Source organism: Nicotiana tabacum, chromosome 3, assembly GCF_000715075.1.
Source record: "Nicotiana tabacum cultivar K326 chromosome 3, ASM71507v2, whole genome shotgun sequence".
NCBI lineage: Eukaryota > Viridiplantae > Streptophyta > Magnoliopsida > Solanales > Solanaceae > Nicotiana > Nicotiana tabacum.
This window is the reverse complement of record NC_134082.1, coordinates 163,487,941-163,560,029: the sequence shown is the minus strand read 5'-3', so window position 1 is coordinate 163,560,029 and position 72,089 is coordinate 163,487,941. Positions and strand designations below refer to the sequence as shown.

At 38.1% G+C, this 72,089-nt stretch overlaps 1 protein-coding gene across 1 annotated transcript in view; it reads left to right on the top strand.

Annotated features, from left to right (window-relative positions):
• The window catches only part of LOC107794361 (gibberellin 2-beta-dioxygenase-like), a gene marked incomplete at its 5' end in the record, with an annotated part of 2,145 nt that extends 2,142 nt beyond the window's left edge, over positions 1–3 (top strand). Inside the window, 1 exon segment of the mRNA NM_001325580.1 lies at positions 1–3. This exon segment is cut by the window's left edge and continues 507 nt beyond it.
• Positions 4–72,089: the final 72,086 nt, after the last annotated feature.

The following is a 72,089-nucleotide window of genomic DNA, read 5'->3' as shown; positions in this document are numbered from 1 at the left end:
TTATTATGTCATCACTTTCGTATACTTGTTGGAAAAAGCTATGGAATTTTCTTTCCTTTGTGACCCTTAAATTGTGGATGTTATCAGGTGGGGTGTATATTTATTGCCTCGCACAGTTTCAGTAACCTATTCCGCTAGGCATTAAAATGCACATGTATAACTTGGAATTAGTGGCAAAAGTTAAAAAAAAATTATAGCTAGTAGGAATTGAACCAATGACCTTACAAAAGTTTTGAACCCCCTTACCACTTAGCTATACTTTTGGGTGAACCTCCTTTCCGCCCCCTTAAATCCGCCCCTGCTTGGAACACTTCTACATAGTAAACAAAAGCCAAAATCATTCTATATGAAGATGTTCGACTAGATACTGAGTATCTGAGTTGCTCGGATTTTCTAAAAATGTTGCCGCATCTGTGTCGGATCGTCCAAAGATACACTATTTTTGAAGGATTCGACACGCACCCAGCGATATTTTCAGAGAGTCCGAGCAACATAACTGAGTATAACAAAAAGAGAAAGATTTTTATAACTTGCGGTTATAAACATGTCGATTCATTTGTGTGATTATAAAATTATATATTTAAAGATGAAAAAATGGGAAGTTGAAAATTAAAGGTTTTTTTTTTGGTAAAACCTGTGAAGTATTTACCATAACCAACCAAAATAACGAATGGGAAGTTGAAAATTAAAGTTATATATAAAAAATATCATTCCTTTTTAGCAAGATTGAGAAAAATGTGTCAGTTAATGAAGTAGAGTGAGTAAGAAACTTTGAATAGAAAAGGCAAAAACACGTGAAAACAATAGTGATGTGTGATTATGAAAAACATATAGTAATTAATTATATCAAAGAACTTCATCTTATTAAAAAAATTTCCTAGTGGATTGAAGAACAAAGACCTATGCTCGATACCTTTTAAGAATACATTGGACTGAATTGACAGAAAAATTTATGCCTGACTGTGATCCCATATCTATATTTAGTATTTCTTTTTTATACATAATATGAATATATATTGAAAAATATTAGTATTAAATAACCAATAATTTCAAAAGTACAATAAATTCTTAAAAACTTTAAGAATTAGAACAATCAAATTTAAATTTTAAATACGTCTCAGCGAAAGAAAGTTAACGGTGTTCTAAAGCATGAGTATAGGGCCACAATTGAATATGTAGGGAAAGTCGTATTCAATAGAGTTTGCATTGACCATCCAACTGTAGTTTTAACTATCTCAATCCATGCTGTCTCTGACAAAACATTCTATTGCAATTCAGCAACTAGTCTTGAAAGTGACCTTTTTTTTATTTATAAAAGCATTTCACAAGTCTTTTAAATCAAGAAAAACTCGTCATTACATTTTTTTTTTTTTTTGGTTTGATATTTTTAATGTTTCCCCTGCTTTGAATTGAATAAATAGAAATTGAGCCGGCGTCGAAAAGTAAACATCCTATGAGGCTTGAAAAAGACATGCACAAATTAAATTAGTAGATGGTCTAACGTAAATCATTCAATTAGGTATTACTAGTAAATAAACAATGGTTATTAGTATTCATTGAATCGTAAATGTGACACGAGGCAACCTTCTGGGCAGGCAACGTCAGACTAAAAAAACAAAATTGTAGATTTTGTGTTTCAAATATTATTAACTACTATTGCCGTCTTGTTTAACTAACCTTTAGAGCACACGGGTTTAATACAAACGAAATAACATAATATTTGACTATGATCCAAAATCCAAATTTATAGTATGCATAAACGAATTATTGTGCTGCACGCCTGCAATATCAACAAAACAACCACGTCGTTTCCAAACAATTCCCCGAGTTTCACTTCAAAAGTTTAATATGTTTACAAAAACCTGTGGTATACGGTTAAAATCGGACTTGCCCTTTTTGAGAGATTGATCGAGGATGGAGCACGATAAGTCAGGATCGGCTTCGATTTTTGATGGACCATAGCACGGGGGGTGGATTGCTAAGTTCATGAATCAATGACCGATTAAGGTCGAGACCTGCCATAGTCGAGACCGAAGCGTGACAGAGATCGAGCGAGGTCGAAGGGGGCCAGCTAAAACGAATAACAGAAAATCGAGATATCCGTGATCGGGCAAGGATCGTGACGGAAATCTCGGTACGTATCAAATCAAGACCGGTTATTTAACCTATCATGAGATTTGCTTCTGTAATTAAAATTGTACCACAAATAGAATTCCTCTACTATATAAAGGGGTTTCTAATCATTTTGTAATCATCATACATTCACGCATAACAAGGCAATATATTACATTTTCTCTCTTAAACTCTGTTGTCCAGTTCATACTTTCCATTCAGCATACTCAGTTGGTTTGAGGGCGGTTTAGCTTGAGGGCCACATTCGTTCATCATATTGGTTTGTTTTATTTTACTGTTAATTTCTAACATTAATTCTCATATTTATCAATTTGTGCCAAATGAAATCACGTATCCTTAAAACTATTTATAAATTTAATTGTTATCCAATTTCAAGGGTAAACACTTGCATAAACTTGATGTTCTACATTTATTTTTTGACACTTTTTAGAACGATTTTATTCTTATAAATATCCTCACAGTCTCCCCTCAAAGCTTAAATAGGAGATAAGGTCACATTTTCTGTGGTCAATATAAACTTCATTCAGTCAAAACGAAAGCTTCAAGAACTGAACTTATTCCAAAATCACTTATGTTTCGACAAGAATATACAATTCATGTCAATTTATTTGAATGTTATGAGAAGTTAAAATGACTAGCGCAACAACTGTAATCTTTGACCAGATATAGTCTCCAACTCATGAAAGTACAATTATATATTATCATTAAAAGGTCCAGAGCCTCAAATTAATTAATTATGAACAGAGTCATCAATATCAAATTCTATGATTTCAAACCTGCAACAAGCAATTGGCTATCTTGTCTAGCTTGACTGGGCAAGTAATTAACAGGTGGTCCAATTAGCGAATGGATTTCAACTAGTATTGGGTAGTCAAAAATTTATGTTTTACATTTATTTATTTCAAGGTATTTTATTGCACTGAATCGGTGAATCAACAGGCTCGTAATATAATGTCATTAACCGAAAAATATACTATTATTGAATTAGAAATTACTTCTTTCTTTACTTAAGAATTTTGAACCTCGTCACTGAATTTCCATTGATATATTACAAGGCTATTCAATCAGGTAGAGAATTAATTCTGTCCATATATTAGACTCGCATGCAATAACTGTCTTATCATATCTTTTCTATATTTGGAAATTGTCCTAATTTTTACTATGCATTTGGAATTAATATGCATCAACAGCTACTTGTTGGCCTACACAATAAGTTTCGGAATTGAATAGTCAACTTGTAGTACTACAATCAGTATGCTTGTCGACTTCAATGTTTTTTAGGTATGTGTTATGGTTAGTTACACCATCAGTAGTTCTTATCCAAAAGAAAGAAGTTGGGCAATAGAAGAAAGTCTCAAACTATAGTCTAATAATATCGGTTGGCAGCGTAGCTACATAGAATGGTGATCAACCGAACACCCCTCGATAAAATTTTTTACTGTATATATAAAAACTTATATTGTATATATAGGTCAAAAATTATTTTTTATATTCCTAGCTTTGCCACTGTCGGTCGGAGTCTTCCACACAATAGGTTTGAGCTCGATCTTTACTACTATTTCTTTCCGTTTCCCAATCCTGCTATGTGACGGAAATTAGGAAAAATCGTACTAAAAAAACGTCGAGATAATAGTTATACTTTTACCCCGATTGCACTTCCCAGCTCCTAGGATTTATGATTTGTGATTTATCCAATATAATGGTCAAATACAACTATCGAACAGTGAAGATAGAAGAGTTGGTATACTGGTAATTGATATCTACTTTTTTTTTCTTTTCTTTTTCTTCTGGAGCTTGAAATGGAATGAAATAGTAGGTTTTGATATGCCGCTTTGCCTCAAATTTTTGTCTTCGAAAACATTAATTTCTTAAAGGGAAAAATTATAACCTTTCATCTTATTAGTGCATTTGGCACATAACTAGCGCCAATTGGTAGACAAATTAGTTCCTTTTTCTTTTTGGTGACGCACGTTTGGTGTAGCTTATGATAGCGAAGGACACTTTGATTGTGATATTACAATAATCAATAGGTCGTCAAGTCCAAATGGTAAGTCATTAGATTAGTTCGAAAGCGTCGAACAATGTAAGATTGATGTGTCATATCAGCGTTTTTTCTCCTTATTCATTATGAAATAAAAACCACGATAATCTTAAGCAGATAATCAATTCTGGCATTGAGACGTTCCGTCATAATTCAGTTTTTTTCTAGGGAAATACTCTTGGGATTCTAACAAGAAGCTTGTTTCCAGTACTACTAAGCTGTTAGAGAATCTGGCATTTGACGATGTTCACCTCACCAGCAGTATTATTATTGATGTAATGCCGAGGATCATGCTATGTGCTATGCATATGTATTCATATTGGTACTGAGCATTCTATCGAGCCTTACGGAAAGGTGGCAAGAACTTATTACATGCTTAAAAATATTAATTACTTTTTAAGTTGGATTATGTGATGAGATTATGAAAGCATACAATAAAAGTTAATCAAAGTTCCTATATCATTTTGTTGAAGTGTATTCCGTAGTATTGGTTATTATGTTAATGCTATTGGGCAATTAGTATGAATCCAATTATTTTTTTTAACAAATAGAGGCTTCTGTCGTCCTCGCAGTGCAAACATTTGTTTTAGTGGCGATAAATTCGCATCAAATAGTATACAATTCAGTGGCAACCCTTTTAGAGCCACTTTGGTGGGTGGTTTTTGTGGCAACATCACTATAGACAACAAGCCTTCAGTCGCCACTAAAGATAGTCCGTTGGCGATTTTTCTAGTTTAGTGTCGATTGTTGTAATAGTGTGTTTTCTTGTTAATGAGTAGGTCGCTATCAAGTAAAAATAATCTAGTTAGAGAACTTCATCCCTCTCTCTTAAATTTCTGTTCATACCCTCTTCACAAATCATTAATTCTGAACATGATAATGAAATCAGCTACCTCACCAACCAAATCCCTTCAAAACCACCCGATATTAACATGACAAACTCTTCGCTAACCACTCCCTCGTTTAAGGATAAACTACTATCCCAAGAAGCGGGCGGCGACTACCTTGTATCCCTTCCTACAAACTCACTAGTGTTGCCCCCACAAACAGTAAATGAGCAGTCAGTTGGGAACCCCGACAACCATAATTCTGCTGTTGAAGATAGTAACAAACCTCAACAAGTCCTAATCACTAACAATTCTATGGGGATAGACTCCCCCTCACCTCGGATCTGCTAAAACTAAAATGCATCAACTTATCCGAAGAGGATACAAGCAGAATGTACTCCCCATGGAAGTATTCCCTAATAATCAAACTCATACACAAAAGAGTACTTCACAAATACGTAAAATCCAAAATTTTAGAGTTATGGAAGCCAATTGAGCAATTTTCATTAATTGATCTTGGATCGGCTTATTTTATAGTCAAATTTACAAAGGAAGAAAATGTGACCAAGATTTTACAAAATGGCCCATGGTTCATCAATGATTTTTACCTATCAATGCGGGGTTGGGAGCCCAATTTCGTGGCCAGTAAACACTCCAAGTCCACTATGTTGTCTGCGTAAGACTACCTTAGCTGCTTACAGAGTTCTATGATGCCATCATCCTAAGAAAGATCGGAAACACGATTGGGAAACTCCTCAGAGTAGATGCATGTACCAGCTCTACCCTGAGATGTAGATACACACGATTATGTGTGGAAGTGCCTCTTGAGCAACCAGTGCGATCAACCATCTTAATTGGTACACATATGCAACAACTAATATACAAAGGAGAGAACTTTCTCTATAAATTCTGTGGAAGATTGGGGCATACTGGCCAATCATTCACTCACCAAAAATCAGAACCCTCTACTCATGCGAAAGAAGGACCACGGAACATCACATCTACATTGTACCCACAAGATCATTGGCAAACGGTATCATTCACAACAAGGAGAGGAGCAACAAAGTATAAGCCAGGGCAACAAGGTCCAATGAGAGAAGAACCAAACCTACCAAGGGCAGGTATCAATGCCAAATTATTTGATGCCGCTACAGGTAAGTACCTCAATACCCAGGAGCTAGTTTACAAATCAAAGACTTCAAGCAATTCCACCACCCACTCCACCCTATACCCTGAAATTAATTAGGAAACCACTGACAATCTTTAAAAAAAACCTTAATAACAGTGGCAGTAGCGTGATCAATAATTTCTCTAAAAATGATCCTATTACCCAACTGTACATAACTATCTACTAACCTCTAATAGAAATACAATTGTACAAAGACGGTACTGAGCCACGTCATATCCATATATATATATATACACACACACAAGCATATCGTACCAAAATCAAAAGCAGCTCTGGAGCAAGTGAAGCACGCCAACTCTTGCTGATCAAGGATCTTAAGAAGGGGGACCGTCAGCTTGTCTACCTACACCTGCGGGCATGAAATGCAGGCCCCGTGAAATAGGGCTTAAGTACGAAAAATGTATTGAGTATGTAAGGAATGAAAATTAGTACGTAAAAGATATAGATGAAACATGGAAATAAGAAATTCTTCTGTAAATCTGAATATCTTTGTAAATTCTGAAACATTTATACTATCATGCATGTGCATATAAATGTCGTGTCATGCATAGGTATAGGTGTGCATAATATTATCAAGCCTCTGAGGGCATCCCATCATATCGTCTCGACCACTGTGGGCAACATCATCAACATATACCAATTGATCAGGTGGTGGTGCGTATATAACGCTGTAACCTTTTTCCATATCCCCCCACACATATTTATATATATACACGTATATAATGCCATCTGGTCATGGGTCAAAGTACCTGTATAAATGCATGAAATGCATGAAAATATGTTAATAATATCAATATTCCTTTCGGATAAACTTTATCAACAACGTATTATTTTTAGACTTATGAACAAAAGATATAATAATATGTCACATGGGGAATCAAGAACACAAAGACCCCGAGTATTTCTATGAATAGAGTCGTTTATGAAAATTGTGCATTTACTCGTTTATTCTGTATAACTTGGATCATGACGAAAAGAAAGAAGGAATATCCTTAACATATCTGGAGTAGGCAAAAATATATATAATATTCTTGTAGGAGAATTTGATTGCAAGAAATCTCGTTGCTAATGTCTTGTTTCTAACGTTCTGTTGGTGTCTTTGTTTTCAAGAAATAAACAATGAGCTTTGTTGAAAGCTTGAAAATGGCTAACGTTTCTAGGAATGTTAAGAAGGCTAATATTTTTGGATTGCAAAATTCTAATGTCTTTGAATTGTAAAGAGTTCCTAATGTTCTAATGGTGAGAATTGTGTAATGATTATAAGAAATGTAGTGTCCCTTTCTTGGCTAACTTAGTTGCCACCTATCAAAATGACTAAGGAGTCATTTGCCTTAGGTTGTGGCCAGCTGCCACATTTTTGGAGGGGTGAGGTGAGAATTATTAATCTTTATTCACTTATTAGGTAATTAGGTAATGTCCCGTTACCCGGTAATTAACCAATTATTTGCATAATTAAGAATTATCTCAAATTACCTAAAAATACTACTCATATTTTGATATACTCTATACATCATACTATCACGGTCATATGGTACCTTATATGGTACTAGTTCATAAATATCGGGTATTATCGCTCGACCCATATTTTATCCCAAATCGGCAACCTTCAACGAAACTTGTTCTCTTTAATTTGTGTACCCTTTATCCTTCATGACACTTACTTATCGCTTGTTATAAATAGCATAAATACGTTAACCACAAGATAATATAATCCCCGAGTCTACGTCAATTAACTGAAGACGAAACTTTAATGTACGAAAATGCGAGATGTAACATCCTTCCCCCCTTAGAAACATTCGTCCTCGAATGTTTAATTCTCCGATCTATATAACCTTGGTAGAGTCGCCTTTGTAACAATACTACTACCAACTCTTCCCGTAGAAACTCAATAATTCAATGCCACATAGGACCACAATCATCAATAACGACCAATGACAATAACTAGCACAAGATCCTTACACGTACCTTAAGGTCGTGACGTCTCAGTCGGACCCTTATCTGGAGGAGGAAATAAGTAGGGATATGTAGACTTCATATCCTCCTCGGCCTCCCAAGTCATTTCTTCCACATTGTTGTTTCTCCAAAGTACTTTCACCGAAGCTACGTCTTTAGTTCTCAATCTCCGAATCTATGTTTCTAGTATAGCAATAGGAGTTTCTTCATATGATAGCTGATCTGTGACCGGAACATCGTCAACTGACATAATTCTGGAAGGATCTCCGATACATTTACGGAGCATAGACACATGAAATACTAGATGTACAGACTCCAAGTCCGAAGGCAAGTCCAACTCATATACTACCTGGCCTACCTTGCGTATGATCCTATATGGTCCAATATACCGAGGGCTAAGTTTTCCTTTTTTCCAAACCTCATAACGCCTTTTATCGGAGATACTTTAGGAATACCCAATCGTCAACCTGAAATTCCAAGTCTCGCTGTCGATTATCCGCATAAGACTTCTGATGGCTTTGAGGTGCTAATAGCCTTTCCTGTATAAGCTTAATTTTCTAGATTGCCTGCTGTACCAATTCTGGTCCTACTAACGTAGTTTCCCCAACATCGAACCACCCTATAGGCGACCTACACTTTCATCCATAAAGAGCTTCGTATGGAGCCATCTACATACTGGAATGGTAGTTATTATTATATGCAGATTCAATAAGCGGCAGATGATCATCCCAGCTACCTTTGAAGTCTATCACACAAGCACGTAACATATCCTTAAGTGTCTGAATAGTAAGCTCAGCCTGTCCGTCTGTCTGGGGATAAAATACTGTACTAAAACTTACTTGAGTCCCCAATCCTTTTTGGAAGGACCTCCAAATGTTAGATGTAAAATGAGCTCCTCTATACGAGATAATAGATACAAGACACCATGCAATCGTGCTATCTCCTTAATATAAAGCCTTGCATAATCCTCTGCGGAATATGTAGTCCTCACAGGCAGAAAATGGGCTGACTTTGTAAGCCTATCAACAATCACCCATATCGAATCAAACTTACGTTGGGTAGAGGTAAGTCTACGATGAAATCCATATTTATTACTTCCTATTTCCAAGTCGGAATCTCCATAGCCTACAATAATCCATCGGGTTTATGATGCTTAATCTTAACTTGCTGATAGTTAGGACACTGAGCAACAAACTCTGCTATATCCTTTTTCATTCCGTCCCACCAATATACTTCCTTGACATTGTGATACATCTTTTTCGCTCCTGGATAGATAGAATAACGAGAATAGTGAGTTTCCCCCATAACCTACCGACGCAGCCCTGCAACATTAGGTACACAAAATCGTCCTCGATATCTGAGGACTCCATCTACTGTAATCTCAAATGGTGTCTTCTCTTTCTGAGAGGTGGTATCCCTATAATGAACTAACAAAATATCCTCGTACTGGCATTCCATCACTTCAGTTACCAACGAGGATGTTGTTGTATCTTGAATAGTAATTCCAATATCACTTAAGTCTAGTAACCAAACTCCAAGACTAGCTAGCTGATGAATCTCATGGGTTATTCCCATCTTCTCTGGCTGTAAATATGATAGGTTACCCATTGATCTACGACTGAGGGCGTCGGCTACCACGTTCACCTTCCCCAAATGGTATAAAATATCAACATCATAGTCTTTAAGTAGATCCAACCATCTTCTTGGATGTAAATTCAATTCCTTTTGCCTGAAGATATACTGGAGGCTCTTATGATCCGTATAGATATCAGCATGAATGCCATACAAGTAGTGCCTCCATATCTTTAGTGCATGAATCACTGTGGTTAATTCTAAATTGTGGGTTGGGTAATTCTTCTCGTGCTTTCTTAGTTGTCTAGAAGCATAAGCTACAACCTTACCATGCTGCATCAGCATACAACCCAGCCCAATGCCTGAAGCGTCACAATAGATAACGTAACCATCGGTCCTTTCTAGGAGAGTTAGAACCAATACTGAGTTAATCTATCCTTCAATGTCTGGAAACTCCATTCACAAGCGCCGGTCCATTGAAACTTTGCTCCCTTCTGAGTCAACTTTGTCAAAGGTGCTGAAAGGGAAGAAAATCCCTTGTAATAGCCTGCCAAACTGAGAAAGCTACGAACCTCCATCAGTGTTGTGGGTTTAGGCCAAGTCTTTACTGTCTCAATCTTTTGTGTATCCACCCGGATGACTTCACCCGAAATGATTTGCCTAAGGAAAGCTACAGAGTTCAACCAGAATTCACATTTAAAGAATTTTGCGTACAACTTCCCTTTTTGCAGAACTCTGAGCACAGTACGCAGATGATCTGCATGCTCAGCCTCTGAACGAGAATACACCAATATATCATCGATAAATACAATTACGAACAGATCTAAAAAGGGTCTGAACACACGGTTCATCAAATCCATGAATACTATTGGGACATTAGTCAAACCAAATGACATAACACAAAACTCAAAATGCTCTTATCTGGTCTGGAATGCTGCCTTCGGAATATCTTCCTCCTTAACCCTTACCTGATGGTACCCAGACCTCAATTATATCTTTGAAAAACACTTGGCACCTTGCAACTGATAAAATAAATCATCAATCCTTGGGAGCGGGTACTTATTCTTGATTGTTACCTTATTCAACTGTCTATAATCAATACACATCCGTAAGGAACAATCTTTCTTCCTTATAAATAACACAGGCGCTCCCTACGGTGATGTACTAGGTTTGATAAAGCCCTTTTCAAGCAAGTCTTTTAGTTGTTCCTTCAACTCTTTCAACTCTGCGGGGGCCATTCTATAGGGAGAAATAGATATTTGATGAGTATCTGTTAGTAGGTAAATAGCAAACTTAATTTCTCTCTCTAGCGAAATACCCGGAAGTTCATCAGGAAAAACATCGGGAAACTCATTAACCACAGGGATGGAATGAATGGTTGGTGACTCTATTTCCATATCCTAAACCCAAACTAAGTGATAAATACAACCCTTTCTAATCATCTTTGTTTCCTAGTGATAGGAAATAAATCTACCTCTCAGCGACGCCGTATTACTTTTCCACTCCAAAACAAGCTCCCGTCGAAATTGAAATCAGACTATCTTTGATATACAATCAACGTTGGCATGACAAGAAGCCAACCAATCCATACCCATTATAACATCAAATTCTACCATATCTAACTCGATTAGCTCTGCTACAGTAGATCAACTATGAGCTACTATTATACAACCCCTATATACTCGCTTAGATATCACTGAGTCCCCAACAAGTGTAGACACCTCAAAAGGTTTAACCAATTTAGGTTTTATTCCAAACATACTAGCAACCAACGGAGTAACATATGATAAGGTGGAACCTGGGTCAATCAGTGCATATACATCATATGAGGAGACTGATAATATACCTATAACAACATCAGGTGATGAATCATGATCCTGTCGTCTTGCCAACACATAAATGTGGTTTTGAGGACCGCTCGAGCTAGATGCTCCATCTCTGCCTATACCACGACTCATTGGTGCTTGTCAACATTGCCCAGGGGGGCATACTGATGATGACGAACCAGCTATAGATCCTCCTGGCTGAGATATGCTTGCATCACCTCTCGTTGGACAATCCCTTATAACGTGGCTCGGATAACCATAAGCATAATAAATACCCAATCCCGTACGACACTGCTCGGCATGCTGCTTACCACACTAAGAACATCGTGGCAAGGTCGTCCTTATCTGATTTAACTCACCCCTATACTGAAAACTTGAGGCCCTAGAATTCTGACCAAGCCCTGAATATGTGGAACGATCAAATCTCCTATCGCCAAACTGAGGGGGTGCGCTAGCCGATGGCTGGGCTGGATATCTTGGGCACTGTTGTCTTTGACCACCTCGAAACTCACTAGAAGGACTTGAAAACCTTGCTCTCTTATTTTGGGCCCTATCATGCTCACGATCGGCCCTTTGTTTCCACTTACGCTCATCTATACCATGAGCGTATGCCTGAATATGAGAAATATCCATGTCTGGCTGAAATGAGACCGACATACAATCGTTAAGCAAGTGAGGCTCTAATCCCATCACAAACCGGTGAACCCGATACTCTATCTTAGATCAATAGTGGGAGCATACCTAGACAACGAATCAAACTGAAGACTGTACTGCCGAACACTCATGTTACCCTGTCGAAGGGTAAAGAACCTATTAACTCTAGCCCGTCTAAGCTCTGGTTGCAGATAATGACGAAGAAAAGCTTCTGTAAACTCCTGCCATACTGCTTGAGGGGCATCCTCACCTCTGGACAATTTCCAAGACTCGTACCAATTAACTACAACATCTCGCAGTCTATAGGAAGTTGGCTCAACTGAGTCAGTCGAAGTGGCCTTCATTACCCTTAACGTCCTCTGCATTATATCAATAAATAACTAAGGGTCCTCGTTTGGATCTGCCCTAGTGAATATCGGAGGGTCTAAATTAATGAAGTCATGAACCCTCGCACTGACGGACCTATCTGCATGAGCAATACCTTCTTCCTAACTCCGAGCCTGTGCGACTACTAATCGGTTAATAGCTGAATAACATCTCTCATCTCCTGACCCGGTGCATCTGGCTGAGGATCTAGACGTACAAGGGCGGGTGCTGGAGCTGGTGCCCCTCGGAGCTCTTCTGGAAAGGGTGGGGTATGGGGAGGCTGTAGTCTTCAGAGGCATGGCTGAAAACGTAACATATTATTAGGAACATAAATTCTTATATCGCACGATCTAAGATTAAAAGAGAGGATATCATCCTATATGTTATGTAGCCTCTTGTCTATAAGTATGGTGCACAACACGCCCATAAATAAGACTCTACTATACATGGTCTGTAGACAACCCTAGGACAGAACTGCTTTAATACCACTTTTGTCACGACCCAAACCGATGGGCTACGTCGAGTGCCCGAGTCCTACCTGTCGAACACCCTTAAGCATGCGACTAAGATACAAACATGAATAATATCTGCTGAATTACGAGAGTAACATGCGCGAGGAAAACCTGTCCAAAAGATATATATATATATATATATATATATATATATATACAAAATTGAAAGACGATAAGGCCACATACTATCCAACTATACATAACTGTCTACAGACCTCTAATAGAAATACAACTGTACAAAGACGAGACTGAGCCACGTCATACCCATATATATATATACTAGGCCACGTCATACCCATATATGTATACTAGCATATCGTACCAAAATCAAAAGCATCTCCAGATCAAGTGGAGCACGCCAACTCTCGCTAATCAAGGATCCTAAGAAGGGGGACCGTCATCTTGCCTACCTGCACCTACGGGCATGAAATGCAGGCCCCGTAAAATAGAGCGTCAATAAAAAATGTACTGAGTATATAAGGCATGAAAATCAGTACGTAAAAAACATAGATGAAACATGAAAATAAGAAATCCATCTGTAAATCAGAATATCTTTGTAAATTCTGAAACATTTATAATGTCATGCACGTGCATATAAATGTCATGTCATGCATAGGTATAGGTGTACATAATATCATCAAGCCTCTAAGGGCATCGCATTATATCGTTTCGGCCACTATAGGTAACATCATCAACATATGCCAACTGATCAGGTGGTGGTGCGTATATAATACCGTAACCTTTTCCCATATCCCATATCCCATATACATATATATATATATATATATATATATATATATATGTATATGGGATATGGGATATGAGAAAAGGTTACGGTATTATATACGCACCACCACCTGATCAGTTGGTATATATAGATGATATATGACACCATCTGGTAATGGGTCGATGTACCTGTATAAATGCATAAAATGCATGAAAATATGTTAATAATCTCAGTATTCCTTTCGGATAAACTTTATCAACTGTGTATTATTTTGAGACCCATAAACATAAGATATAATAATATGTTGTCACACCTCCTTTTTCAGCACCCGCGGGGGCGCAAGGGAGTTTTTTCCAATTAAAGGACAATCGAAACGGGATTTGTTTATTTATTTCAGAGTCGCCACTTGGGAGATTTAGGGTGTCCCAAGTCACCAATTTTAATCCCGAATCGAGGAAAGAATGACTCCATATTACAGTCTGCACACCAGAAATCCGGATAAGGAATTCTGTTAACCCGGGAGAAGGTGTTAGGCATTCCCGAGTTCCGTGGTTCTAGCACGGTCGCTCAACTGTTGTATTTGGCTTGATTATCTGATTTTAAATACAATATGAACTTATGTGCAAATTTTATCTTTTAACCGCTTTATTATTATTGTTTTTACGAGAATGTGAACGTCGCTTAAAACACGTCTTTGGACTGCATCACATGAAATGCACCCACAATCCGGAACGCATTTTATTTGATGTTTTGAGATTTGGATTTGGGTTGCATGAAATGCACACCCGAGCTTACGAAAGTAAATTATTAAACACGCGCCTAAAGAGACTATCGCGTTATTATTTTGGGAAGGCCACGAAATTCACTAAGCGGCCCTCCTGAATTCTAAGTAATTTAAAACAAGTATTTACTGAGGTTCGGCGAGGCTCATCTCATTCTTATTTTTTTAAAAGGAATTTGCAACGTCATGGAAATGCATCTCGGGCCACGCCACAATCAATGCGCCCGTGACTAGAGACATATTTCGACTCCGTTGAGATTTGGATTTGGGTCACATAAATGTGCACCCGAATTTAGGGAGATAACAAATTATTAAAGGCGCGCCTGAAGCAACTAGCGCATTATTATTTTTTGGGTAGGGCCGTGAAACTTGCTAAACGGCCCGTCCCGGAATCTAAGTATTTAATATATACATTTAGAGGGCCCCGCGGCTTGTGCATTTTTTTTCTTTTTATTTTTTTTATTTTTGCGGGGCTCGTCTCATTTTTACTATTTAAGGGCAAACTTAAAACAACTACGATTTCCTACTAGTGAAGCCATCCGAGATTAAACAAAAAAAAAACGATTCTAACAGGTAATAATATCCATGGTAAAAATGAAAAATAGAATAACCTCGTTCATATGCTCACATTTGCTTTAAGCATGCAGTAACTAAACATAAAATACCATTTTTAACGCAACAACAAAAATTGCATTGTTGACATTCATACATATCGAATATTTTCATTTATTGCCTTGAACCATAATATGCAAAATGAATGAAATGAAACAAAGGATGAAGAACACCAACCTTCGAACCTCGACAATCCTAGAACGACAAACAGTGCTTCCTACGAACTCGAACCGGACTTCACTGAACAAGGAACAAACAACGAAAACCCCGGAACAAACTCGACGAACCGGACCTCGACTCAACTTTTGAACTTTGGGCGGGAACTCGACTTCGACTCGACCTCACTGACGGACTGTTTGGTCGACGTCTGTGGGGCCAACGGCAGTGTTCGACGACGGGGGGAGGTGTGACGAGCTGTTTGGGCAGTGGTCGACGACGGGCTTTGAGAGGAGACGGGTGAACAGTGGCGACGGTGAAAGGAGGTGGTTGTTCTGGGGTGGTTTTGCTGGTCTTTGGTCGTTGGGACAGAAGGGATGGAGGGAGCTGTTTGGGGTGGTGGTTATGGGCGATGGGGAGTTGACGGGGTGGTTTAATGGAGGAAAACGCCGGACTGGTTTGACGGAGCGGGGAGGAGACGGAATGGTCGTGTTTTCCGGCGTTCGTTTGGACAGTGGTGGTTATGGGCAGTAGGGGTGTTGGTCCGGTGCTGGGGGAAGCTGTTTGGACAGGAGGAGGATTGTTTGTGGTGGTCTTTCGATGGTGGTGATGGAGGAGGAGGGTGGTCGTTTGAGAGGCTTGGTGGTCGACGGACTGGGCTGGAGTTTTGGACGCTGGGGAGGTCGTCGTGGGTTTTCCGGTTAGGGCGTCGTAGGGTTTTTTCACTTTCTTCTTTGAAGAAGAAAGAGGAACCGTAGTATATTTCCAAAAAAATTCCAAGTCCCTCTGGTTTTTTCCGTTGGTCCCCCCTTTAAAAATGTGTTTGTCCGTGTTTTGTAATACAATGCCCATGAAAATGAGCCCCACGTGTGGTGGGGTTCGAGGCATATGTCCCCCACGCGTGGTGGGGTTCCCCACGTGTCCTAGACACGGTTTATTATGGGCTAAGTCCGAAAATTAGGCCTAAAACCGGGTAGTTTGAACCCGAATATTATTCTTTTGCCCGGACCCGAGAAATAGGGACACGTTGCTTAACTAGTCCTATGTAAGCAAAATAACTACCGAAAATAAGACTAGTATTTAACAAAACTATATCTTTTTTTTTAAAATATTTTTAAGGTTTTAAAATAGCTACAAAATATTAATAAAACTATTTTTGTAATTTTCGTAAATATTAAGATAAAATATGAAGTACTATTTTTGTATTTTTTCAAAGTTAAAACGACTATAAAATATTAATAAAACTATTTTTTTTTTGTAATTTTCGTTTTTTTTAATAAAGACAAAAATATGAAGTAATATTATTTGTATTTTTCAAAATTATAATGACCGCAAACATTAATAGAACTATATATATATTTTTTGTTAATTTTCGAATTTATATAAAGTACCAAAATAAAGTGCAATTTTTGATTTTTTCAAGTTTATGAGGGATACATAAACTAAAATTTATATATATTTTTTGTAATAATTTTTTTTCTTTTGCGAGAAAAATAAAGTAAAAGTAGTCAAAATAGCTATATTAGTCCTAAATTAAATATTTAAGCTAAGAACGTAAAAATTCCCGGGGAGGGTCAAAAATCACGTGCTTACAGCTGCCCCTCTTTGACTGGAAACACGAAGAGTTTTCCGACAAAGAACGACTAGACGTGTTTTTGACCCGACCATTACTTGGACGGACTACACTTAAGGAAAGGAAGGGAATGTGACCGAGCCCTGGTATCTGAGCTGCCTACATATCCTTGGTTATACAGGAATCAGGCCACGTGTAGTTCGGGAATGAGAGAGATGGTAGAGTGTACCGAGGTGAAGAGCCGATCGAGGTGCCGTTCCGTTGAGGTTCCGGTCCGCGGTCCTGTCATTACAACAAAATGAAAACTGAAAAAGACTAACTAAACCTATCAGCTACTTGTTACAAGGATTCCTATCTTTAAGTCTTCTGAAACTTGGTCATGAGTCTTGAATGGTGCTTCATACAGACTTTGGATTTGAACCTTGATACTTGCTAGTTGTAGGCGCTAGTTCTTGAGCAGATCACATCTGTTCTCCACTTCCGTGCTTTGGATTCATTCATTTTTCTTCTTTTTTCTTCTTTTTTTTTTGTTTTTGTGACTAGATTTTGTTGACCCTCTCAGACTGTTGACTCGCATTCTTGGGGCGAGCTTCTTGTTGCTTCTATCTTGGATTGAGTGCTGGGGATTTTTGTTGTAGCCTTCTGCCTTCCAATGGGTTACGGCTTGACTTTGAACGATCCCACTGTTCTACAGACGGACCCCTAACTTCTTCAATCTTTGACATATAACAATCTTCTGCTCTACAGGCAGGCCCCTGACAATCAAAACAAACAAAACAAACAAAATTTCCTAACCGAGTTTGTACTGGGAATGTTTGTGAGTCGTTAGCAAAATCGTAGCCCACTGATACTACTGATGCAGTGGTGAGAGTGAACTAAACACTAGATTAGGATGTATTCCCTTGTTATACAGGTGGGCGCCTAACTTCAATGCTTGAAATGTAAAAGGACTGAAATGTATTCCTCTCGTTATACAGGTGGGCGCCTAGCAAGAAATTTAAAAACTGGAATGTATGCCTCTGTTCTATGGGCGGGCTCCCAATTTCAACACTTGAAAGTAAAGACTGAATGTATTCCTCTCGTTATACAGGTGGGCGCCTGGATTTAGGAAAATGACTCTTTTTCAAAATGTTTTTTTAGCATCTTAGGAGAAAGATTCATCGGACTAAGATTTTGATCCTAGGAGAAGGTTCGTCAGACTAGGTCTCTATCTTAGGAGAAAAATTCGTCAGACTAGGTCTCTATCTTAGGAGAAAAATTCGTCAGACTAAGATTTTGATCCTAGGAGAAGGTTCATCAGACTAGGTCTTTTCTTTTTGGTATCTTAGGAGAAAGATTCATCAGACTAAGATTTTGATCCTAGGAGAAGGTTCGTCAGACTAGGTCTCTATCTTAGGAGAAAAATTCATCAGACTAAGATTTTGATCCTAGGAGAAGGTTCATCAGACTAGGTCATTTTTTTAAAACAACTTAGGAGGAAATGCATCTCCTATGGGTAAAACTTAACTTTGGGGAAGTGCGTCTCCTGTGGGTACAATAAACTTAGGAAGTGCGTCTCCTATTGGTAGAACTAAACTTAGGAGGAAATGCATCTCCTATGGGTGAAACTGAAACAAACCTAGGAGGAAATGCGTCTCCTGTGGGTGAAACTGAAACAAACCTAGGAGGAAATGCGTCTCCTATGGGTGAAACTGAAACAAACCTAGGAGGAAATGCATCTCCTATGGGTAAAACTAAACAAACCTAGGAGGAAATGCATCTACTATGGGTAAAACTAAACAAACTTAGGAGGAAATGCATCTCCTATGGGTAAAACTAAACAAACTTAGGAGGAAATGCATCTCCTATGGGTAAAGACGTGGAATGTATTCCCTTATTATACAGGTGGGCGCCTAATGGTAAAGACACAAAATGTATTCCCTTGTTATACAGGTGGGTGCCTAGAATATGAAATGCACAGACAAAAGTATTCCTCTCGTTATTCAGGTGGGCGCCTGTTTAAACTAAGACATAAAAGTATTCCTCTCGTTATACAGGTGGGCGCCTGGTAAAGACATGAAAAATGATATGCCCGCATTATACTGGTGGGTGACCTTGAACAGAAATGAAAAGACAGAAAATGTATTCCTCTCGTTATTCAGGTGGGCGCCTGGTCAAGAAATGTAAAGACTGAAACCAACATATCCTATTTGAGGGCGGATGAACCCAACATATCATGTTTGAGGGCGGATGAACCCAACATATCCTATTTGAGGGCGGATGAACCCGGCAGATCCTATTTGAGGGCGGATGAACCCAACAGATCCTATTTGAGGGCGGATGAACCCAACAGATCCTATTTGAGGGCGGATGAACCCGACAGATCCTATTTGAGGGCGGATGAACCCGACAGATCCTATTTGAGGGCGGATGAACCCGACAGATCCTATTTGAGGGCGGATGAACCCAACAGATCCTATTTGAGGGCGGATGAACCCAACATATCCTATTTGAGGGCGGATGAACCCGACATATCCTATTTGAGGGCGGATGAACCCGACATATCCTATTTGAGGGCGGATGAACCCGACATATCCTATTTGAGGGCGGATGAACCCGACAGATCCTATTTGAGGGCGGATGAACCCGACATATCCTATTTGAGGGCGGATGAACCCAACAGATCCTATTTGAGGGCGGATGAACCCGACAGATCCTATTTGAGGGCGGATGAACCCGACAGATCCTATTTGAGGGCGGATGAACCCAAAATATCTTTAAGACTTGAAAATGTCTTACCTCGAATACTTGCTGGGGATTGGGATGAACTTTTCCTTTTCTACCTTTTTGTTTTTTTTTATCTTTTTATTCTTTTTGTTTTTCTTTTTATTATTCTTTTTTTTATTCCTTTTTTGTTTTGTTTTTGCATAGCTTCTTCCTTCAAAGACTACCTCCCTTGATTTACTTACCTGTTGGGGGGTAAAATGTTATCAGCTGGGGGTACCTGACTTCCAGAAAATTTTCTAAATGGAAGGAAAATTTTCTGCCCCAGTTTGATAATATCCCTTGTGGCATGCAGTTCTGGCATCAATGCCATTTCCTTTACCTGTTTCAAATCAAACAAAATTGTTAGTTTAAAACATGGTGGTTGGTTGCGATACTCCCAACGGGATGGCTTTTCCTTTTTTCCTTCCAACTTGTTGGGGATGATATTATGTGCTGGGGATAATCCCTTCCTGCTGGGGAATATCCCTCTTCTTTTGTGGCATAGCTTGGAAACTGGCATTTCCCCGACCTTTTAATCTAGTATGGATTTCGCCAAATCATGCTCACTGCTTTCCTTGCTTTGTCCATGGGCCTTGTCTTTGAGGTTTATAACCTGGATTAAGGCAATGGTATCCCTCTTGACGCTTGTCAATCCTTCTGTCAATTCCCTTTGCTGGGGATATCTTTGTGACACTGGCCTCGCGTTTGTTCCTCGCTGACTATACCATTTGGATATACTAGTCAGATCTCATCTTGGAAAGCTGATGGCATATTCTGAAATCATTTCATACTTGTTCTGACCGGACAGACTCTATTGGGGAAAAAAAAAATTTTTATGAAAGGAGAAAGATAAAAGATACAAAACAAAAGACAAAGGAAACGATGACTCTTTTACAAAAGAAACTATAAATAAAAACCTACCAAACGCAGATACCGACTCTAATGGCCATGACACGCATATGGGGCCTATCCTTTACCGTCAATCATCTTTCAAGATCCTCAATTGGTGATTCCCCACCTGATTCTTAATCTCATTCGACTTGAAGTGCCCGAAGGGTTTTCACTATCAAGTCTCTCTCATTTTTGGCTTTTCTCTCAGCTTTCATCGCCTTATGGCGCCCGTGAAGGTTTTCACCAATAAAACTCTCTCATTTGTATTACTTTCCAGCTGGGGGTTTGGAGTGTCGTCGGTATGACTCTTTCTGCTAGAGATTAGAGTCCTTTCTGCTGTGGAACAGAATGTTATGTTCGCCGGTAAGACTCTTCATTTGTCTGACTTAGCATCTTTTGAAGACTGATCGGAAGGTCTTTCTTTGGACCGTAATGTGGGTTTTGGATAGGCTAGAAAGAAAGGGTATAAAAGGCTCAAAAATACATTAATTTTTTGGGTTATTAGTTACAACCTTCGGAATTAGATTTATTTACAACGACCGCAACCTCTTCCCCAGTTTCTTGCTTGGGGATATCTTAATTATTTTTTTTCATTTTTTCAAAACTATGACCGAGCCGTGAAGCGCCTACGTATCCTCTTTGAGGAATCAGGTCAAACGTAGTTCCCAATTCCTCTTTTTCATTTGACTTTCCTTTTTTTCCTTTTTGTTATCATTTTTCTTTTCTCTTTTTCTTTTCTCATTTTCTTTTGTCGTTTTTTTTCTTTCTCTCTTTTTCTTTCATTCTTCTTTTCCCATTTTGTTGTTTTCTTTTCTTTCTTTTCTCTTACCCGCCATGCTTGCGTATTTTATTCGTTGCTACTAATTCCGAACGAGGGGTACGAAAGAAAATAAATAAGGCTCAAAAGGGGTAACGAAGGATAAAGTGTTTGGGTAGCAGAACAAAATGCCTTCGTCATTCCGGTCTTCAAAACATGCCAAGTGCAAACAACACAATTTAAATTTGTAGTCTCTTCTGATGGTGCTGGACTTGACAATTATATTCAACATCCATTTGTTCATTTGTCACTTCTAAAGCACCGTTGGGCGACACTCTCATTCTCATTATTATGAACGACCCTCATGCCAATTTAGGCGAATCTTTCTTTAACGGTTTTCTTTGTGTTTAACTTGCCCCAGTTCCACATGACTCGGGCTTCAAATAATCCCAAACCGTTCTTATTTCCTTTGAATGCTTTGATCACCTTCCCAGGGTTTTAGGATTAACTTTTAAGATTAGGCCCAAACTGGGTGCATGTCATGTCCCTAGCATCGGCATTGAACAAAAATGGTAAAATGACTAAACAAAAAAGATGACTGGGAATAATCAAAGACCGGATTTTGCATTAGACTACCAGCGAAATGGTTTGAATAAAAAAACAAACAAAAAAAACCAGAATAAAATCCTAACACAAACTGGACAAAATTTAAACAAACTACTATGACAAAATGGAAAGATAAGCGGAAAGATATTGACACAAAACAAAATCCGAATTACAATCCTAATAATCCGAACAAACAGGAATGACAACAAAATAAGCCACCAACTGCTTCTTTCTTGTTAACCAAGGAACGGAGCGTCCTCCCATTTTATCAAACTTGGCATCGTAGCCACTGAGCTTTGCATTAGTATTGCAATGACCATTGCCAACTTCCATATCATTACCCTTAGTCAACAAGTTCCCAATAGGACTCGAATGCTTCCGTCATCAGGCCTGATCCCCGCAGAGTGTGCATCAGGAGGTGCAAGTAAAGGATTCTGGGTGTCATTGTCCGGCTTACCACAAACCAACCACCTTAACTTATTTGCAAAACAAACAGGTTAGAATGGACTCAGTCGGTCCTTATTATTGACAACATCTTTTCTTTTTTTCTTTTTTCTTTCTTTTTTTCATTCTTTTTTTTTCATTCTTTTTTTTCTTTTCATTTTTCATTTTTCATTTCGTTTTTTTTTCATTCTTTTTTCATTCTTTTTTTTTCATTCTTTTTTTTTCATTCTTTTTTTTCGTTGTGGTCGAATCTTATGGAGATTGCCTACGTATCATGACCCCGCATGAATCAGACCTTGCGTAGTTCGGCCAATAAAAGATAAACAATACTAAACACACATTTTTTTTTAAAATTTAGAACAAACTGGGTTTCAAGGATTTAAAGATTACCCACAAGCTTGAAAATTAAACAACCCGCATGTTCTAATCAAAAGATTAGTAGACTTAAAAACAAAATTCCAGCTCCCTTTCTCTGTTCGACAAATGCAACCAAATGGTTATTTTTTGCAAATGTGGCCCCTTCCAATTTTCACATGAATTTTGAGGCCGGGGAGGATTATTTTGACACTTTAAAACTTGTCCATTCTTTTACGAAAACAACCTTTCGTCAACTGAAAGATACTCTATGGCTGTTTCGGCAAGAACGGTTTAAGACGTGGCCGAAGCTGGCTCGGCTTATTCTGACAAAATTCAAACGGTATTCACCTGACCGCCGACTCTTTGTTTTTTCAAATTATAATAAAATCCTGGTGTTGCAAACACGGCCCTTCAGCGCCTCGGGGACGAAGATTTTTAAGGCTGTGTGAGTCCATAACTCAAAATGACCCAATGGTGGCTATTTATGCAAAGTCAGCCTTCCGGCGTCCCTTTTGGGAACATTCGGCTATGTCTTGATAAAATAGCGTCATCTGACTTCTTTATGACAAAATTAAAATTTGACATATATTTTTTATTTGTTTGTTTTTTGGCTATTTTAGCAAAAGGTGGGTTGGACATCACCCGACTTAATTATGACAAGATTAAAATTTTTGATTTTTGGCTATTTTAGCAAAAGGTGGGGTTGGACCCGATGAGGGTTGCCTACGTATCTCACATCCGGTGAGAATCAAACCCGCGTAGTTCGGGCCAATCAAGAATAAAGTAAATAAACTAATTATTATTATTATTATTTTTTGAATTCGTGAAAGAACTGCTTTAACAGAATAAAGGAAGTGTTATATTTTTTTTGGATTTTTGATTGATTTTCTCTTATTCTAAAGAAGAAAGAAAATATATTTTTTTGGAATTTAACCTTTACTAAAAGAAATGATTTCTAAAAGAATATTTTTTTGAATTTTGAATTTTCTTTTCAACATTTAAAGAAGAGGGAAAATATTTTCGGATTTTTTTTATTATATATATATATACGTTTTTTTTAATAATTTAAAAAAAACTTTCTAAAGAAGCCAATAATGGAAAATATTTTTGGATTTTTGTTTTGAAAACTGGGAGTCTAAAAAAACTTTTCTAGACTTTGCAGGACAAATATTTTTGCAACAAATAAAGATATATATACATTTTTGGAAATACAGAAAACTTTTGGATTTTTATATATGTATATTTGCAACAAATAATAAAACCGCTTGCAAAACAAACTATTTTTTTTAAAACAATCTATTTTATTTATTTTTTCTATTTTTTTTTGAACAACCAAGATAGAACAACGATTTTTTTTTCCTTCTATTTTTCCTTTGCTTTTAATAAAACAAACTAATAAGACGTTCTTTTTTTTTATTATTATTTTCTCAAAATTTCGGCAGAGTTTTGACAGTATTTGGGTATTGGATTTTTTCAAAAATAAACAATCAATTCCCTAACCGCTATTTCTTTTTTTTTTTCAATGTCACAATATTCATAATATTCAAACACCGGTCAGTGAGACAAAATAAATGCACGGAAAACAAATAGGATGCATCAGGATGGTCTTTTCATATCAGGTTGCTAGTCCTAGACAGACCCAACCCCTGTGTTGAGTCCCCTAAGTCAAATGCACATGATGCAAATAAGCGTTCCTATTAGGGATCCGGCATGAGGCTTTGTTATACTAAGTTTTAAAGCCTAGGTGTTTGTTCTAGACCTGGCTTACCCGAGCGGACAACTCGAGCCAAGGATGGGAGCTGTGTACCGGTAACCAAAAGGCCATCCGGTTTTGCAACTCCTCCGAATCCTCGTTCTATTTTGGTATATGACACTAACAGAAAGAAGCCACGACCAGCGTGCACTCCTCAAGAGAGAGAAGAGAGGGGTTTCAGCACAGTTTATATATACAGTCCAAGTAATATCAAAGCGGTAAGAGCAACATTTTGCACATTTAGGCTAAAACATATAATAAAATCAGCTAATAAATAAAGCCAAATAATAACAATTATTCTAAGCTCGAATTCTTAACCCTGAACCAGTGGTTCTGGGTATAATCCCCAGCAGAGTCGCCAGAGCTGTCACACCTCCTTTTTCCGCACCCGGGGGGCGCAAGGGAGTTTTTCCAATTAAAGGACAATCGAAACGAGATTTGTTTATTTATTACAGAGTCGCCACTTGGGAGATTTAGGGTGTACCAAGTCACCAATTTTAATCCCGAATCGAGGAAAAGAATGACTCTATATTATAGTTTGCGTACCAGAAATCCGGATAAGGAATTCTGTTAACCCGGGAGAAGGTGTTAGGCATTCCCGAGTTCCGTGGTTCTAGCACGGTCGCTCAACTGTTGTATTTGGCTTGATTATCTGATTTTAAATACAATATGAACTTATGTGCAAATTTTATCTTTTAACCGCTTTATTATTATTGTTTTTACGAGAATGTGAACGTCGCTTAAAACACGTCTTTGGACTGCATCACATGAAATGCACCCACAATCCGAAACGCATTTTATTTGATGTTTTGAGATTTGGATTTGGGTCGCATGAAATGCACACCCGAGCTTACGAAAGTAAATTATTAAACACGCGCCTAAAGAGACTATTGCGTTATTATTTTGGGAAGGCCACGAAATTCACTAAGCGGCCCTCCTGAATTCTAAGTAATTTAAAACAAGTATTTACTGAGGTTCGGCGAGGCTCATCTCATTCTTATTTTTTTAAAAGGAATTTGCAACGTCATGGAAATGCATCTCGGGCCACGCCACAATCAATGCGCCCGTGACTAGAGACATATTTCGACTCCGTTGAGATTTGGATTTGGGTCACATAAATGTGCACCCGAATTTAGGGAGATAACAAATTATTAAAGGCGCGCCTGAAGCAACTAGCGCATTATTATTTTTTGGGTAGGGCCGTGAAACTTGCTAAACGGCCCGTCCCGGAATCTAAGTATTTAATATATACATTTAGAGGGCCCCACGGCTTGTGCATTTTTTTTCTTTTTATTTTTTTTATTTTTGCGGGGCTCGTCTCATTTTCACTTTTTAAGGGCAAACTTAAAACAACTACGATTTCCTACTAGTGAAGCCATCCGAGATTAAACAAAAAAAACGATTCTAACAGGTAATAATATCCATGGTAAAAATGAAAAATAGAATAACCTCGTTCATATGCTCACATTTGCTTTAAGCATGCAGTAACTAAACATAAAATACCATTTTTAACACAACAACAACAATTGCATTGTTGACATTCATACATATCGAATATTTTCATTTATTGCCTTGAACCATAATATGCAAAATGAATGAAATGAAACAAAGGATGAAGAACACCAACCTTCGAACCTCGACAATCCTAGAACGACAAACAGTGCTTCCTACGGAACTCGAACCGGACTTCACTGAACAAGGAACAAACAACGAAAACCCCGGAACAAACTCGACGAACCGGACCTCGACTCAACTTTTGAACTTTGGGCGGGAACTCGACTTCGACTCGACCTCACTGACGGACTGTTTGGTCGACATCTGTGGGGCCAACGGCAGTGTTCGACGATGGAGGGAGGTGTGACGGGCTGTTTGGGCAGTGGTCGACGACGGGCTTTGAGAGGAGACGGGTGAACAGTGGCGACGGTGAAAGGAGGTGGTTGTTCTGGGGTGGTTTTGCTGGTCTTTGGTCGTTGGGACAGAAGGGACGGAGGGAGCTGTTTGGGGTGGTGGTTATGGGCGATGGGGAGTTGACGGGGTGGTTTAATGGAGGAAAACGCCGGACTGGTTTGACGGAGTGGGGAGGAGACGGAATGCTCGTGTTTTCCGGTGTTCGTTTGGATAGTGGTGGTTATGGGCAGTAGGGGTGTTGGTCCGGTGCTGGGGGGAAGCTGTTTGGACAGGAGGAGGATTGTTTGTGGTGGTCTTTCGATGGTGGTGATGGAGGAGGAGGGTGGTCGTTTGAGAGGCTTGGTGGTCGACGGACTGGGCTGGAGTTTTGGACGCTGGGGAGGTCGTCGTGGGTTTTCCGGTTAGGGCGTCGTAGGGTTTTTTCACTTTCTTCTTTGAAGAAGAAAGAGGAACCGTAGTATATTTCCAAAAAAATTCCAAGTCCCTCTGGTTTTTTCCGTTGGTCCCCCCTTTAAAAATGTGTTTGTCCGTGTTTTGTAATACAATGCCCATGAAAATGAGCCCCACGTGTGGTGGGGTTCGAGGCATATGTCCCCCACGCGTGGTGGGGTTCCCCACGTGTCCTGGACACGGTTTATTATGGGCTAAGTCCGAAAATTAGGCCTAAAACCGGGTAGTTTGAACCCGAATATTATTCTTTTGCCCGGACCCGAGAAATAGGGACACGTTGCTTAACTAGTCCTATGTAAGCAAAATAACTACCGAAAATAAGACTAGTATTTAACAAAACTATATCTTTTTTTTTAAATATTTTTAATGTTTTAAAATAGCTACAAAATATTAATAAAACTATTTTTGTAATTTTCGTAAATATTAAGATAAAATATGAAGTACTATTTTTGTATTTTTTCAAAGTTAAAACGACTATAAAATATTAATAAAACTATTTTTTTTTTGTAATTTTCGTTTTTTTTAATAAAGACAAAAATATGAAGTAATATTATTTGTATTTTTCAAAATTATAATGACCGCAAACATTAATAGAACTTCAAAACATTAATAGAATTATATATATATTTTTTGTTAATTTTTGAATTTATATAAAGTACCAAAATAAAGTGCAATTTTTGATTTTTTCAAGTTTATGAGGGATACATAAACTAAAATTTATATATATTTTTTGTAATAATTTTTTTTCTTTTGCGAGAAAAATAAAGTAAAAGTAGTCAAAATAGCTATATTAGTCCTAAATTAAATATTTAAGCTAAGAACGTAAAAATTCCCGGGGAGGGTCAAAAATCACGTGCTTACAGCTGCCCCTCTTTGACTGGAAACACGAAGAGTTTTCCGACAAAGAACGACTAGACGTGTTTTTGACCCGACCATTACTGTATAACTTGGATCATGCCAAAAAAAAAGAAGGGATAGCCTTAACATACCTGGAGTAGGAAAAAATCCATATAATATTCTTGTAGGAGAATTTGATTGCAAGAAATCTCGTTGCTAATGTCTTGTTTTTAACGTTCTGTTGGTGTCTTTGTTTTCAAGAAATGAAAAATGAGCTTTGTTGAAAGCTTGAAAATGGATAACGTTTCCAGGAATGTTAAGAATGATAATATTTTTGGATTGCAAAATTCTAATGTCTTTAAATTGTAAAGAGTTCCTAATGTTCTGATGATGAGAATTGTGTAATGAATATAAGAAATGTAGTGTCCCTTTCTTGGCTAACTTAGTTGCCACCTATCAAAATGTCTAAGGAGTCATTTTCCTTAGGTTGTGGCCAGCTACCACGTTTTTTAAGGGATGGGGTGAGAATTATTAATCTGTATCCACTTATTAGGTAATTAGGTAATGTCCCATTACCCGGTAATTAAACAATTACCCGCATAATTAAGAATTATTTTAAATTACGTGAAAATACTACTTATTTTTTAATATACTTTATACATCATACTATCACGGTCATATGGTACTTTGTATGGTACTAGTCCATAAATATCGGGTATTATCGCTCGACCCATATTTTATCCCAAATCGGCAACCTTCAATGAAACTCGTTCTCTTTAATTCATGTACTCTTTATCCTTCATGACACTTACTTATCGCTTGTTATAAATAGCATAAATACATTAACCTCAAGAAAAACTCATCCCCGAGTCTACATCAATTAAGTGAAGACGAAACTTTAACGTACGAAAACGCGAGATGTAACACTACTAACCCTAATTCCCTAACCGACCTGTCTGTAAACAAATCACAAGAAATAAATCATTTTCCTTCTAAGCGTGATACTAATGAGCTGGCAGGGACTAATTGACCTATACACTTGGCACAAACCATGCACCAAGTGGCGATACATGCTAAACTACCAATCTCCACTAATTTTTCCCCTCAAACAAACACTCCTCATCTCTCTGACTCTTTTACTTCTTTATCTACTACTACCAAACACGACTATTCCTATCACTCTGTCACTAAGACGTTGCCGAAAAGCCTAGCTCACTCCACTCCCACAGAAAACTTTTCAACTCCCACTGAAGAGAATGGCAAATCCATCACCATTTCAACCTCCGCTTCCAATAATTTACACCACTCAATCTCTTCCATTGGAACACAAACCAATATCCTGGATAGAAGGGATTGAGAGGGAATGCAATGTTACTTTCCATGAACATATATCAACAACCAGGAAACTCTAATAATTCTCCAAGACCCACAAGTCCTAGCACAACTCATAACAGAGTGAATGCGACTAGCCCTTTCTAACTATATCAACTACCTTTGGCTAGCCAACATCCTAGACCCTATTGCACCAGCCCTTACACCAGTACATTCCACAACATGTAAACACAATGGCAACTCTCTCACCATTTCAACCTACTGAATAACATGGATCTCCTATACCAACTTCCATTCTATGCCCCACAGGAGATGATCAATGATTGGAGCCAACCCTACACCACTATAGAGTGGCAAGAGCGGTCGATGCAGCTTTTACCCGAAAGGTCAGGATCGAATCCACAGAGAGCTAAGTTATGTTTGGAATTGGATTTCAATCTAATCTAGAAGTGTTCGATGTTCTTAATTTCACTTCCAATCATTCTTTTTTTGTTTGCTATTCTATTTTTAAACTAATGATGCAGGAAAATAAGCTAATTATGATGTTTTTGTAAGGTTTTCTTAATTGGTCTAAGGCACTAGGAAAGTGACTTGCACCTAGGTGTGTATCTAACAGGATCTAAAACTTAAGACAAATTTGTTATAATTAAGATCATGATATAGCCATTGCACATAACTACTCACTCTATACCTCTCGGTAGTTTGAGTGACTTTGCCCTAATTGGCTTTCTCAAGCCCAATTGGGTGTTCAAACAATGCAAGCAAATTTGGCTTAACTTGGGTATTACTATCTCTAGGTTTAACCCTTTAATTGGGGTTATCAATCTCTTGAATGTACCCCAATTCCTTGGTGGCCTAAATTTCCTAGGCTTAGTCTCTCTTTCTCAAGAAAACCCTAAGTCAAAAAGGCACAAATTAGTGTTTGCAACCACAAATTCAACATTTAAAGCATAAATCAAGCCAAATATAATTCACCCATAAATATTTAAGCCCTGAAATTGAAGACTTATTAAATACGCACACTAGGGTTGAGCCACAATCCTAGCTAATGGTCTAGCTACTCATAATCAAAGAAGAAATTAAATATTTAGATGAAATATAACCCATAAAAAGTAATTACAAGAGAAGAATCTAAGATTAATGGTTAACAAAGCTCTAAAATTACTCAAAAAGGCTAAAAACGGTGGTTCACGTGCTCTCTAAACAACAAATGGCCTAAAAATCTGAAAAAGAACTATTTATGCACAGCTAAAATTTCCTGAACAAAATTGCTTTTACAGAGGTTCCGCTGACAGCGGAAAATCGACCGCTGCAATGCTAGGATTACCGTGGCCGTGCAAAAGCCACCGCGGACCGCAGTCTTCAACTTTTGGCTCCACTTCAGGTTCTCTGATACTTGCTTCCGCTGAGGGTGATAAAATGAGTGCTGCCGCGCAATTTCACCGCGGGCAGCGGTGACTTGTTAGGCCAAAAATGCAGCTCTCTAAACTTTTCCACCGCTGAGAGCGCAAATAAGACTGCCTCAGCGGTGGACCCTCCACGTCCGCGCTTGATTATTCGTTGTCAGTGCTCCTTTGACTCAGCTTTTGAACTTGTGCAGGTTTCACTCCTTTTTGTGAGCTGGTTATGACTTCCTTGTTTCTTTTTGACCAAACACTGCAAACAAAGTACAATAAGTAGCTTTCAAGAATACTTGTACACACTTTTAATTCAAAACCTAAGCAAAAAGGAGCATAAAATAGGCTAGAATCCCTAGTTATCAACTGCCCCAAACTTAAGCTTTTGCTTGTCCTAAAGCAAACAAAGTAATTCCCACCTTCTTAAGATAAAGAAAGGAAAATTCAGCTATCCTAAAGTAACCTCATCAAGAATCAATTGGGACTAACAATTACCCTCAACTCAAATGCACTATTAACAATATACAACCTTTTTAGCACCATGGCTATAATACGACACAAAAGCATCAAGAGTTGACTCAACTCATCAAGAAAACTCTTTCTATCACATTGGTCATTCTGGAATCCAAACTCATACTCATCAACTCTCTATAAGCAAACCTCACTTTTAGATTGTAGCACTCAGAATGAGTATTGTGGAAAACACACTCATCTCTCTCAAACGAAGGTCACAAGTCCGGCTCCAAGTACCATAAGCTTGCCCCTTATGTGAGTCACCACTAATGTAAGCTCACTCAACTCAAGATCATATAGGGTTTTTGTGGGAATGTAATGGAGGATTTTGGTTCAAGGTAGGATATATTGGTCTATGAAGGTTTCATCTTTCCTTAAGCACTTCATTTTCTTCATTTTGGCTATGATTTTCTTGACTCTTTGAGTCATTTATTTCTTCCTTAGGGGCTAGAGAGACACACTGTCACTCTTTCTTGTTCATTTCAATCCTTCTTATCCTTTCTACTCTTTCCAAGCCTTTTATCTTTTGCTTTTATTGAATCCCTTCATTTCTTCCAATTGTTCACTTTGTTTTTGACTTTTTGGCTTTTCTTTCCTTTTATTCATTTTGTAGCTTTTATCACTTTTGCATTACTCGTCTCTCCCCCCAAACTTATGCTTTTGCTTTGTGCTAAGGAAAGATCGGGTGCCTAGAGAGGATCATTTAAGAACGGATAAAGGCTTGTACCATGGTTATTGAAAGAATAAGGTCTATGACTCAACAGGGTTGACTAGGGATATCATTCTTGGTAGGATGTGGATGTTTTCAAGCTTCAAATTTGGATTAAGGAGAGCCTATAATCACTTCTCAAGTCGAGCTATACTTAGGATTTTGCCTAGACAAACATTCAGGGCAAGTTCTATACTTATTGGCACGAGACTTGGACTTGCAAATCAATACCTCACCACACAAGCTATAGGATTGCTAAAGAGACAAAGTCGAGGGCCCACAACAACCTTAGCTAAGATTTGAGCATCACAAATGGTTCCGAGAAACCATTCGATAATTATTAGTCAACACAAGAGTCTCAAGGTCACAACTATCACCATCCTATGCACACCAATTTGTTTTTAACCATAAAGTCAAAGGTAAATGTGTTAGGCCCAAGTTAAGCTTTGCCTGAGGCACTATTTCTCACTAGCTACTATCTACTCAAAAACGAAAAGAAAATAGACTCAAACCTTTTAGAAGGCTGTCATGCCATCTATCATCGGGAAGAGCCAGTCGGTCACACAAACTCCACATTTGGAAAGAACCGTGGAATTAAGAAAACCAAAGGCTTATTGATCACAAAAACTTGTAAAATAAGAAGCTACGAATCGAAAAAGATCTACTAAATGAAATAAGAAGCTATACTATTAAGGAAAATTGCAAAAAAAGCTATGACGTAAAATGCTGAAAGTAAACTCAATATGTACAATAGGGGATTTAGACGAATATACATAAGAGGATATACATGATAAAGTAACTTTATATACAGACCAAGATTGAAAAATAACGAAAAGTGAAATAAATAGTAAAGTTATATACATACCAAAAGGGAAAAAATAAGCATAAAGAAAAGAAAATAGTATCATCATTACAACCCAATTATCAAATCATCAAATCAAAATAGGACCACCCCCTCAATTGAAAACTAGCATTGTCCTCGATGCTAAATAACCAAAAATAAGATCAAAAAAGGGTTAGAGAGTAAAGAAAACTCCCTATGGGTCTCCTGTCTGCATGGAGTCATGTGGCTGCGTCCCTGGATCACCTGGCTCGGGGTCCTGTGGCTGGTCTGAGGCACCTCCCTCAGGCTCCTCCAGCTGAATCTCTACATCATCGACCGGTGGTACCACTCTCCTCCTCTTGGGCTCTCTCTCAGCCTCCTGCTCCTGAACCTACTCTATGTGAGCTGCTGGAAGCTGGTCCTGTAATAGTAGATCTAATGGTAAGTGGTTTATTGCCTTCATCTTCTCCATCTCTCCCCTAAATTGCTTCACCGACTCCTTCAAGGCCCGAGTCTTTTTCAACTTCTTTGTCTACCTGCTTAGCTCCTTAAGTGTTTTTCCTTGATCTGCAAGAGCATCCATGATAAGCTTTTGGTTCTCTAGGAGCTTCTTCTGGTTGTTCAGAAGCTCCTTGAGAGACTCCTCTATTGAAGATGGTACCTGGGGCTATGCGGGAACTGACTGGGCTACCACTGAACTAGATAGCACATACAATTTAGAAGTTGCTGCCTGCATCTAGTTGTTAATGCTAGAGAGTGTTTGGTTCAACCTGTGAGTAGTCAACAGGTATGCTGAGGAGTAGGGCATTAAAGGATGGCATGGAAGTAGATGGTCCGAAGGCAAGATCCGGTATGGCAGTGGGAGGTTGTGAAGTAGTCACTACCACTACTGGCTCTTCAGACTGGTCAGTAGAAGTAGTAGCCTTGTCCTTGGATCCCTTGGATTTGGGGTTGCCTGGACCCTGAAGGCTGTACCAGGAGAAGGGCTTCTTGTGATTTACCATGATATCAAAATCTCTTTTCTCTACCTCCTAATCCTCAAAGTACATGGTGATGAAGTTTGGGAAGGGGTAAGATCTATCACCCTCATTGACCACTCTGGTGATCACCCTGGACATGTTATTCCCAACATTGATCGGGAGCTCCGCCATGATAGCCCCCACTACAATCTCCAAGGAAACCGGTATGTCACTGTCGTGAGTAGTGGGGTCTAGTCTGCTGCACACAAAGGTATTCCAGCCCTTTGTCTCAAAGTTAGGGGTGTTCCTCAAGATAGGAACCCCTGTTGTCAACCATGTTGGAGTAGTATCCGGGAGAGCCAGAAGTGATGCCAACCACGGGCGAGCTTCCTCATCCATTGCCACCTTCTCTAAGTACAGTGTCTCATCTTCATCATTGAATCCCAAGTAATCATTGATCGTCTTCCCATCAAACTTTACCTTAAATTTTCGCACCTTAGTCACTTTTGTGCCCCTTGTGATGTGGGAGGCATTGGTGTAGAACTCCTTGACTAGATGCTTATTATCATCCAGCATCGTGCTAGTGAAGTACTCCCATCCCACTCTTTCATTGAAGTGCTGCTTCACATTGGGGTTGTGGGGCAGAATATCCCGCTCTATGAACTGACGCTCATGTATGAGTGACTTTTGAGGCCACCACTCCCTGAACTTATGATATGCTAGTTCACTGACAAACCTCTTTTTCCAAACCTCCGGGTTTCTTGTCCTTTCCACACCACCAATCTGGGTATCACCCCCTCTCCCCTCATCCGGTACCTCAGCATCTACATCATGTCCAGGTGACAAAGCTGTAGGTGAGGTTGAAGCTGAGACATCACTACTCTTTACTGAGCCATCAGACGACTCAGAAGAAACATGAACAGAAGTACGAGCAGTAGGAGAGGCTGGGGGTGTAGGCTCGTCTCTCAATCTAAGTCTTCTCGGGAAGTCTGGTAAATATGTGGGAACAGAGCTACTCTCTGAGGCCTCTCGAGAGGGAAGATACTCACTCCCCGTGGAGTGGGATGCAGCTATGTCTGCATCTTTGATATTTTTCCTCATCTGTCCAATTGCTTGCCGGACTGCTGGGGGTTAACTTAATTTGTCCTCATCCCCTATACCGGGAGGACTCTGTTTTCCCCTTTTGTTTCTCGCTCCCACTTCTAGATTTAACCATTATTTGTAAACACATTCAGTAGAATATTGTTAGTATTGGAGCAAGAAGAAGTAGTGAAGAAAAATACAAGAACAATTGACAGTACTTGAAAAACATTGCAGACCGTTAACAGCGAAAAATGGAGCGCAGCAGCGGAATGAGCACCGCTGACCGCGGAAAAATGCAGCGCTGACCGCGGAGGTGTGGGGATCAGACTACCCAACCTCTGATAATAATGTCCCACTGAGCGCAAAAAATTGGGCGTAGCCGCGGAAGTGCACCGCTGTCCACAAAAAATCGACCGCTAACCGCGGACCCATGTTATACTTCTCTGAACTTAAGCACCACTGACCGCGAAAAATCAACGACGGCCACGGAAGTCAAAATCGGGCTCAACAAACCTAGGGTTTCAAATTGTTCATGCTTTTATCAATATCATCTACAATATTAACCCCACTAGGTATTCATTAACCAATTCTAACTATCTAGGCCTAATTTGATTAACACTAAGGAACCCTAAGTCAAAATTAAAAGACAAAGAAGTAGAAACTATCAATTAAAAGAAAAAAAGTACTAAATTAAATACTAAGGAATAAGTGAAATACCAGATGTGCGATGAGTGGTAAAAAGTGAACTTTGATTGTGTTTGTGCAGATTAGGGCTAACGTGAATAGTGAAAATTTGTGCTGGAGAGTCAAAAGATTGAAAAGTGTAAAAGGCTCCCTGAGGTCCTATTTATAGAAGACACCCATGGTACCCACTATACTTACCTAGCGCGGCTGCGGTAAATCACTGCGGTCCGCGCTTGTGAAGAACTGAAGATCTGCTATATTAAAGCTACCGTTAAGAGCGGTAAATGGAATGCTGCTACGGTTAGGCACCGCTGACTGCGAAGAATGCAAAGCGGACGCGGTTGAAACTTCAGAGAAGCCCCACTTTGGACGTTTTAGCACCGCTGACCACCATCAAATCCTGGCTCCGCGATAAGGCCACCGCTGACGGCGAAAAATGGAGTGTTGTCAGCGATCTAACTTCAGAGTGTTGTAATATTTTTCTAGCTTAGTCCTGCACTGCATCAAACATTCCTACATATATCTCACAACCAGTTAGTTAAAAACAAATCCTATACTAAGAAGAAAAACACATGGGTTGCCTCCCAAGAAGAACCTGATTTAACATCGCGGCACGACGTAGGTTACCATCAATCACTTGAGATAGATCATTACCACCACGTGGATGTCATCAAACTTACCAAGATAATGCTTAACTCTATGCCCATTAACTCTGAAGATTTCACCATTTTTGTTTTTCAAATCAAGAGAACCAAACAGAGTCACAACCACCACCTCAAAAGGTCCACTCCATTTTGACTTGAGTTTTCCCGGAAACAGTCGTAACCGGGAGTTGAATAAGAGAACCAAGTCAGCTTCCTTCAATTCCTTGCTATGGGCAAACTTGTCATGTAAGTACTTCATCTTGTCCTTATACAAGGACGAGATAGAATAGGCATGAAACTGAAACTTATCAAGCTCATTGAGTTGCTCTACCTGGAGATTTGCTACAATATCCCATTCAAGATTTAACTTTCTCAAAGCCCACATGGCCTTATGCTCTAACTCAATCGGTAGATGGCAAGCTTTCCCAAACACTAACCTGTATGGAGACATACCAATCAGAGTCTTGTAAGCAGTCCTATAAGCCAACAAAGCATCAGCCAGTTTCTTTGACCAGTCAGTCCTATTTGCATTGACAGTCTTTGGCAATATGCTCTTAATCTCTTTGTTGGAGACCTAAACTTGCCCAATAGCCTGAGGATGGTCAGGAGTTGAAACCTTGTGATTGACACCATACCTTGCAAGAAAAGTATCAAATGTATTATTGCAGAAATGAGAACTCCCATCACTGATGATTGCTCTAGGAGTGCCAAACCGAGTAAAGATATTCTTCTTGAGAAAAGCCACCACACTCCGGGCCTCGTTGTTGGGTAAAGCCACGGCCTCAACCCACTCGGAAATATAATCAACGACCACCAGAATGTATGTGTTGCCACATGAACTTACAAAAGGTCCCATGAAGTCAATGCCCTACACATCCAATATGTCAATCTCAAGAATAGTGGTGAGAGACATTTCATACTTCTTTGAAATTCCACCTGCTCTTTAACACTCATCACATCTCTTCACAAGCTCACCCACATCCTTGTACAATGTAGGCCAATAAAATCCACAGCTAAGCACCTATGAAGCTGTCCTTGCCCCACCATGGTGACCATCGTAGGGAGAGGAATGACAAGCATCAAGAATACTCATTTGCCCCTCTTCCGGAACACATCTTCGGATCACACCATCATTACAAATTTTGAACAAATAAGGTTCATCCCAGTAGTTGTCCAAGCTATTCCACTTAAGCTTCTTCCTTTGGTTAGAAGAGAGCTCACACAGAACAGTGTCGGTCACAAGAAAGTTGGCAACATCCGCAAACCAAGGCATACTATTTACAGATATGGAGAGGAGTTGCTCATCAGGGAATGAATCATTAATTTTGAGGCCATCACAAGGCCTCCACTCCTCCTCCAAGAAAAACAAGTGGTCTGCCACTTGGTTTTCACTCCCTTTCCGATCAACAATCTCAAGGTCAAACTCTTGAAGCAATAACACCCATCTCATCAACCTAGCCTTGGAATCCTTCTTAGTCATCAAGTAGTGGAGTGCTGCATGGTCAGTATGAACTATCACCTTGGCACCCATGAGATAAGGCCTAAACTTATCCATTGCAAACATAATTGCTTACTGTCGCACCCTCTTTCCCTCACGGGGTCCGAGTTTCAACATTCATGGGGGAACAACTCGTTTCCTTTTTGAGTTGGGTTTTTGAAGAGTCTCCACCTAACGGATTAAGGTGAGTTAGGGCACCTAGAGCGGTTAACTCATGTAACTAGTTTGCATTACTAGAGACTAGGGTAAGGGCTCGAAATAAACTTGAGGGGAAGGTGTTAGACACCGCTCACGGTCCACAATGGTAGGTCCTGATCGAACTTAAACTATGTGAATTAGTTAATTAACAAGTAAGCAAGTATTTGCAAATAAAGTAGTTTTCCCTATCTAAATGCATATATGATCAAGGAATTTCAGATAATGAGGGTAAAAGAGGTTTGAACAGCTTACACACATATATGTAAAGAAAAAGGTAAGTTAAGATAATTTAAACACATATAGAAATTGGGAAAGGGAAGTCCTAAGTTGATTAGCCTACATGATCAATCTGTGCAATGCCCGATAATCCTCCTCAACTAGAGGGGCTATACGTGACATTAGTGCGCAGGTCATCATATCCTTTTACTACCCATTACCCTCCCCTTAATGGTTATATAAGCGAGTTTGATTAATGACCTCTAAGCGTGCTGCTACCCATCCCTTCCTTGTGGTCCTGGAGGAGCTTAGGACCTCTAAATCTGGGCAGTTCTATACAAACCTAAGGTATTTAAAAGGCAAAAATCTAGGCGACAAACACATAACATGTAGGACAAGCAAATAGGGAAAAAACAGTTAAAAGGCTCATGTTTACCTCCGCATGTATATAGGCAAATAGACAGCACGTTTCAAACAGCTGATTTTGAAGAAGTTCAGAAAGCCTAGGAATATGATATCTTGATGAATGTTACAGATACATGATATGCAATGTTTTTTTTAAGGGAAGTGGCAGAATCCTAACCAGTTTGCCTACTGGTTTTATAGCCTGTTAATCCTGGTTAATTTCACACATAAACAGAACTAGATTTCACAGTTATTTAATGGCCTAAAGCTTGACTAGGCGTGTGTCTATATGCAGTCATAATCTGAGAATTAATTAAACAGCTTGAAATGAGTTAATCCTATAGGCATGCTGATCTAAGTGACAAAGACTGATTTTAGGCATGCTGACAGTAGGACATGATATATATGCATTTGGACAGTTACACACAAATTAGTGTAGTTTTTCCTTAATTAAGGGTAATTACCCAACGGTAAAAGGCAGAATACTTTTAAGGAAAGAAAATCAAGTAAGCAATTAGGGGTAAATAGATAGAAGTTCAATTAAGGAAACAATTAGTAAAGAATAAGGTAAGAAAACTAAATAAAGTCGCAAATAAAGGAAATAATCAAGAATCAGCACATAGTTTTTAACAGAGCCAATCATTGAATCAAAAATTCAAAACAATACTGATTTAAGGGAGAAAAATATAGGTTTTCCACAAATAGACAAATAGGCTAAAACACAATTTCATAAACACACAGAAATCAGTCGAGAAGTCGAACCAGAAACCCTATAGAGATGAACTAGGGTGAAAACTTACAAGACATTAAACAAAACAATGTAACAAGTAACACGGGCAGGCTTAGAGTCAAAGCAAACAATAAGAAACTTAGGGCTTTAGCGTAGATCAACTAGGATCTAGGCAATCTTAACATGAATCAATCAGTAACACTTAAGAACAACGATTAAATACTCAAAAATCAGAAAAGCTTTGAGAAGGTGAGTTCAATGAACCCTAGTTTTAGGAAAAACGGAGAATCAATTGAAAAAACCATAAGAATTTCGTGAAAACATGTAAAATATGTTCGATTCATCTCAGATATGGACAGATCTGAGAAGGTCAAAGGATAAAAATTAGGGTTTTCAGAAAGGCAATAGAAACGAGCATAGACTTAGGAATCCATGGAAAAATGAGAAAGATCTTACTCAAGGTCGAGCAAAATGGCCTGAATAGGCAAAAAAATCCTAAGGTGTAAACAGACCGCCTAGGTCCCTTGAGAATCTCCTCAAGGATCTAAGAAATGGAGATACCATAGCAAGTAGGAGGCCAATATAGGCCTGAGACGACAGAGAAACATTGTAGAATGGAGGGCTAAGCCAGTGATGCGCCTGAAGACTAGGGTTTAGGTAGAGAGCATTTGAGAGAGAAAGGAATAGGTGACGGCGGGGTATGGTGGGAAAATGATTAGGTTAGGGAGGTCTTTTGGTTTAATTATGGTAGGGGAGTCCTGGACTGTTGATCAAAAATGATCAACGACCGAGATTGGCCAAGGGGTTTGGGTCCAGCAGGTAGGGAATTAGGCCTAAGGTTTGGGCTAATTTTATAAGGGGTATTGGGCTGGTAAATTTTAGGCTAAAAATTGAAATATAAGAGGCTATTTGTTAAACACCCCAAACAATTGATTAAAAATAATTTGTAAAATAATCATTAATTATGAAAAATGAATTTCATGCATAACAATGTTTTAAAAATAGTTATTTAGTATTTAAAATTACAAAGGACTAATTTCTAGTAAAATAATATAAAAATATTCTCATGGGCTATAATTACAAAGTTATTGCAATTACAGCCAAAAGGTGTCAATTTGGCTATTTATGAAATAATTTGGACTCAATAGGACCATAATAGTAATATTAAATCAAGACATGTCCTAAATTAATTTGTGATGCAATTTTACAATTATTTATATGAAGAAAATATTGAAATAAATTAGTTTAAAGATGTAAAAATTATGGAAAAATACTCATTAATGCTAATGCATAGTTTTAAAGGTATATATGTATTTCAAAAATATTATAGGAAAAAATTGGGTATCAACAGCTGCCCCTCTTTACCCGGGAAGGATGAAGAGTTTTTGGGTAAAGAAATGAAGGCCAATTTTGACTGGATGAGATGTTTTGAAAGATAGAGGCCGGACTTTGATCTTTGAGCTGCCTACATATCTTTGGTTTTATAGGAATCAGGCCATGTGTAATTCCAGATCCATCGGCGGAATATACCGATGAAGTTATTACAAGAATGGACACGAGATTTTGGGATAGGTGAAAGAATGGTTATGGTGAATGGTTAAGTTTGAGATAGTTGAAGGAACTAGAGCGAGGTTGCTCCTGCTGGGATAGCGGTTGCTTACTGGTCACCTGCAGATAAAGATATGCTACAAACATGTATTTGTGCAAAAATTTAAACATGATGCAGATTCCCTTTTGGACCATGAGAGTTGTCTTCGGATGGTTAAGGATGACGTCTTCAGACCATGATGTCCTGGGCCATGAATTGTTTAGTAAGGGATTCGCAGACCATGAAATGATGTTCTCGGGCCATGAAAATGGTGCCTTCGAACCATGACGCCTTTGAATAATGACATGCAAATTTGAGAGATCCTCAGGTCATGGCATGGTGTCTTCTGACTATGAGGATGATGCCTTTAGACTATGATGCCTTTGGATAGATTGGCGATATTTCAGCCCATGAGATGCAATAATAAGATGTTGACAAGACAAGGCTTAGTCTTGCCAAATGGAGGGCAGAGCTTAGCCTGACAGAAGAGCAAGTAGACAGTGCCGGAATAGAGCAACATTCATGCAAATGGAAGGCAGTGCTTAGCCTTGTGCAAATATGGAGGCAGGGATTAGCCTCATGCAAATATGGAGGCAGATATTAGCCTCATGCAAATATGGAGGTAGGAATTATCCTTATGCAAACATAAAGGCAGGGATTATCCTTATGCAAATATAAAGGCAGAGATTAGCCTCATGCAAATGGAAGGCAATGCTTAGCCTTATGCAAATATGGAGGAAGGGATTAGCCTCATGAAAATATGGAGGCAGGTATTAGCCTCATGCAAATATGGAGGCAGGGATTAGCCTCATGCAAATATGGAGGCAGAGATTAGCCTCATGCAAATATGGAGGCAGGAATTAGCCTCATGCAAATATGGAGGCATGGATTACCCTCATGCAAATATGGAGGCAGTGATTAGCCTCATGCAAATATGGAGGTAGAGATTAGCCTCATGCAGGATGCGGGACAGGGCTTAGTCCCATGGAGAGAACAAATAGCAAATAAGGGTAGAATGTTTCTTAGCTGGGGATATGTTCAGTGTCTGGTGGCCCGTTCGATAGTGATTTTTCTTCGTGTATATATATGTTTGTGAATGCTATCGCTACGTCAGATGTGCCTGCGCTCAAAGAAAAATTGTAAGTTTCCTAAGGGGAGGTTGGTTCGTGCCTTTGTCTGCTAGTCTTGCTTTACTCTGTTCTGGAGGCCTTGTTTGAGTTTTCCTGGGTAACACCTGACTGTTACAGAAATAGAGTGTTCGAAAATATGCAATTATGGATAAAATAGAGTTATTTTAGAAACATATTGAAATATCAAGTCATTTTAGATGAACTAGTGACTGTAACACATTTAAGAGACATTGCAGCTTTCTCGTGTTAGAATTTTGAGGGTCCTCCTCAAAATTCTGCCCCAGTTTGGTGAATGATCCTTCAGCCGTTTGCGAGTAACAAAACTTGTTGATTCTTCTAAGGAATTTTGAGGTTCCTCCTTAAAATTCTGCCCCAGTTTCTGATCTTGGGGGGGAATGGAAATTTTATTATGATATGACTGAACCATAGGGCTGCCTACGTATCCCCTCTTAAACGAGAATCAGGTCAAGCGTAGTTCAATTACATCATGTGAATGTGAAACATCTAAGCATAATATCTTTTGACTGCGTCTGAATTGATTGGTTTTGTCCAACTTTCTCCGTCCATTTTTTGCAAGTATGAGTTCTCCTCCTGTTAGCACCCTGTGACCCATGTAAGGACCTTGCCAGTTGGGAGAGAATTTACCTTTGGCTTCATCTTGATGTGGGAAGATCTTCTTCAGCACCAGATGTCCTGGTGCAAATTACCTTGGTTTGACTCTTTTGTTGAAAGCTCTGGACATTCTGTTCTGATAAAGTTGACCGTGACATACTGCGCCCATTCTTTTTCCATCTATAAGGGACAATTGTTCATAGCGGCTCCTTATCCATTCTGCATCGCTGAGTTCGGTTTTTTGTATGTTCCTTAAAGAAGAAACCTCTACCTTGGCTAGGATGACAGCTTCGGTACCATAAACCAGCACGTAGGAAGTTGCCCCGGTTGATGTGTGAACTGTAGTGTGGTATCCCAACAAAGCAAATGGTAGTTTCTCGTGCCATTACTTGTGGTTTTATACCATATTCCTTAGTATCTTCTTGATGTTTTTGTTGGCGGCTTCTATGGCTCCATTCATCTGAGGTCTATAGGCTGTGGAATTCTTGTGTTTGATCTTGAAAGTCTTACACATGGCTTTCATCAGATCACTGTTGAGATTTGTGGCATTATTAGTAACAATAGACTCGAGAACTCTGAATCGGTAAACAATACGATCTTTGACAAAGTCTGCGACGACTTTCTTGGTTACAGTTTTGTAGGATGTAGCCTCTACCCATTTTGTGAAATATTCAATGGCTACTAGATTAAACCTGCACCCGTTTGAAGCGGTGGGCTCGATAAGACTGATGACATCCATTCCCTAGGCGGAGAATGGCCAAGGGAGCTTGTTGCATTGAGCTCATTCGGTGGCACTTTTATCATATCAGCATGCACTTGACATTGGTAGAATTTGCGGACGTACTGGATGCAATCTGTCTCCATAGTCATTCAAAAGTAACCGACCCTAAGTATCTTCTTGGCCAAAATCATTCATATGAGGGCCGCAGGTCCCAGCATGTATCTCCTCAAGTAGCTTAGAAGCTTCTTTTGCGTCGACACATCTTAGCAATCCCAAATCAGGAGTTCTTCCATACAAGTTTCCTCCGCTGTGGAAAAAGTGATTGGACAATCTCCGAAGTGTGCATTTTTGGTTTTATTTGGTTGAAGATCCAATAGCGATGGCAAATTCCCTAATACTCTTTTCACGTGATTTTGGTCACTTAAGGGAAGGTCCCTCCACTAGTCTATCAAAAGTGGAGGTATGCTACCGACCATACTGATTCTGGGGACTTTGTGCCTCATTTTCTGCAAAACAAGAGATAGTTAGGCCCTTCCCCCTCTAGGTTTGTCTATTTATACAGTAATGATTAGCATATTGGCACTTATTTCTCCTAATTAATGCACACAATCGTGGTTACGTCCGTTGGGATTGTGGAGAATCCGATGGACTTTTGGACGAGGCTTGTCTTAAAGGGTTATTATGCGGACAACATATTAACCCGGCTAGATTTGACCATGATGCATGTACAATTAATCAGATTAAGGCTGCTATAGAGGTCTAGACTGGGACCCTCAAGCGGAAAACTGAGGGGAAAAGGCACGGAATCATCGAACGCACCATTGATCGACTAGTTTTACCGCAAATACGCCTTTCTGAATTTAAAGGGTGATATATAGGAAGAGAACAAACACTCATCAAGCGTTTCTATAGGATTGATTACGCACGAGTGGAATTTGATATTGAGCATGATTTATGTAACAATAAATAGCATGTTGTCAAGTATTTGCACGTAAATAAAAATGATAAATGCAGTATTTAAATAATTGAAAGACAGTTTCGGAAAAAGAAAACAAAGAGATAAGTCAGTTTCAGGAAGATAAAGAAATCATAAATAGGCAGTTAAATCCAAATAAAAGGGGAAGGGTGTCACACCTCCTTTTTTCGCCCCCGCGAGGGTACGTAGGGAGTTCTTTCCAATTAAAGGACAATCGAAACGAGATTTATTTATTTATTTCAGAGTTTCCACTTGGGAGATTTAGGGTGTCCCAAGTCACCAATTTTAATACCGAATCGAGGAAAAGAATGACTCTGTATTACAGCCCGCGAACCAAAAATCCGGATAAGGAATTCTGTTAACCCGAGAGAAGGTGTTAGGCATTCCCGAGTTCCGTGATTCTAGCACGGTCGCTCAACTGTTATATTCGGCTTGATTATCTGATTTTTATACAAATATGAACTTATGTGCAAGCTTTATCTTTTTATCGCTTTTATCATTATTTATTTTTATTTTTACAAGAATGTGAACATTGTTTAAAACATGTCTTTGGATTACGTCACATGAAATGCACCCGCAATCCGGAACACATTTTATTCAATGTTTTGGGATTTGGATTTGGGTCGCATGAATGCGCACCCGTGCTTAAGAATGTATTATTGTTAAAATCGTGCCTAAAGCGATTAGTGTATTATTATTTATGGGTAAGACCGTGAAATTCACTAAACAGTCTATCCCGAATTCTAAATACTCAATTAAACATTTATCGAGGGCCCCACAATTAGTGCATTTTATTGGGCGAAGCTCATCTCATTTTATTTTTAAAAGGACAGTCCTAAAATGCCTACATTTTTTATTGAAATTTGTCTCTACAAAATAAAGGAGAAATATCTTAATTTATTTACATGTAATACCTAGTTACATTATACTAGGCATGTTCTCAGTTTGTCAAATTAAAAAAAAAACATAGCAATTCTAATTTTAATCCTAGACCATTTACATGCTGAAATTAACCAATATTATTTAACTAAACAATATTTCTACCAACTTCCTACTAGATGGCCTATTCGTTTGATTTTTGACTCGACGGAATTACTACACCATTTATTTATTTTTAGGCAGTAGATGTAGATAGTTCATTTGTTAAGCTATCGTCGAATGTTCCACTATATGTATTAAATATCTACATGATTCTGATTTTTTGCAAGCTAAATAATTTGTACATACAAATAAAAATCAGAATATAATTAAAGCTAATTCAGAATTTCAACTCTTCATTTTTCGTATTCATGCTTCATATTCGGATTACAATAACCAGCTTTTCAGTTGTGTACCTGATATTGGAAGCAAAAGAAAATGAAGATGAGAATCAGCAACAGTAATAACAGTACAACACAGCAACAACAACCCAGCAACAGTAACAACCCAGTAACAGACCGGTGGAGTAGTAATCCCAAAACAAATGCTTCCAACTTTTATGAAACAACAACAGTTAATGCTGATTTCAAACAATGAAAGAAAGCATAATATTTTTTTTTATTTGAAGGTTTGAATATTTTTCAGAATTTTTCTCTCTCTTAAATATTCAGCTCTTTTTTTTATGTTTGTATTCTGTTCTTTTTTTCCAGATTTCGTTTTTTCTCTTCTTCCCTTCCGTCTTTTTATGTGTCTTTCAAGACTTCCTATATATAATCCCAACCCTTTAATCAATTAAAATCAATCCCTTTCTCTACCAAACCCATTATCTTCCCACTCATCCCCATTACATTAAATAAATATATCACACCACCCCATTATATTTTGTCCCCCATGCCTAACATAAACAAATACAAGATTCCCACACACTAAAATTTGTCTTGTCCCCCCTTTATATTAAATAACTATATCACAACCCACCCCATTTCATTTGTCACCCATGCTTCACATAAAAAATTACAAAAATGTACAATTCCTAAACTACCCCTCCGACCTTATTGCAATTACTATTTTACCCCCCAAACGTACTGCGATTTACCAAATTACCCCATCAGCTATAATAAATCAATTAATCAAACTTAACCAAAATATAGACAATATGATCAATTTCTAACAATGTTCAAACAACGAATCACATGAACATGATTTCTTCAATATTTCAACACCAAATCACATGAACACAAATTGAACAAAAAAGAACAACTAAAATTTAATTGAACAATATTTTAGCAAAAAACAAACCTATTTTCCGATTCAACAACAACAACAACAAACAAGTATATTCATATTTCTAAATTCAATAATATTGAACTTAAAATCAACCCTAACAACATTACAACCAACAATTCTTATACTAAACTTAAACAAGATTATGAGACAAATTCAAGAAATAATCATAAATGATAAACAAGAAATCAAACTATACAAATTTCGGATTCAAGATCAACCAAACAAGGTATGAACATGAATGAAAATATTCAATAACAATAACAAACAAACTTTGTTCAAACTTCGAATTAAACTTAAACAAAACAAATAAACATATTCAAATCACTAATCTTCAAATAATCAACTAATCTTTCTTAAATTAAATCCAACAAACATATAACAAAGATGCTTGATCCAAAAATTAAAACCAAAACATAACTTCACATTAAATTACTAAATTAAAAACGAACTTCAAACAAGATAAACACGAACTAAATCTATATTAATAACAAACAATGGATTTGAACGATTTAAACTAATACCTTTCTATATTAAAACTAAACTAACAATTCCTTTTTACAAAAATAAATAAAATTAACATGAAATAAACTGAAAAACAATTAATTAAATTTTCATTTGAATCTGAAAATTAAACCAACAAAACACATGAACAAATTAAAAAAATTAATTCAACGATGAACAAAACAAGAATGTTAAACCCAAATCTTAAACCCACTAACCGGATCGAAACGACGATCAAAGAAGATGGTCGTTTGACGTCGTTTGAAGACGATGCAGCAACTACAGTAGCAGTTCCAGGAGCAGCAGTGGGCAGCAGCAAAACGCAGCAGTGGCGGACAGCAACGTCTCCAAGACGGTTGCTTCTTCTTCTTCACCTCATGTTGCTCGTTGGTTTTCTGTCCAGCGGCGACGAGGTGGTTTCGAATCAGTTGCTCGACGAGCAGCAGTAGTAGAAGAAGCAGACAATGCAACAGCGGGCAGCAACAGTAGAAGAAGAAAACGCAACAGCAGTAGGAGAAGCAACTACGGGCAGCAATGGTGGAGGAGAAGTTGCTCGACGAACTTGAAAAACGCAGCCATGGCGGCGATGGGATGTCATGGGGGTGAGGGTGGATGTGTTGTGTGTGTGTTGACATGAGGGGGGCAGGGGTGTGAGGGGAAGGGCTGCCATGGGAGGAGCTTGGGGTAGGAGAAGAAAGAGAGGAAGAAGAAGAGGGGGGCGGATGGGTAGTGTAGGGTTTTCTTCTTTTTTTTGCTTTGTTTTTTTTTGTTTTTGTAAAAATGAAAAAATGAAAATGAAGAGGGGGAGTTGGGTTATGGACTGGGTCGACCCAGTTCGAAATGGACTGGGTCGTTTGGGAAGATTGGGCCATTTTTTGGGCCTGTGGCTTGAAATCGAAGAAGAGGCCCAATTCCGACTTTCTTTATATTTTCGCTCTCTTTTCTTCTTTTATTTTTTAAAACTAAATTATAAAAATACTTAAACTATTATTAAGAACTAAATTAAGTTATAAAAGTGCAAATTAACTCCAAATAACAATTAACGCACAATTAAGTAATAATTAAGCATAAAATTGTATATTTGGACATTAAATGCAAAAAATTCAAACGATGCCTATTTTTGTAATTTTTTTTTCTTTGTAAAACAAACTTAGTTACTAACAATTGTATAATTAAATCCTACATGCGAAATGCGACATATTTTTGTATTTTTTATTAATTTAGCAAATAAACATGCACAAACAAATACAAAATATCACAAAATATCACAAAATTGCACACCAAGGAAAATTATTTTATTTTTGAACTTTTTGGGAGTAATTCTCATATAGGGCAAAAATCACGTGCTTACAGCTTCCCCTCTTTTCCCGAAGACACGAAGGGTTTTCGTGCAAAGATAAAGCGAGCAATTTTTGCCCATCTGAGTACTCCGTGTGAAGCATTTTTTTTTAAAAAAGATTTGACCGAACCTTTGCTTCAAAGGTTTCCTACATATCCTGGGCTAAACAGGAATCAGGTCAATGTAGTTCGGGAAGTTTTGGTAGCTGGGACTACCGTGAGACTGCAATGTTACTGTTGTTGCATGCTATTACCACTGCTTACCGATCTCCTTGTTACACCATGCTTAAAAGAAAACAAGAAGCTAGGCTAGACTGCAATTTGTTCTTGTTGCCTTGCTTTCTTGTCTGCTTGCGTTTCTTCCAGTGCTTTTCTTCCGATGCTTTTCTTCCTTTTGACACATGCACTTGAGTTTGTGCTGGGACCTCTTGTTGCAACCTTCTGCTTCCCAGTGCTGGGGATTTTTATTGTTTCCTGCTGGGGATTCCTATTGTTACCCTCTGTTTTATTGTCCTCTGACTTGATCCTGAAATGTATGCCTCTGTTGTATGGGCGGGCTCCCAACTTCAATACTTGAAATGAAAAACTGAAATGTATGCCTCTGTTATCTGGGCGGGCTCCCAACTTCAACGCTTGAAATGTAAAGACTGAAATGTATGCCTCTGTTCTATGGGCGGGCTCCCAACTTCAACACTTCATATGAAAAGACTGAAATGTATGCCTCTGTTCTATGGGCGGGCTCCCAACTTCAACACTTGGAATAAAAAGACTGAAATATATGCCTCTGTTCTATGGGCGGGCTCCCAACTTCAACACTTGAAATGAAAAGACTGAAATGTTTGCCTCTGTTCTATGGGCGGGCTCCCAACTTCAACACTTGAAATGAAAAGACTGAAATGTATGCCTCTGTTCTATGGGCGGGCTCCCAACTTCAACACCTGAAATGAAAAGACTGAAATGTATGCCTCTGTTCTATGGGCGGGCTCCCAACTTCAACAACTTGGAATAAAAAGACTGAAATGTATGTCTCTGTTCTATGGGCGGGCTCCCAACTTCAACACTTGGAATAAAAAGACTGAAATGTATGCCTCTGTTCTATGGGCGGGCTCCTAACTTCAACAACAACTTTAAAAATAAACGTTATTCCTCTCTTCAGGCGGGCTCCTGACTTCAATCAATAAATCGCCATTCTGTTATTTAGGGGGGCTCCTGACTTCAACCAATACTTGAACTGTGTGTCTCCGTTCTTCAGGCGGACTCCTGACATCAGACTTGAAAAGTATGTCTCTGTTTTCCAGGCGGACTCCTGATTGCTAAATTTAAAATTGAATGTCTCTATTCTCCAAGCGGACTCCTGACTTTTGAAATTTAAACTGTATGTCTCCATTCTTCAAGCAGACTCCTGACGTCAAACTTGAAAAGTATGTCTCTGTTCTCCAGGCGGACTCATGATTGCTAAATTTAAAATTGAATGTCTCTATTCTCCAGGCGGACTCCTGATTGCTAAATTTGAAATTGAATGTCTCTATTTTCCAGGCGGACTCCTGCTTTCAACAACAACTTAGGAGGAAATGCCTCTCCTATGGGTAAAAACAAACTTAGGAGGAAATGCATCTCCTATGGGTGAAACTAAACTTAGGAGGAAATGCCTCTCCTATTGGTTCAACAACAACTTAGGAGGAAATGCATCTCCTATGGGTGAAACTAAAACAAACTTAGGAGGAAATACATCTCCTATGGGTGAAACAAACTTAGGAGGAAATGCATCTCCTATAGGTGAAACTAAACTTTAGGAGGAAATGCATCTCCTATGAATGAAATAACTTAGGAGGAAATGTCTCTCCTATGGGTGAACTAAACTTATGAGGAAATTCCTCTCCTATGGGTAAAAACTAAACTTAGGAGGAAATGCCTCTCCTATGGGTGAAACTAAACTTAGGAGGAAATGCCTCTCCTATGGGTAAAAACTAAACTTATGAGGAAATGCCTCTCCTATGGGTGAAACTAAACTTAGGAGGAAATGCCTCTCCTATGGGTAAAAACAAACTTAGGAGGAAATGCATCTCCTATGGGTGAAACTAAACTTAGTTAGGAGGAAATGCGTCTCCTATGGGTGAAACTAAACTTAGGAGGAAATGCGTCTCCTATGGGTAAAAGTAAACTTAGGAGGAAATGCATATCCTCTGGGTGAAACTAAACTTAGGAGGAATGCCTCTCCTATGGGTAAAAACTAAACTTAGGAGGAAATGCCTCTCCTATTGATTCAACAACAACTTAGGAGGAAATGCCTCTCCTATGCGTGAACCATTTCCTTCTTCCTGAATTATTTACTTACCTGTGTTGTCTTCCCTCGAAACTGCTGGGGATTATTTTGATGGGGATGACTTTTCCTTTTCTTCCTTACCCACTCTGGGTTGCCCGAAACTCTGTCGAGGATGCTTCTACATCTCGATGATCCGCTGGGGATAACACTGCTGAGGATAACTCTGCTAAGTAAATATGTTATCTTACTCCTTCCAAAATTACTCCCTTTTAAGTAGGATGTTTCATTCCTCTGCAAACTGCTTCCCTTTTTTTTATTCTTTTTTTTTGCATAGCTTCTTCCTTCGAAGACTACCTCTCTTAAGACTCGTTTTGCCTTTCCCCGAAAGGAACCGCTGAGGATACCGATTTTCACCAAACTTGTGTTGGGCTCCTCGAAACTGCTGGGGCTAACACTGTTGGGGAATTATTTACTTACCTGTTGGGGGATAAAATGTTATCAGCTGTGGATAACGCTGTCGAGGATAACACTGCTGGGGGATTCTGATTCTTTTAGAATTAGTGCTTCACTCTTCGAAAGGTTGTTGGGAATGATACTGGCCTTTTGCTTTTCTGAGCACAAGCTTCATCCCTTTGTTCTGTCTGCTGGGGAACAACTTCCTCCATTGAAACTTATTATGTTGGGGGCAACACTGGTTCAGAGACCACTTCCCTTGAGGCTGGTGTTATCTTTATTCTTCCCCAAATGGGTACCTGACTTCCAGAAAATTTTCAAAATGGAAGGAAAATTTTCTGCCCCAGTTTTGATGATATCCCTTGTGGCATGCATTTCTGGCATCAATGCCATTTCCTTTACCTGTTTCAAATCAAACAAAATTTGTTAGTTTAAAATGTGCTGGTTGGTTGTGATACTCCTACTGGGATGGTTTTCCCTTTATCCTTCCTTGTTGTGTGTTCCACAACTTGTTGGGGATGATATTATTTGCTGGGGACAATCCCTTTCTGCTGGGGATATCCCTCTTCTTTTGTGGCATAGCTCGGAAACTGGCATTTCCCCAACCTTTTAGTCTCGCATGAATTTCCCAAATCATGCTCATTGCTCTCCTTGATTTGTCCACGGGCCTTGGCATTGAGGTTTTTAACCTTTGATTTTGGCAAGGGTATCCCTCTTGACACTCGTCAATCCTTTTGTCAATTCCCTTTTGCTGGGGATATCTTTTTTTGACACTGGCCTCGCGCTTGTTCCTTGCTGACTATACCATTTGGATGTACTAGTCAGATCTCATCTTGCATGATTGGAAAACTGATGGTCTATTTTGAAATCATTTCCCACTGGTTCTGACCAAACAGGCTCTACTGGGGAATTTTCTATAAAAGGAAAAGATAAAAGGGAACAGAATAAAAGACAAATGAAAAAGATGACTCTATAACAAAAGAAACTATAAATAAAAACCTATCAAACGCAGACACCGACTCTAATGGTCATGACATGCATATGTGGCCTATCCTCCGTCGTCAATCGTCTTTCAAGACCTTCAATTGGCAATTCCCCATCTGATTCTCAATCTTATTCGACTTGTAGTGCCCGAAGGGTTTTCACTATCAAGTCTCTCTCATTTTGGTTTTTCTCTCAGCTTTCATCGCCTTATGGTGTCCGCGAAGATTTTCACCGATAAGACTCTCTCATTTGTATCACTTTCCAGCTGGGGATTTGGAGTGTTGCCGGTATGACTCTCTCTGCTGGAGATTAGAGTCCTTTCTGTTGTGGAACAGAGTGTTATGTTCGCCGGTGAGACTCTCATTTGTCTGACTTGGCATCTTTTGCAGACTGGTCAGAAGGTCTTTCTTTGGACTGTAATGTGGGTTTTTGGACAGGCTTGAAAGAAAGGGTATTAAAGGTTCAAAAACAAAATAAATTTGGGGTTTAAAATTACAACCTTCGGAACCAATTTTGCTTACAACGAGCACAACTCTTGCCCCTAGTTCATTGCTTGGGGATTATTTATTTATTATTTTTAATTTCTTTTTACACCATGCACATTATGCACATTATGACCATTATGGCCATTATGACCGAACAGTGAGGCGCCTACGTATCCTCTTTGAGGAATCAGGTCGAACGTAGTTCCCAATTCCTCTGTTTTCATTTGACTTTCCTTTTTTTTATGCTATCATTTTTCTTTTCTTTTCTTTTCTTTTGTCGTTTTGTTGATTTTTTTTTCTTCTTTTTTTCTTCTTTTCTTTACCTGTCATGCTTGTGTTTTCTAGTCGTTGCTAATGATTCCGAACGAGGGGTATGAAAGAAAATAAATAAGGCTCAAAGGGCTAACGAAAGATAAAGTGTTTGGATAGTAGAACAAAATGCCTTCGTCATTCCAATCTCCAAAACATGCCAAGTACAAAGAACACATTTAAACAAACCGCCAAAAACATTGGCAACATCTTTTGATTGCACCAGAGAACCATATCCACACATAACATCGTTGGACAACACTCTCATTTACTTGCCCCAATTTCTCATGGTTTGGGCTTCAAATGATCTCAAACCATTTTTATTTCCTTTAAACGTTCTGATCACCTTTCCGGGGTTTTATGATTTACTTTTAAGATTAGGCCCAAACTGTGTGCGCATGTCATGTCACGAGAATCGACGCTGAACAAAAATGATAAAAGGACTAAACAAAAAGATGACTGGAAGTAATAAAAGACCGTATTTGTTTTAGACTACCGGTGAAATGGTTTGAATAACAAAACAAACAAAAACAAACCAGAATAAAATCCTAAAACAACCTGGACAAACTTAAACAAACCGCTATGACAAAACGGAAAGATAAGACAGTTTCTCTTTTGCTAACCAAGGAACGGAGCGTCCTCCCACTTTATCAAAATTGGCATCTTTAGCCACTGAGCTTTGCATCAGTATTGTCCAGACCATTTCCAACTTCGATATCATCAACCTTAGTCAACAAGTCCCAATAGGATTCGAGTGCTTCTGTTATCAGGCCTGATCCCCGCAAAGTGTGCTTCTGGGTCTTGTATTTCCGGCTTACCACAAACCAACCACCTAACTTTCTTTGTGATTCAAAGCAAAACAGGTTAGAATGGACTCAGTCGGTTCTCATTATTAATAACATCTTTTCCTCTTTTTTTCATTTTTTTTTCATTTTTTTCTTCTTTTTTTTTCAAATTTTTTTCATTTTTTCTTTTCTTTTTTTTTCGATTTTTTTTTTCATTTTTTGTTGTGGTCGAATCTTATGGAGATTGCCTACGTATCATGACCCCGCATGAATCAGACCTTGCGTAGTTCGGACCAATAAAGATAAACAATAAACATTTTTTTATCAATTTTCATATTAAAACAAACTGGGTTTCAATGGTTTGAAGATGACCTACAAACTCGAAAATCAAACAACCCACATATTTTAATCAAAAGATTTACAAATTCCAAAAACAAACGGCCAGCTTCCTTTCTCCGTTTGACAAATGCAACCGAACGGTTATTTTTGCAAACGTGGCCCCTTCCAAATTTTGAGGTCGGAGAGGATTATTTTATGACACTTTACACACTTGTCCGTTCTTTTACGAAAATAGCCTTTCGACAACTGAAAGATACTCTAAGGCTATTTTGGCAAGAACGGTTTAAGACGCGGCCGAAGCTGGCTCGACTTATTTTGACTAAAAAAACCAAACGGTATTCACCTGACCGTTGACTCTTTTTTTTTCAAATTGCAATAAAAACCTGGTGTTGCAAACACAACCCTTCAGCGCCCCGGTGGCGAAGATTTTTTAGGTTGTGTAGGTCAACTCTTTCATTTTTAAGGCTGTTTATGCAAATTCAACCTTCTGGCGTCCCTTTCGGGAACATTCGACTATTTTTGTCAAAAACAGCATCACCCTGACTTATTTATGACTCTTTTTATCATTTTTCAAAAATAGAAAATTCAACATTGCAAGCACGACCTTTCAACGTCTCGGGGACGAAGATTTTTAAGGCTGTGGGGGTCAACTGGACCACATCTTAAACATGACCCAAAAAGTGTCTGTTTATGCAAAGTCAGCCTTCCGGCGTCCCTTTCGGGAACATTCAGCTATGTCTTGATAAAACAACGTCACCCGACTTATTTATGACTTTTTTTTTATCATTTTTCAAAAATAGAAAACTCAACATTGCAAGCACGGCCTTTCAACGTCTCGGGGACGAAGATTTTTAAGGCTGTGGGGGCCAACTGGACCACATCTTAAACATGACCCAAAAAGCGGCTGTTTATGCAAAGTCAGCCTTCCGGCTTCCCTTTCGGGAACATTCAGCTATGTCTTGATAAAACAGCGTCACCCGATTTCTTTATGACAAAATTAAAATTTTGACATTTTTTTTAAAATTTTATTTATTGGTTTTTGGCTATTTTAGCAAAAAAGGGGGTTGGACCCGATGAGGGTTGCCTACGTATCTCACATCCGGTGAGAATCAAACCCGCGTTGTTCAGGCAAATTAACCGAACTATTTTAAAACATGACTCTTTTCCATTTTTATTTTTTCCTGGCAAGACAATCTATTTTCCTTTTCTATTTTTGAAAAAGACAAAATAACGATTTTTTTTTCATTTTCAACAAACAATAAAACAATCTATTTTTCCAAAAAATAAAAGACTCTTTTTTTTATATATATATTTTTAGTAAAACAAAATAAAATATTTTTCCTTTTTTTTTTCAAAATTTCGGCAGAGTTTCGTCAGTAATTGGTCATTGATTTTTTCTAAAATAATCAATTAACTCCCTAACTGATATATTCTTTTTCCCTTTGTTTTTTTTCTCTCTCTTTTTTTTCCTTCAATTTTCCAACATTCCCGAGATTCAGAAACTGGTCGACATGCAAGTTCGAAACAAATATATGTACAAAGCAAGTAGGATGCATCGGAATGGTCTTTTCATTTCAGGTTGCTAGTCCTAGACGGACCCAACCCCTGTGTTGAGTCCCCTAAGTCAAATGCAACGTGATGCAAATAAGCGTTCCTACTAGGGATCCGACATGAGGTTTCGTTATACTAGGTTTATAACCTGGGTATATGTTCTAGACTGTGTACCCGAGCGGACAACTCGAGTCGAGGAGGGGGCAACTTACCGGGAACCAAAAGGCCATTCGGCTTCGTAACTTATCCGTCCTCTTTCTTATTTCAGGTATTGACACTAACAGAATAGGGAGCCTCGACCAGCGAGCTTCTCCCCGGAGGTAAGAAGAGAAGAGTTTCGGCACAGTTTATATGTACAGTTCAAATAATATCAAAGCAGTAAAAGCAGCATTTAGCACATTAGGCTCAAATATGTAAAAATCAGATAAAACCAAATATAACAATTTATCTAAGCTCGAATTCTAACCCTGAACCAGTGGTTCTGGGTTCAAACAAATAATTCCTCAGCGGAGTCGCCAGAGCTGTCACACCTCCTTTTTCCGCCCCCGCGAGGGTACGTAGGGAGTTCTTTCCAATTAAAGGACAATCGAAACGGGATTTATTTATTTATTTATTTCAGAGTCGCCACTTGGGAGATTTAGGGTGTCCCAAGTCACCAATTTTAATCCCGAATCGAGGAAAAGAATGACTCTGTATTACAGTCCGCGAACCAAAAATCCGGATAAGGAATTCTGTTAACCCGGGAGAAGGTGTTAGGCATTCCCGAGTTCCGTGGTTCTAGCACGGTCGCTCAACTGTTATATTCGGCTTGATTATCTGATTTTTAAACAAATATGAACTTATGTGCAAGCTTTATCTTTTTACCGCTTTTATCATTATTTATTTTTTATTTTTACAAGAATGTGAACATTGTTTAAAACATGTCTTTGGATTACGTCACATGAAATGCACCCGCAATCCGGAACACATTTTATTCAATGTTTTGGGATTTGGATTTGGGTCGCATGAATGCGCACCCGTGCTTAAGAATGTATTATTGTTAAAATCGTGCCTAAAACGATTAGCGTATTATTATTTATGGGTAAGACCGTGGAATTCACTAAACAGTCTATCCCGAATTCTAAATACTCAATTAAACATTTATCGAGGGCCCCACAATTAGTGCATTTTATTGGGCGAGGCTCATCTCATTTTATTTTTAAAAGGACAGTCCTAAAATGCCTACATTTTTTTATTGAAATTTGTCTCTACAAAATAAAGGAGAAATATCTTAATTTATTTACATGTTATTACCTAGTTACATTATACTAGGCATGTTCTCAGTTTGTCAAATTAAAAAAAAATATAGCAATTCTAATTTTAATCCTAGACCATTTACATGCTGAAATTAACCAATATTATTTAACTAAACAATATTTCTACCAACTTCCTACTAGATGGCCTATTCGTTTGATTTTTGACTCGACGGAATTACTACACCATTTATTTATTTTTAGGCAGTAGATGTAGATAGTTCATTTGTTAAGCTATCGTCGAATGTTCCACTATATGTATTAAATATCTACATGATTCTGATTTTTTGCAAGCTAAATAATTTGTACATACAAATAAAAATCAGAATATAATTAAAGCTAATTCAGAATTTCAACTCTTCATTTTTCGTATTCATGCTTCATATTCGGATTACAATAACCAGCTTTCCAGTTGTGTACCTGATATTGGAAGCAAAAGAAAATGAAGATGAGAATCAGCAACAGTAATAACAGTACAACACAGCAACAACAGCCCAGCAACAGTAACAACCCAGTAACAGACCGGTGGAGTAGTAATCCCAAAACAAATGCTTCCAACTTTTATGAAACAACAACAGTTAATGCTGATTTCAAACAATGAAAGAAAGCATAATATTTTTTTTATTTGAAGGTTTGAATATTTTTCGGAATTTTTCTCTCTCTTAAATATTCAGCTCTTTTTTCTGTTTGTATTCTGTTCTTTTTTTTCAGATTTCGTTTTTTCTCTTCTTCCCTTCCGTCTTTTTATGTGTCTTTCAAGACTTCCTATATATAATCCCAACCCTTTAATCAATTAAAATCAATCCCTTTCTCTACCAAACCCATTATCTTCCCACGCATCCCCATTACATTAAATAAATATATCACACCACCCCATTATATTTTGTCCCCCATGCCTAACATAAACAAATACAAGATTCCCCCACACTAAAATTTGTCTTGTCCCCCCTTTATATTAAATAACTATATCACAACCCACCCCATTTCATTTTGTCACCCATGCTTCACATAAAAAATTACAAAAATGTACAATTCCTAAACTACCCCTCCGACCTTATTGCAATTACTATTTTACCCCCAAACGTACTGCGATTTACCAAATTACCCCATCAGCTATAACAAATCAATTAATCAAACTTAACCAAAATATAGACAATATGATCAATTTCTAACAATGTTCAAACAACGAATCACATGAACATGATTTCTTCAATATTTCAACACCAAATCAATAACATGAATTAAACAAGGTATGAACATGAATGAAAATATTCAATAACAATAACAAACAAACTTTGTTCAAACTTCGAATTAAACTTAAACAAAACAAATAAACATATTCAAATCACTAATCTTCAAATAATCAACTAATCTTTCTTAAATTAAATCCAACAAACATATAACAAAGATGCTTGATCCAAAAATTAAAACCAAAACATAACTTCACATTAAATTACTAAATTAAAAACGAACTTCAAACAAGATGAACACGAACTAAATCTATATTAACAACAAACAACGAATTTGAACGATTTAAACTAATACCTTTCTATATTAAAACTAAACTAACAATTCCTTTTTACAAAAATAAATAAAATTAACATGAAATAAACTGAAAAACAATTAATTAAATTTTCATTTGAATATGAAAATTAAACCAACAAAACACATGAACAAACTAAAAAAATTAATTCAACGATGAACAAAACAAGAATGTTAAACCCAAATCTTAAACCCACTAACCGGATCGAAACGATGATCGACGAAGATGGTCGTTTGACGTCGTTTGAAGACGACGCAGCAGCTACAGTAGCAGTTCCAGGAGCAGCAGTGGGCAGCAGCAAAACGCAGCAGTGGCGGACAACAACGTCTCCAAGACTGTTGCTTCTTCTTCACCTCATGTTGCTCGTTGGTTTTCTGTCCAGCGGCGACGAGGTGGTTTCGAATCAGTTGCTTGACGAGCAGCAGCAGTAGAAGAAGCAGACGATGCAGCAGCGGGTAGCAACAGTAGAAGAAGAAAACGCAACAGCAGTAGGAGAAGCAACTACGGGCAGCAATAGTGGAGGAGAAGTTGCTCGACGAACTTGAAAAACGCAGCCATGGCGGCGATGGGATGTCATGGGGGTGAGGGTGGTTGTGTTGTGTGTGTGTTGACGTGAGGGGGGCAGGGGTGTGAGGGGAAGGGCTGCCATGGGAGGAGCTTGGGGTAGGAGAAGAAAGAGAGGAAGAAGAAGAGGGGTGCAGATGGGTAGTGTAGGGTTTTCTTCTTTTTTTTGCTTTGTTTTTTTTTTTTTTGTAAAAATGATAAAATGAAAATGAATAGGGGGAGTTGGGTTATGGACTGGGTCGACCCATTTCGAAATGGACTGGGTCGTTTGGGAAGATTGGGTCATTTTTTGGGCCTGTGGCTTGAAATCGAAAAAGAGGCCCAATTCCGACTTTCTTTATATTTTCGCTCTCTTTTCTTCTTTTATTTTTTAAAAACTAAATTATAAAAATACTTAAACTATTATTAAGAACTAAATTAAGTTATAAAAGCGCAAATTAACTCCAAATAACAATTAACGCACAATTAAGTAATAATTAAGCATAAAATTGTATATTTGGACATTAAATGCAAAAAATGTAAACGATGCCTATTTTTGTAATTTTTTTTTCTTTGTAAAACAAACTTAGTTACTAACAATTGTATAATTAAATCCTACATGCGAAATGCGACATATTTTTGTATTTTTTATTAATTTAGCAAATAAACATGCACAAACAAATACAAATAATTATTCAAAATATCACAAAATATCACAAAATTGCACACCAAGGAAAATTATTTTATTTTTGAATTTTTTGGGAGTAATTCTCATATAGGGAAAAAATTACGTGCTTACAAAGGGTACACGGGATAAAGCATGCTTAGAATAATTCACAAAAATTTCGTTATGGTAAGAGCCTAAAAATATTCCCCAGCAGAGTCGCCATGCTGTCGTGACTCCTTTTTCCTCGTAGAGTCCGTGTTTCGACATTCATGGGGGAATAACTCATTTCCTTTTGGGAATAAGGTATTTGAAGAGTCGTCTCCTAATGGATTATGGTGCGTTAGGGCACCTAGAGCGATTAACTCATGTAACTAGTTTGTATTACCAGAGATTAGGGTAGGGCTCGAAATAACCTTGAGGGGAAGGTGTTAGGCACCCCTCGCGGTCCACAACGGTGGGTCTCGGCCGAACTTAAACTATGTGAATTAGTCAATTATCAAGTAAGCAAGTATTTGTAAATAAAGTAGTTTTCCCCATGTAAATGCATATATGATCAAGAAAGTTCAGATAATGAAGGTAAAAGAGGTTTAGACAGCTTACATATGTATATGTAAAGAAAGGGGAGTTTTAGATAATTTAAACACATATAAGAATTGAGAAAGGGAAGTCCTAAGTTGATTTTGCCTACAGGATCAATCTATGCAATGCCCGGTAATCCTCCTCAACTAGAGGGGCTACACGTGACATTAACACGCAGGTCATCATATCCTTTTACTACCCATTACCCCACCCTTAATGGTTATATAAGCGAGTTTAATTAACGACCTCTAAGCGTGCTGTTACCCGTCCCTTCCTTGTAGTCCTGGAGGTACTTAGTATCTCTAAATCTGGACAGTTCTAGACAAACCTAAGGTATTTAAAAGGTAAAAATCTAGGCGACAAACAAATAACATGTAGGATAAGCAAATAGGGAAAAAGCAGTTAAAAGGCTCATATTTACCTCCGCATGTATATAGGAAAATAAACAGCACGTCTAAAACACATATTTAGATAATTTCTAGAAAATATCCTAGGACAGGGTATCTAGGTAAACATTAATAAACAGATCTTCCAACGATATTTGAGAACCCAATGGCAGGGTCTAAATTCGTTTACTTACTAGTTTTATAGCCCTGTAAAACTTAAGTAGTTTAACACAATCAAAATGCAGTTTCTAGTTTTATATAGAGACTGATTACCTAAGGCTTGCCTAGGCATGAGACTGTATGCAATCACAATTACAGGAGATGATTAACAATTTAAGAAATTGTTCAACCTACAAACATGTTGTTCTAGGTGACACAAATTATAACAGGTGATTTATACTGATTTGGGTTTAGAGACACAGTGTCTATGCATGGGGGCTGTTTTGAACCTTTTCATGGGCAGTTACTTACTTCAACCGAAATAGACATGTTCAACGAAATGCAAACAGAGTTCCTAAAAGACATGATATCTAATGCATACGGGAGTGCCAATTTTATTAAGACAAGATTATTAGCCTAGTAGCAGGATCTCTAAGTGACAATACTTGTGCAAAATTAAAGCATGGAATAATGATATGTAGTATACTGAAGTAATAAACGTGAAGCCCTAAGAACAAGTTATCTAATGCACGAGATTGTCATGGTTTAAATGCAAACGAACACATCCATCCTAGAACATGTATTCTAATATAGATTTGTAGAACATAAAACCTATAGCATGTTTTCTACCTAGTTTTACCCGTAGTACCATACAACCACCCTCCTGTTTCACTAGTTACCCCAATATCTATTTACAAATAATTATTATAGACCAAAATTGAATAAATTACATAAATAAAATATAAATTAAGCTATAGGAAGCCTGAAGTAGGCCCAAAGCAAACCTGGGGTACCAAGCCTTCAGTAGTCTCAAATGCCAAGGGTTTCATAGCCCATTTCATGTTCAGGTGTGTCAGAGTTCCCTAAGGACCTCAAGGATCCCGGGCAGTGCTCACACCCAGACTTTTCACAATAAGGATTGAGTAGGACAATGTGGAATAGTCAGCCCTAGTGTGCCAGAGTTCAAAGAGATCTCAAGAGGATCCCAAGGCAGTACACACACTGGAGGGGTAGAAATTATGGACTTAAGAGTAAAGTGAAAGGTGCTTGACATAGTTTTGAGAAGTTTTTGATAAGAAAATAGTATAGAAGTGACTCTAGGAGTGAAAATGTTTTCTAAAACTAAACATGTTTGAGAGAGGTATTAAAACACTTTTTTGAAATCAGCCAACACAAATCACAGAACAACCACATTCAGGACACTTGGCAAACAAATTCCACACCGGGAGAGAGGGGTTAAGACACACATAGAATACACCTCAGTATATAGTGGAGCACATAAGCAACAAGATGCACAGGACTCTCAAGGGTTCTACAGAATTAATAGGTTAGCTATAAGGTAGGTGATTGAGACATAGAGCAATCATCACAGTAAATCCATATTGAAACACATAAACACTAGACATGATCAAGCACATAACTAGAGTTACCCTGGAGAAACTAGATAACTTAACATGATCTCATCAGCCAAGTAGAATAAGCAGAGATCTAAATAAACAGACTAGACAACACTATGCAAGTATTCTTGGTATAGACATGTTGACACATATAGGGAAAAACATGTTGAGGCGTGCTAGACAAAGCAGTAGGCAGATCATTGTGGGTTAAACATACTAGTCACAGATTCTAACAGAATAAAACTCAAACATGCTAGGGGAAACAGTAATTAGGTAGTGTAGTTTAGACATGCTAGTTACATATTAGGCAAACAAGATAGTAAAGAGGGACAGGATAGGGACTCATAATCAATGAACTAAAACAGTAATGAAACACATAGGGTTTTAAACTTCAAAATTGAATTAGGACATACCAATTAGGAGAGAAAACACAGAGTATAGAGCAGATGTTGTGCAATAGCTAGCCTTGACTTAAAGCCGGCTAGATCAGTGAAGATTGCAAGTAACAGAGAAGAACAAAGAGATTTAAGGTGAAAGTTTGTTTTTGAACCAATGTTCGTGTCTTAGAAGTGAGAATAGAGGAGAGCATATATAGTAGTTAAGAGTAAAAAGAATAAGGTAAAGGAGATCAATCATTTGGCAATTAAGGAAGTCACAGAATCAATTACACACAAATTAGTGTAGTTTTTCCTTAATTAAGGGTAATTACCCAACGGTAAAAGGCAGAATACATTTAAGGAAAGAAAATCTAGTAAGCAATTAGGGGTAAATAGATAGAAGTTAATTAAGGAAACAATTAGTGAAGAATAAGGTAAGAAAACTAAATAAGATCGCAAATAAATGAAATAATCAAGAATCAGCACATAGTTTTTAACAGAGCTAATCAGTGAATCAAAAATTCAAAACAATATTGATTTAAAGGAGAAAAATATAGGTTTTCCACAAATAGACAAATAGGCTAAAACACAATTTCATAAACACAAAGAAATCAGTCGAGAAATCAAACCAGAAACCCTATAGAGATTAACTAGGGTGAAAAATTACAAGACAATAAACAAAACAATGTAACAAGTAACACGGGCAGGCTTAGAGTCAAAGCAAACTATAAGAAACTTAGAGCCTTAGCATAAATCAACTAGGATCTAGGCAATCTCAACATGAATCAATCAGTAACACTTAAGAACAATGATTAAACACTCGAAAATCAGAAAAGCTTTGAGAAGGTGAGTTCAGTGAACCCTAGTTTTAGGAAAAATGGAGAATCAATTGAAAAAAGCATAAGACTTTGTGAAAACATGTGAAATAGGTTCGATTCATCTCAGATATGGGCACATCTGAGAAGGTCAAATGATAAAACTTAGGGTTTCAGAAAGGCAACAAAGACGAGAATAGACTTAGGAATCCATGGAAAAAATGAGAATAAACTCAAGGTCAAGCCAAATGTCCTGAAATCGGCAAAAAACCCCAAGGTGTAAACAGACCGCCTAGGTCCCTTGATAATCTCCTCAAGGATCCAAGAAATAGAGATATCATAGCAAGCAAGAGGCCAATATAGGTCTGAGACGATAGAGAAACATCGTAGAATAGAGGGCTAAGTCGGTGACGGCACCTGAAAACTAGGGTTTAGGTAGAGAGCATTTGAGAGAGAAGGGAACATGTGACGGCGGGGTATGGTGGGAAAATGATTAGGGTTAGGGGGTCTTTTGGTTTAATTATAGTAGGGGAGTCTTGGACCGTTGATCAAAAATGATCAACGGCTAGGATTGACCAAGGGGTTTGGGTCGGGAAGATAAAGAATTGGGCCTAAGGCTTGGGCTAATTTTATAAGGGGTATTGGGCTGGTAGATTTTAGGCTAAAAATTGAAATATAAGAGGCTATTTGTTAAATACCCCAAACAATTGATTAAAAAATAATTTGTAAAATAATTATTAATTATAAAAAATAAATTTCATGCATAGCAATGTTTTAAAAATAGTTATTTAGTATTTAAAAATGCAAAGGAATAATTTCTGGTAAAATAATACAAAAATATACGCATAGGCTATAATTGCAAAGTTATTGTAATTATAGCCAAAAGGTGTCAATTTGGATATTTATGAAATAAATTGGACTCAATAGGATCGTAACAGTAATATTAAATCAAGACATGTTCTAAAATTCATTTATGATGCAATTTTACAATTATTTATATGAAGAAAATATTGAAATAAATTAATTTAAAGATATAAAAATTATGGAAAAATACCCGTTGATGCTAATGCATAGTTTTAAAGGTATATATGCATTTCAAAAATATTATAGGAAAAAATTGGGTATCAACAGGCGATAAAATGACCGCTGCAGCGCTAAAGCTACCGCTGCCGCGCAATTTCACCGCGGGCAGCGGTGACTTGTTAGGCCCAAAATGCAGTTCTCTAAACTTTTCCATCGTTGAGAGCATAAACAAGACCGCCTCAGTGGTGGACCCTTCGCGTCCGCGCTTGATTCTTCGCTGTCAGCGCTCCTTTGACTCAGCTTTTGAACTTGTGAAGGTTTCACTCCTTTTTTGAGCTGGTCATGATTTCCTTGTGTCTTTTTGACAAAACACTGCAAACAAGCACAATAAGTTAGCTTTCGGGAATACTTGTACACACTTTTAATTCAAAACCTAAGAAAAAAGGAGCATAAAATAGGCTAGAATCCCTAGTTATCAATCAATTTAACCCCCCTCTATCCATAGCAACCAGTACCACAACATTTTCTTGTCCCGATGGACATACATCATGCTCAAAACCAACACCATCATAACGAACCAGAACAAGAAATGAAGGAGCAAGTGGAAATAATTCCACCACTGGAAATAATATCATACACAAAAATTTCAAACATAAAAGAAGCCAAAATCATGTTATTCCAAGCGATGGAGGACAAGAAATATATTTGTAGGTGCCCAGCGGCTCTCAACAAGTGCTCTCTAGACATCAGGCCACCCCTAAACGAAGTAGTATGGAACTTTGCAGTAGTACTAAGCCCGTCTCTGAAGGGGAACAACCAACCCTTTTTGCCGAGCCAGTTAACTATCCACCCCTCAACCAACCCACTTCAAATAAATAGAGCCACATGTTTTGTTATCTGGAACATCAGGGGAGCTAACCATGATGAGTTTAAATGAAGTTTTAGGGACATTATTAACACCCATAACCCTTGCATGGTTGCACTTCTAGAAACTAGGATGACAATTTACTCACCCTTAAAGGATAGCTTTAACTTCACAAACATATTGGAGGTTCCAGATCATGGGTAATTTGGAGGGATAGTCTTCCTATGGGATGATAACCTCATCAATATGACTCATATCTGTAGGTTTTACAGAGAATAAAGAATAGGAAAATCTAATTTACTTGCTATTAAATAAGTTGAACATGAGTTTGAAGAACTTTAAAAGAAAATCAAGAATCTGGTAGTGAAAGCAAACTTATTTATTCATTAAAAACTTCAAACAAATTTATAGAGTTTACAAGCTCAACCAAAATTGAAAAACCAACTCCTACAAATTAGGGATTACATAGAAACTAAATGTTGTTATGTAGTAAATAACTGCTACACAGTTTCAAGACACATGGACTGCTGCAGTTCTTAATACAATTTTCTAACACTCCCCCTTGCTTTAAGAGCAGCAAATTCCAAGTTTTTGCCTGAGAAGCTCAAATTTGTTGCCTAGTAAAGGCTTGGTGAAGATATCAGCCAGTTGCTCCTCAGTCTTGCAATATAGTAGAGTTACACCACCATTCTCTCAAGAAGAAAAGCTTGATGTTAAAGTGTTTAGTTTTTTCATGAAATACAGGATTGATTGCAATCACAACTTGGTTGTCCACAAATTATTTAGTGCCTTCAGTTTGTTTCATGTGTAAATCAACCAATATTTTTCTCAACTACAATGATTGATTTGCTGCTGCTGTTGCAACCACAAATTATGCCTCTGTAGTAGAACGAACCACAATGTCCTGCTTCATTGAACACCATGAAAAAATTCTTGATCCAAGACTGAAGTAATACCCCGATTTGATTTTCATGTCATCCACGGATCTAGTCCAATCACTGTTAGAATACCCGTGTAGTTTCATATTTTGACTTTTCTGAAATTTGACACCATGATTAATGGTCCCTTTGATGTCACGACTCAAATTCTCCGTCCGTGAATTGTCGTGACGGCACCTAGTCTCTACGACTAGGTAAGCCTAACATTTGCGGAATTGAAATGAAAAAATTAAAAGTTAACAAATAACAATAACAGGTAATTTAAATAAGCATTTGACATGCCGCTCGGCATATACAATAATCACTCTCGAAACGTATACAATTCTCCCAAGACCCGGAACACCGTAAGTCACAAGTTTCTAAGATTTTTGACAACTATTCTATACATATGTACCAGAATAAATTAAAAGGAAGCAACATCAGAAGGGATACAAGGGGACTCCGAGTTCTGCGAATGCGGGCAGATGTACCTTGAAGTCTCCTGAAATGTAGCAACCGCACAACTAAACACGAGGCTGGTAGGAGGTACCTTGATCTGCACACGAAAAACATGTGCAGGAAAGGCTTGAGGACACCACAACGGTACCTAATAAGTGTCAAGCCTAACCTCGGTTGAGTAGTGACGAGGTCAGGTTAGGGCCCTACTGGTATATATATATATAAAATAAAAACAAGATAGAATGAAATATTGAAGTAAAATAAAGACTGAAATTTAACAAGAATGAAATCATAGAAAGGTAACAGCTAAGTACACAGAGATAACAACAGGGGATCTCCTAAGATACCGTCTCATAGTCCCAAATGTAAATGTACAGGGAGATATCCCGGAATACCGTTTCATAGTCCCAAAGTAAATATGCAAGACAGGGGGGTCTCGTGGAATACTCTTCCGTAGTCCCAAAGTAAATATTTAGGGGGATCTCCCGGAATACCGTTCCGTAGTCCCAAAGTAAATATGCAGCTCAAACAACGGAAATAATAATTACATCAAGAAAGCCTACAGTTTAGACTATGTTCAAATCAAGGAAAAAGCAGGAAATTCACTAAACATGTTGCACAGAGTTCAGATAAAAAATTAAGGCAAGTAGACATGCTATTGTAAGCTAACAGGATACAACATATGCTGATATAAATCAAATAAGAAGGAAACGTGTTATTACTTAGTAGAAATCAGGTTTTACAACAATTAGCATGTGTACGTACTCATCACCTCATGTATCAGAAATAATACCAAATCCTAAAGGGAGGTCCCCCCCACAAGATTAGACAAGCCACATACCTCGAACAAAGCTCAAATCAATCCGTAACAATGCTTTTGCCACGAATATCCGACTCCGAATGGCCCAAATCTAGCCAAATCAATTACATAACATAAATATAACTACAAGAAACTAATCTAGCTACTGAAATCAAAGCTAAAACAAGAAATTGAAAAATCGCCCAAAAAGGTCTCCCCGGGCCCACGTCTCAAAATCGGGTAAAAGTCACAAAATATGAACACCCACTCACTCACGAGTTCACTCGTACAAAAATTACTCAAATCTGAAACCAAAATCTCGATCAAACCCCCAAAATTCGGTCGAAGAACTTTTCTCAAAATTTCCCAAATTTCGACCCCAAATCACTTATTTTAATGATGAAATTAAAGACATAATCATGTTAATTAACCAAAACTAGGTAAGAATCACTTATCCCAAACATCCATGTAAAAATTCCTCCAAAAATTGCCTAATTCTGAGCTCTCAAGTCCAATTGGTGAAAAATGACATAAACCCTCGATTTTGAACTTTTAAATCTGCCAGGTGCTCCCTTCTTCACGAACGTGGCCATCTCCTCACGTTCGCATAGAACAAAAGTCTCACTAACCAAAATTCCTCTTTCGCGAATGTGAGTGCCTTATCGCGAACGCGTACATCCTTCGCAAACACGATACCCTATACACGAATGCGTAGACTAAATGGCTGGGTACCCAGCTGCCTCACTTCCTCTATGCGAACGCGTTCCACTCCTCGCGTTCACGATGCTTCCACTGGCCATACCTTCGTAAATGCGGCATCCTTTTATGCGAATGCGAAGAACAAACTTTAGTTGGCTTCTCAGATGCCCTACGTGATTGCGAGACCTCTATCGTGAATGTGATGAAGAAATATCTGCAACAAAACACTAGAAAAATCTGCTCTCTTTTCTTAAGTACAAAAGGCCCGTTAACCACCAAAATCAACCCGAGGCCTCTAGGACCTCAACCAAACATACCAACAAGTCCTAAAATATCATTAAAGCTTAGTTGAGCCCTCAAATTACATCAAACGATGCTAAAATCACGAATCACCCTCCAATTCAAACTTAAAGAACTTGAAACTTCAAATTTCTACAACCGATGCCGAAACCTATAAAACCACGTCCGAATGACCTCAAATTTTGCACACAAGTCATGTTAAAAATTACAGAGCTACTCCAACTTTCAGAATCGGAATTCGACCCCCAATATCAAAATGTTCACCATCGGTTAAAATCTCCAAAAATTTGAGTTTTTGCCATTTCAAGCCTAATTAAGCTACAAACCTCTAAAACACAATCAGGACATGCCCCTTAGTCCAAAATCGCCCCATGGATATAACGAAATAGGCAAAACTCCATTTTAGAGTCGTCTTCACATAATTATGATTATGGTCTAAATCCTAAGACTTAGGCTTCCGTTTAGGGACTAAGTGTCCCAAAACACTCCTAAACCAAAACGAAACCTCCCAGTAAGAACATAAGTAGAAACAGATATAGGAGAAACAGTTAATAAGAGGTCGAGGCTATAACTCTCAAAATGACCGGCTAGGTCGTTACATTCGATGTAGCTGATAAATCTCTTAGCTGCTTTTAGATGCACCTCACTAGCACGATGCATGAACCGCGATAAAATGCTTACATCAGACAAAATATCGGGTCTTGTAGTTGTGAGGTACATCAAACAACCGATTAAGCCTCTAAAGTATGCTTCCTCCACTTTATCTGCTCCATCATTTTTGCTTAGTATCTCTTTTTGGTTCATAGTAGTGCTCATCTCCTTGCAATCTTCCATATTGAATTTCTTCATAATCTCCTTGGCATATTTCTTCTGACAAATGAAAACTTCATGTGTCCTTACTTGATGTCCATTCCAAGAAAGCAGTACATCAGACCAAGGTCATTCATCTCGAAGGCTTGAATCATTTCTTGCTTGAAATTCTCGATATAACATGTATTGTCCCTTGTAATTAGTATATCATCCACATAGATAGAAACAACAAGGATATCAATGCCATTATGTTTAACATAAAGAGTAGATTCTGATGGACTCTTTTCAAAGCCTAGGCCGAGCAAACGGTCATCTATTCGACCATACCAGATCCTTGGTGCCTGTTGAAGACCATAAAGTGCCTTTCTTACCTATAAACTTTGTCCTCTTTTTCTTTCACCGCAACACCTCGGTTTGCTCCATGTAAATTGTTTCCTGAACAAAACTATTTAGAAATGCCGATTTGACATCCATCTGGTACACTTCCAGCCCAATTGTGCAGCAAGAGAAAGAAGTAACTTGATTGTGTCAAGCCTAGCAACTGGTACAAATGTATCAAAATAATCTACACAAAATTTTTGTGTATATCCCTTAACTACAAGTCTTACTTTATGCTTGTTGGTTGAACCATCAAAATTTAGCTTGGTTCAAAAGACCCATTTAAACCCAATTACCTTTCTATCTTGAGGTTGATCAACCAGCTCCCAAGTCTTTTCCTTCTCAATCATAAATATCTCCTTTTTCAATGCAGCTACCCAATTCTCATCATTTGTGGCCTTATTATATCCAGCAGGTTTACATACTTCCATATTGCATCGCTGATATATATCAAAGTTTAATTGAGTACCTTGAAATGGTGATAGGTTTTTTTGAGTCTTCCCAACACCACTCTTCATGCATCTTGTCATCTCCACAATGTATTGGTTTCTTCTCTCACTTACTTCAATGTATCGGTCATCTCCATGCTTCCTTGCCTAACATGTTGAATTGTTGAGAAGTATATTCTTTTCCATTATCTGATCTTACCGACTAAATTTTACAACCACTCTCATTTTCTACTTTTGCTTTGAACGACTGAAAGATATTAGCAGCCTCTAACTTATATTTGAGAAAATAAATCCAACACATGTGGGTTAGATCATCAACAAAATGATATAGTATACACTACCTTTTAGTGAGGGAGTCCTTTGAGGTCCTGCTATATCAGTAAGAATAAATTGTAATTTGTTTGAGGCTCTCTAAGTTGTCTTTGAAAATGGAAGTTTGCTTTGCCACCCGTATTGACAAGCACTACAGTTTGAAGAATTCACTTCCAACATAGGTAAGTCCTTAACTATTTTTAATTTTTGCCTTTTGAGAAGCCCGTCATAGTGAAAATATCCAAGTATTTTGTGACATATTTTTGCTGCACTTTCTGTGGCAGAAATAATGATATGCTCCTACTCAAATGGATCTAATGAGAAACTTTTGTCTCTCATTTTTACTTTAAACAATTCTTCATATGACACATCCTTGTTCAAGAAATGTTTATCTTTAAAAATTAATTTATAGACTTTTTCCATTAACTGACCAACACTTAGCAAGTTTTGGTCTATGTCAGGTACATAAAGCACATCAGAAATTGTTTTAGTACCTGAATGACTTGGAATAGCAATTGGTCATTTTCCTCTAACAACAATATGTTGGTCATTACCTATTCTGACTTTAGTAATGGTCGTGGGCTTCAATTCCGTGAAGAGGGCCTTGTAATTTATCATGTGTTTAGTGCATCCATTGTCAATCAGCCAACAGTCGCTCGACGATCTACTTGAAAAACATGTAGCGACAAAGAGTTGATCTTCCTCCTCTCCATCAATAATCTAAGCGCCTACTTCTTGTTGCTGACCATTGGTCTTGTAAATAGCAGCTTCATGCCCAAGTTGATTGCATTTACTATATCTGGCATTAGGTTTTATCTAACACTTGTATGGAGGATGGACTTTTTTGCCATAATACTTGCAAGAAGGATAACTATTCTTTGAGTTTCCTGCTTTACCTTTGGTGGTATTTGCTGAAATGCCTTCATTATTTATTGGTTGATTCTTCTTGTTCTTCTTCTTTTTATTTCTGATACCATCTTGGTGTTTGGATGGCAATGCTCCCTCATTATTTCCTTCTTTTTGCATAACCCTTCGTTGTTCTTGAGCCTGCAAAACATTCAAAAACTCTGCTAAAGTGTTCTTGGATAGATCCTTGGTATTTTCCAAAGTGGTTATGGTTGCTTCAAATCACTCTAACACAGTTACCAGAATTTTTTCAACAATTCGAGAATCATTAAACTCAGAACCAAGCAATATTACCCTATTTGCTATGTTTAGAAGCCTTTAAGAGTAATCTTTGATGGTTTCATTTTCTTTCATCTTCGGCATCTCGAAGTCTCTAATGAGATTTAGCACTTGCATGCCTCTAATCCTTTCATCCCCTTTATATTCTGCTTTGAGATAATCCCAAATAGCTTTGGCTAAATTTAGAGACATAATTCAAGTGAAGATAGTAGAAGATACTGCTGAAAATAGACAAGCCTTTGCCTTTATTTTTCTATGTTTATGGTTCTTAATCTGAGCCATAGCTGGATTGTTGGGCAGCAGAGGAACTTCTGAGCCATAGTTGGATTGTTGGGTGATCACTGCCAACTCAACGCTACACTAAGGTTGGAAGAGCGGGTCGCAATAGCTTTTACCCGATATGTTTGTAGAGATAGTAGTGGAGATAGGAAGAGCGGGTCGCAATCGAATTCCTCAGGGAGCTAGTAGTGGAGTTGGATTGTCTGTCTATCCTAGAGATATGTTTGTACTCCTAATGTCACTTCAAACATTTTTGGGTTTTCAAATTATAACTATTTTTGTAAAACTATTGATTAACACTAAATTATGCTACAAGAATATTGCTAAGTAGTATCTAATGGGAAGAAGGGCACTTGGGTTGTGACACTACCTAGGTGGCTAATTGACGGGTAGATGTTACTAAGATTCGATTGACATAATTGGGGCTTATGGTATAACAATTGCACAATTTTATCCACTCTCACACCTCTGGGTAAAGAAAGTGACTTTGCTTAATTGACTCTCTCGAGACCAAATGGGTAGGCAAATTAAACCAAGCAACTAGGGTTCAAGTAGGGTAATTACTCTCTCGAGGTTTAACCCGTTAATTGAGACTATCATTTCTCATGAGTCTATCCCAATTCCTTGTTGGGTCAATTTTGGTGTTATAGACTCTTTTTCTCAAGAAGAGTTAACCCACAAAGCTTGAATTAGTGTTTGCAACCACCAATTCTAGATTAAAACATAAAGTCAACCCAAATAGCAAACACTTATAG